We start from the raw sequence: 68,961 nt of genomic DNA on the forward strand, positions 1-68,961 counted from the left end.
ACTCCTTATCTCTCGCCCTGCATTCTTGGTTATCTCTCTACACTCCTTATATATCGCCCTGCATTCTTGGTTCTCTCCCTGTATTCCTCATCTCTCGCCCTGCATTCTTGGTTCTCTTCCTGGATTCCTTAGCTCTCGTTCTGCATTCTTAGTTCTCTCCCTGTATTTCTTATCTCTCGCCCCCGCATTCCCTAGTACTCGCTCTCCATTCTTTAGCTCTCCCTCCATTCCTTAGCTTTTGCCCTGCATTCTTGGTTCTCTCCCTGTATTCCTTGGCTCTCATTCTGCATTCTTAGTTCTCTCCCTGTATTCCTTGGCTCTCATTCTGCATTCTTAGTTCTCTCCCTGTATTCCTTATCTCTTGCCCTGCATTCTCTCAGTCACTCTGCATTCTGCTACATTACCACATTTTCACCCTTTATTCTCTACTCTGTATTTCCACACGCTCAGCCTACCATTTGCCCTCTTTCTCCCTCTGTCTTTCCTTTCTCCCACTCATTTTTAAACTATGAGCCTGTATCCAACCAGTCACACTACAAAACTACAGACTCACCATTCCCTCACTTACAGCCCACATTCTCCTACTTAACCTACATTTCCAACTGCTGCCTTCATTCCTTCTCACCCTACCTCCTGCAGCTGTTGCTCTGCATGCTCAGTCAACTCTACACGACACTATGTACCCAAGCCTTAAGCTCCCCATAGACGCGACAATTCTTCTTGCCAAACGACCAATTTTAGGGAAGTCCGACCAATCCTTCGAAATTATCGTGCGGTTAGTGGTATTTGAACGATCGTACATCTGTCGGGAAATTGATCGGCCAGGTCAAAAAATCTTTGTCAGTCCCAGTGCAATCTATCTATGTTTGCAGGGCCAAGCAGGCAGCTCCCCTTTGTTTTCCTGGCAAATTGGTCTTTTTAGTTGATGGTAAATTCGTACGATCATACGATCGTTCTGAGAAGATCGTGGTCTCGCGATCAAGATCTGATCTTTTAAAAATCTCAACATCTATGGCCAGCTTTATGTTCATCTACACCAGGAGTGTCCAAAAGGTTAGATTAGGATCTACCAGTAGACTTTTAAATGGTGATCAGTAGATCTCAAGACACTGTCTGCAAAGAATAATATATATATATATATATATATATATATATATATATATATATATATATATAAATATATCTATATATATATAAATATATCTGGTCCAATCTGAACTTTGCATGTTAAACTCTTCACCAAGCACCCACCACTGGACTACAAAAGGGTGCAGGTACTCTCTGAAACAGTATATATGTAATATTTTGCATGAAACAGAATGCTAACAATGCTATCATGGATGTAGAACATAATAGGACAACAAGAGTAAAAGTAGACCTTGCATTAGTAATCTGAGAGCACTTTTGATTTACATCGTGCCTACATTCCTTTCTTTAGCTCTGGTGACAAGCCACAGGGAGTAGTACACCATGTATTGGCTTTCCTCATGTGTTTCTGCAGACCTTCCCATTACATGCACTTAGCATCTGCTTGTATGTTTGTAGGACCTGTTCACCCCTCTACTCATGTGTCTCACTTGTATGCGTGCAGTGCTTAACTACTTGCCCTCATTTCATACCTCCTTGATCTGAACCACACTGTGTGCCCCCCTACCTGGGTGCTATTTCTGCCATGCTCCACAATTAGGGTTGCCACCTTTTCTGGAAAAAAAATACCGGCCTTCCTATATATTTATCTTTTTTCCCTATTAATAACATTGGGATCAGTCATCATTTTAACTGGCCAGGCCGGTAAAATACCGGCCAGGTGGCAACCCTACCCACAATGTACAGAACAGTACTGGACCTACTAGCCCACTGGTGTTTTGGCCCACACATTATTTACTGCTGCTTGCTCAACTACTTCAGCCTTACCCAACCTTTAATGATTATTGCTTACCAGTTACCACTCCATTCTTAAGTGCCCCTTAAATCAGATTGTTTACCATTTACCAACCACAAAACTGCACTCTCCATTCAGTTGTTACACAATGCCGCCCCTGCAAATCACTAAGTAATTTATGGTCAAGCAAGTAGAGGAGAACTGCTGTCTGAAATTCCCTGCACAGCCATTTATCATAAACACTGACACATCCATAATACACAAGCTAAGTCCATGCTAAATCCATGCTAGGATACCGGAGCCCACCCTCCCCTGACTGGTACACCTCCATCTATCACACCTAGCTTATAGAGTGCTGCGAAACACATCAGAACTTTTGCAACCAAAAATTATTAATCATAATCTCAGCCACCCAAGATACCACATCATACTCTCTGCTAAATTAGCATATAAATTAGATATGCAAATAGAATTTTAGCATTGCTTCCCCCCTGGAAAGTCTTTCTCCTTGTATCTGGGCACCCTGGCATAGGATGTCCACAATACTAATCCCAGAAACAGCTGTGCCCCTTAGCCTGGAATAACGGCAATATCCTTGGCTATAGACACAACAGGATACGGCCTAGAGGCACTGATAGCATATGGCATTCTATCCTCCTTGTTATAGAGGTAATTAACCTGTCCAAGAGGCAGGGACAGCAGACAGTATCCCACACCCCTGGTCATGAACATGGTATATCCTAGAAGCAGTAATAGCATTAGTATTCCATGGCAGTAGTTGCAGAAGATAAGCCCTGCAGGGAGTGGCAGGTAATATCCTACATCAATGCTCTTTGTTTTTGGAAGTAACAGACCTTGTTCAAGACACAAGAATAACATGCAGTATCCTTCAACCATGTTTACAAAGGTTATAGGGTACATCCTACGTCCATGGCTATAGAGGTAACCATATGAATTTCAGAGGAAAAAATATCATTATGTCTAAAACATGGCAGATCCTGTGTGTGTGTGTCCGTCCGTCCGTCCAGAGATAGCCGCTAGGCATAGTTGTTGTTCTGCAGAGAACCGGTGGACCCTGACATGCAAGCTACCACAATTCAATTATATGGACCAGGCCCGGACTGGCAATCTGTGGGTTCTGGCAAATGCCAGAGGGGCTGCTATAAGGTCCCATAGAATAGTCAGTATTTAGTGGGCTGTTTGGGCCTCTGTGAACCTGAAATGCCAGGGCCTATTTTAATTCTCAGTCTGGACCTGACAATGACCATGTGTTTCCTGGTAACTTGACTGTCTTACTATTAGAAATACATCTTACAGTTAGTTGATGTGTGTAAGTTATGCCATAGGAAGAAATTGTACCTAAATTAAAGGTATTTAGCTTACTGCAGCGATAGGCAGGTGTGGGCAGCAGACTTCAGGATGTGTTTTAGCTTGAAGCATAAGTGTATGTGCCATTGGCAGACCGTTGGTTGCACTGCAGCGAGAGCTGTCTAAACCTGGGAGGTAACCACAGGTATGTGAACCATAATGCCAAGGGGGTTATGTTCATAATGTTGTGCAGCCGTTAATGTGCAGCTAATGTAACGTATATACAAACTAGAAGAAAGACCAATAAAGTGCTGTGATTATGCATAAAAAGTTGTTGTTAAGCCCTACGCAGGGGCAGTCATAGACCCCAGAAAGAAAAAGACTAAAGCAAAGTGGGAGAGACCACACATCATTATGACTTCACTGTTTATCTTGCAATGACAAGTACTCTGGTTTCCACCCATAACATAGTTGCTTGCACATCAAAACTGAAGCCCCCCCCCAATAATAAATGCACCATACATTACATTTAATGTCAGTCTGCCTGAATAGATCCCCCATACCTGAGGTTTTCTAAGGAGCCGCAGGTCAGTCACACAGTTCTAGGTCAGATCTTATTGCCAATAAAGGTATGTATTGTCAGTAAAGGTCTTGCTCTGGCCTGATCACACCTCAGACTCCCAGCTGATCCTCCTGCAAGAGTCAGCCAGGTTGATATTCCCACTGATTTCACTTCTAAATGTTCCTGAGAGGGAGCCGGTGGGGTACCTAGAGCTAGCTATCTTTGAGCAGCATGCAGTCCTTCCAAGAGAGGCTACATTAAGGAGGGAACCAGAGTCTCTATAGGTCATTGCAGAGGGTACTGCCAGTGTGGAAACTGCTCCTCTCAAGGGGGCATCTGGGTGTGGGGAGGAATACAGAGCAGGATCAAGTCTGTGGCATCCCCCACTGTGGCAAAAAGTGCAAAGGTGGGAAGCACGTGGAAGAGAATAGTGCAGAGGTCTTACACACCTTGGGTGCATCCCGCAGTCTTCAGCTAACAGGGTCTCATGGGGTAGTAATGAACTTCTGACTACTTGTCTAGGAGTGGGAGATTGGTACCAAGTCCCAGGGTACTGCAGTCCCCCTGCGCAGGAAGGGTTCGGCAACATCTGTGGTGATTCCTGTCTTCTCTGGGGGAGTGGGGAAATGATACATGGGTTACTACTGTGCACAGCAGTGCTCACACCTCCATTTTGAGAAATGGAAGATACTGGGTGAAAATCCTGCAGAGGCAGGGAATTTATTTCAGGAGGCTGCAGGTCTCCATCAGCCAAAACGGGATATGAAGGATGAAATGACCGCGGGGATTGGGTAAGTATAGGTACAGCCATTGTGGGACCTACATTCCCTACCATTGCAGTTGTGGCCATGTGATGAGGGGATGCAATAGCTTGCGGCCCCTGAAGAGAGAATGCGGCTTGCAGGCTCTCACTTCGCTGTTTCCAAGTACGTAATGCCTGGGATGCATTCTCCAGTGATCCTCCAACCCCTGAAGAAGAGACAAGGTCCCTGGCTGTCTGTAAGACCCTCAGAACATTCACTGGAACTGGAGTCCCTGTCACGTCGGGATCTGGGAATTGAGAATCCTGCAACGGGCTCTCGACACCTCGAAAACAGCTGTAAATACCCTGAGAATGAAAGAAATAGAAAAATTAAGGTCACATTCATGGCTACATTTACTTATTCTACTGTACTTAACAGAGGAAGATTCACATGACAGAATAAATGTTGTCCCTGTGCAGAGGACTTGTGTGAATGGTCTTATCTAGTGATAGAACTAGTGCCCATACACTAGGATTATTATTATTATTATTAACATGTATTTATAGAGTGCCAACATAGTTTGCAGCACTGTAAAGTAAATGTGTTTACACAGCTAAATCACGTGAATTACATACGTAGAACATATGAAGTTATATACATCACAACCAATACAGGTACAAAAGGTGAAGAAGGCCCTGTGCAAAAGGGCTTACAATCTAAAGGGAAGGGAATAAGGCACAAGGTATGGGAGTGGGCAAGATCAGAATTAAGTGGGATTCAGAGAGATGTAGTACTGTATGTGTTATTGCATTTGGTAGTTAAGCAGAGTGAGGGTAGGCTTCTCTAGGTTGGGAGAAAGTTGGACAGACTGTGGGAGAGAATTCCAGAGGAGGGGTGCAGCCCTTGCAAAGTCTTGAATGTGAGCACATGAGAAGGAAATGGGAGAAGAGTCAGGTGAGTATATAGAGATGAGTTCAGAGATGTAAGGAGGGGTGGAGTTATGAAGTGCTTTGAATGTCAGGGTTATTCATTTGAATTTTATTCTGAAAGATAGCGGAAGCCAGTGCAGAGATTGGCAGAGTGGCATGGCAGAGGAGGAGTGGTTGCTGAGGTGTATGAGCCTCGCAGCAGTGTTCATTATGGACTGGAGAGGTGACAGTCTCTGGAGGGGAATGCCAATTAATAGAGAGTTACAGTAGTCTAGACGTGATATGATCAAGTCAAGTGGATTTTATTGTCATTTCAGCCATATACAGTAAATAAAGTACATAGTAGAAACGAAATGACATTCCTCCAGAACCCCCCGGTGCTATACAACAACTCTAGTACACTAATGATTAGCGAGTGAATAAGAATTTTGGCAGCATCTTGGGTGATAAATTAGGTGGAAGTGACATGATTTAATAAATTACTGGATATAAGGAGTGAAGGACAGGGCAGAATGTAAAATAATCCAAAGGCACCGGGCCTGGGGAGATGGGGTGATAGAGGAATTGTTAACTACGATAGATACTTCCGGGATGTTTCGGGTGTTAGTTGGAGGAAAGAAAAACATTTCCGTTTTTGAGAGGTTGAATTTAAGGTAGCGTTGGGACATCCAAATAAAGATAGCGGACAGGTAGAAGTAGATCTGAGTTAGGAGTTCTGGGTTGAGATTAGGAGAGGAGAGATCTAAGTATTGTCAGCATAGAGCTGGTATTGGAAGCCATACTTGTGGATTAGTTTGCCGAGGGAGGAAGTAAAGAGCCTTGAGGAACCCCAACAGAGGTAGGGGAGAAGATGCTACTCCATTGTACGAGACACTGAAGGAACGATTAGTGAGGTAAGAAGATAACCGGGACAGGGCCATGTCACTAAGGCCAAGCGAATGGAGGGACTGGAGGAGGAGATGACGACCCAAAGTGTCAAATGCAGTGGAGAGATCAAGCAGTATTAATAGTGAGAAGTGATTTTTGGATTTAGCTGTTAAAAGGTCATTAGTTAGTCAGGTTAGGCCAGTTTCAGTGGAGTGTTGTTGCTTAAAACAGATTGCAGGGGACCAGCAGGCTATTGTCAGAAAAGAATGACGTTAGTCGGTTGTAGACTAGGCGCTCAAGTAGTTAATAGATCAAAAGTAGCAGAGAGATAGTTCGGAGGTTATCAAGATTGGAAGGTTCAAGAGAGTTTTTTTCAGAATGGGGGTGACAAGAGCATGTTTTAGTTGAGAAGGAAAGATTCCAGTTGAGCGCAAGAGATTAAATAGATGAGTTAAGGCTTTGATTAGACAAGGATTGGTATTAAGGAGAGGTTTTGAAGGAATGGGATCAAGCGGGCAGGTAGTAAGGTGAGAAGAGGACAAAAGTTTTGAGACTTCCTCATCAGTCACAGGGGCAAAGGAGCACAGGAGCGACTGGGGAGTGTGGAGGGAGGATGGTGCAAGTCTAGGGGGGGGTGAGTAGTGTAATGTCACTTCTGATAGTGTCACTTTTGTTTTTCAAGTGCTCAGCAATATCTTGAGCAGAGACAGATGTGCACGGAGGGGGTGGAGAAGGGGAAAGGAAGCATTAAAGGTAGAGAAAAGTTGTGCCGGATCGGTGCAATTATACCCTATGGGACTCTATCTCTCCCCAGCAATAGTTCTGGGTAAAAAAACATATTTCATTTCCTGTTCTCTTACCCGGCTGATTCCCAAAAGACCCTTCTCTCCACAAGAACTGGGCATACAGTGTCTCATCCTCCAGTATACTAGGTGCTCCCAGGAGAAGACCAGCAAACTCAGCCCCATGGCCACCAGCAGCATGTAGAAGACCCCGGCCATATTGTCAATGTCCAACTTGCTACTGACTGCTTCATTCTTCTCATTCTGACAGATGCCTGATAGCCATACTGTTTCCAGTCTCTGAGTGTCTCCTGCAGAACCAAGGAGCCAATCACTAAAGAGCACACAGCTGGGCTAAAAGTTTTAGCTAAAAGACCAGGGCCACACTGACATGAGGATTTTCAAGTGACCAATCAATAAGGAGGTTGTTAGTCTATTATCATCCAATAACTGTACAGAGTTTCTTAGTTGACAGTTTAGACTTTTTGTTTGAACTAAATAATTGGAGCTCACCGTCCCCAAGGAACTGTAGTAAGGCCAGATCAATGGGTCGTTTCCAGCGTGAATTCTTCTGTAATGCAATGCCATAACCCGTGGTGGCAAAAACCTTCCCGCTTCCGATGGTCACAAGCTTGCACCCCTCATCCTTCCCAGCCATGTAATTCAGTACGGCTGCGTCATAGATAAAGGCATCCAATTTCCTGTTGGAGGTAACATAATTCATTATAGGCAGAGGTAATAGAAATTGTGTAGAGTAATAGAAATTCAACAGACCCAACATTCATGACATGCTGCTGATTCTGTGTAATTGAATCATTAATTGAGGCTTGTTCCAAATATTAGCAGTGTTCAAAATAATAATAGCAGTGTTCCAAATATTAATAGTTTGTTCCAAATAATAGCAGTGTGGAGTTCAATTAGTGAGGCCAATCATTCTGTAATAAAACAGGTGTCAATTACAGCCCTTATTTAAGGAAGGAAGGCAACAAATGTTGTTTATAGTGTATTTCTCTCTGAAAATCTGAGTAAAATGGCTTGTTCCAGACATTGTTCAGAAGAAGAGCGTAGTTTGGAAAGGGGAAAACAAGAAGACGCCTGTGTGAAGCCATCAGCAAGAAGCCCCCGCAAAGGAAAAAAAGACATGCTTAGGTTGCCAAAAAACACACTGACTGGCCTAAAGAGAAATGGTGCAACATTTTGTGGACTGATGAAAGCAAGCATTGTTCTTTTTTAGTCAGACAGTTTGTCAGACGACCCCAAACACTGAATTCAAGTGACAGTACAGTGTGAAGACAGTGAAACATGGTGGCACAAGCATCATGATATGGGGATGTGTCTCATACTATGGTGTTGGGCCTATTTATCACAAGGGATCATGGATCAGTTTCAATACATCAAAATACTTGAAGAGGTCATGTTCCCTTATGCCAAAGAGGAAATGGCCTTGAAATGGGTGTTTCAACAAGACAACGATCACCAAATGAGCAACATCTTGGTTCCAGATCAACGAGATTGACATTATGGCGTGGCCAGCCCAATCCCCAGACCTTAACCCAAAAGAGAACTTGTGGGGAGACATCAAAAATGCGGTTTCTGAGGCAAAAGCAAGAAATGCAGAAGAATTGTGGAATGTAACAAGTGCCAGAAGTTGGTGGACTCCATACAACACAGATGTGCAGCAGTTCTGAGAAACACTGATTATACAACTAAATATTAGTTCAGTGATTCAAAGGAAAGCAAAATCTTGAAATATTTTTCAGTTTATACAGTGAATATTAGTAAAGAAAAATGCAGACACTGCTATTTTTTGGAACAGCATAATATTCCCTTTTCTTCACATTCTGTAAAGGTACAACACACATTTGATACATTTTTCTTGATGTTTTGATTCGCAATAGAATGTGCAGTGTGTATGGAAATAAAAGCTATTATAAGGATTTTGAGCTTTATTGACTTTTTTAAACACACTGCTATTATTCTGAACACAACTGTACCTAGGGTATCTGCTTTAGTAGGCTGCCCTTGGGTAGCTATATAGATACACTCAGCATTATAAAAGAAAACCCAATAGAAATGGCAGAATCTTGTTATAGTGAGAATTCCTTATAAAGGAGAGAAATATGTGCAAGGGTGTTAACAGCAGCACCCAGACGCTCGTTATAAAGCTCTTTATATTGCGAGTGTTGTCAGATTAAGCTTCGGCTTAATGTAAGGGACCTTCTGAGCACAATTTCAGGCCACAATATATAGCAGAGCTTTGCCAGCCTGTTGGAAAGCAGACCTCTATTGATTTTAGTCAGTCAACCGAGACTTGGTTAAATAAATGGAATTGTAAAAGCCTCGTTGCTAATAACCAATCGGTGAGCAGGGTCCTATTCCAGTAAACCAATCAGAAACCACTCAATGTCTTCAGCATTTATAAAGGAGAGTTCATCTCTGCTCAGGTGAATGAATGCATGAGTGGCAGGTTCTGCTGGGGTCACTGATCAGAAGGAGTTTGCCCTGCCCCCAATTACAGAGCAGGGTCTATGTAGTCTTTTTTATGGAAATCAGACGAGAAGGACGTAGCTTTCAGAGAATCTCTCCGTATAATATCTTACTATACATTGTAACTCTTTGAATGCTGCTGAACAGAAATAATACAAACCCTGCTTTTAGACTGGCAAGGGCATCTTCCACAGAGCGTTGGTTGTAGCGCACCATGTAGCTGTGCATGTCCGGGTAGTTGGTGCGGATGTTTCTCTCTGTGCTGCCATTGGGCACAGTCCCGAATCGGAATGGGGGATAGTGTTCCTGGGGCTTCTGAAACTATTTGAACAGACAACATGGACTTCATCAATATCTAGCACAATTTGTATTAGAAAACCTCCCTTTCTCTAGGGACAAGAGGCAGATGAACTCTTATTGGTGCCAAATTTCACTGGTGCAGGTGCCCATGTCTAAAGGCCCAGGTACAGTATATTAAAATGATGGAGTTTATGAAGCCCTTGAGCTGACTTGGGTCATAAATATCTCTTGGAGGGCCATGTCTGACAAAAGAGCCTCCAGTCCTAAGTAAAAAGGATACTGTGATTGATAGAGCCTACATTGGCACTCTGCCCCTTATTGCTCCATCTGTTTAACCCTCGCTCATTAGCGAATGCCCTGCCCTATATCTGACCTTTGCTTGCTGCAATACAATACAACTAGCCTTATACCCCCAATCTGTGCAGTATTGGTTATTCCCTCATTCCCTGCATCTCTTTACTGCCACCATACCATGTCTCCAGCTTCCCCCTGCATGCAAATAACTTTATCAGCGCTCACGATCCAGCAGTTACTGCCGGCATCAGAGCAATCTGTGCAGGCCTGACAATTAACAACATGTGTTAATGAGAGCTTAATCACAAACATAATGAGCAACGTCTGGGGCTCCCTCCCCCTCCTTTGTGGGAGTTTACAACCTGTCCTTCTTCTCTCCTTCTTATTGTCTCACCTTTCTTCTAGATTCAGTTTCTCCTTTCTTGGCTCTGATATCTTATTTCCATCATCTCCGGCATGCGGTTTTATTTATCTTCTCCAATTCCCTCCTCCCCTATTTTTGACTTTGCGTATCTCTTCTTCTCTATAAACCCCCCCCCCAAAATCTCTTCATTCTCCCTCTGCATCCCCCCATCTCTCTTTAGGTTATAGATAAGAAACTTATAGAGGAGGCAACAAACCAGTGCTTCCCAGCTATTGCTCAACTAGGGAGAAAATGCACAGAAAAACTAATCTATAAAAGAAAAAAAAAAAGTCCAAGAAAACATTCGGTGACCCAATCTTAGACTTCATTTCTCAACTGCGGATAAAACCAGAGGCCTGGGGGCTGAGAAGAATCAGTGAGCCAATTTTGCTCAGTTGCACATAACCTCCATCATTCACCTTCAAAAATCTATAACTATAAACCAACAAACGGGTCTCTGCCGTATTGGCCTGATCCAATCACGGCCCTGGGGGACCTCGGACCATCAGATCATACATTGGGCCTACAGAGATCCTTTGGATAAGGACCACATCAGTGTGCTAGTGTAGTCCTCGTCTGATGGGATTTTCAAACCTGCCTTATCGTCTGATTTTTCCCCAGTATGCTTTGGGCATGCCCCATACATGGGCAAATAAGCTGCTGACTCTGAGGGGCTAAGTTGGCAGCTTTTATTGTGTCTGTCTGCGGTCAGCTTAAAACAAAACTGATCAACCAAAAACAGATATGGCTGCCCCCAACCCAACACTTCAACACCGCTTTAAAGGAGAAGGAAAGGCTTTGTGCACTTGGGGGTGCCAAATGTTAGGCACCCCAAATGATTGTATTGACTTATCTGAAACCCCGGGCCGGTGCTCCTATCAGCAGAAAAGTGCACCGGCCCTGGTTTATACCAGTGAGCATCGATCCTCTTCTGTCTTCCTCTTTCTTTGCGCGGCTGTGCACGAAAAGCCAAACTTTAAACACAAAAATCGGCTATTTCGTTCAACTGCGCATGCGTCTGCCCCGGAAAATTTAAAGAAAGAAGAACCGGAAGAGGATCGCTCCACGGTGCTCACTCCCCAGGCCAGATAAGTCAATACAATCACTTGGGGGTGCCTAACAAGTGCATAAAGCCTTTCATTCTCCTTTAGGGCCAAAGAGTGTAGAGCTGTCACCCACAGCAGGAAGTGGTTACATTTTAAATGGCACCACAAGTAGCCCAGGGTGATGGAAGGAAGCAGTGTTGCTCCTGCCTCTCTCTCTCTCCAGATCATGATGCTGCCATTGGGCATGCCTATCGATTTTCATTAGAACATATCATTATCGCTGCCCATGAAACAAAATGCCTGGAATTGCTACGTATTCCAGTGCCCCTATGGGAATATAGTACGAAAATAAACTAAACAGATTAGTAGGTTCTATATTCATTTGATATAGTGATGGTATGAATTGTGACCAGAAATATTGTATTATTCAGTTACTAAAAGTAGGGCTAAATGTATAAATAAACTCATCTAGCTAATGCCTTGCTATATTTATAAATAACAGAAGATTTCAGAGGAACTGCACAGATAAGTCCCTCATTAGCCAAATCATATCTCTGCTAAGGCTGCAAGAAGAATGAGCTCAAAATGCGTTGAGTTTAACACTCACCATACTTGAATTAAAGAGGACTGGGTACTCGGCATTCGTGCAATAGGTGCTCACAGGTGACCTGTCACTGCTACAGTTTTTGCTTCACTACCACATATTGCATTTATTTTGCATTTGAAGCCAAACCTGTTTGTCAAAGTTGCTAAAGAAGCAGAGCATGTTTTATAGGCTATAACAGGGGGGTCCAAAAGGTAGATCGGGATCTACCAGTAGATCTTTAGACACTGTGAACAAACAGCTTGTCTAAATCACCCTCCTGTTTCATTCTTTTCACTAAGATATATATATTAAGAGATAGTTATTTCTTAAATATAGCAATACCGATTTTCTCATAATCAATATAATATTTAAATAATATTTTCCATGGAACAGAATACTGACAATGCTATTATGGAGGTAGATCATAATGGGGCAACATCACTAAAATTAGACTTCGCATTAGTAAAGTATGGACACTCCTGGGCTATGCAGTATGCTTGTAAGTTAGTTAGTGGGCACAGTGCAGCATGCTTGTAATACAGTAACAGCAGAGCAAAGAGTACCACACTCACCTTCCTGTCACTTAGACCAGACACTGTATCAATATACTGCTCCTGAATCATGAAAGCTGCCAGATTGGCTGTGTAACTGGCCAAGAAAATGACAGCGAAGAAAGCCCAGACCAGCACCATGATCTTACTGGTAGTGCCACGTGGGTTCTGGATGGGAACTGAATTATTAAACACTAGTGCCCAGAGCAGCCACAAGGACTTCCCGATGGTAAAACTAGGCCCTCCTAACCCTGAGGGGACACAAAAACAGATATTATTCCATGTCTCCTTGACCATATCTCACAAGTTCCTTCTCCATGTGTCTCATGGTGACAACCTCTATTTTTGACTTTTATATCCACCTTCCCTCATATCAGATCATTCTTATATTTCTTGACACTGGCTCCCCATGTACCCCTTGTCCATTATGGAACCCTTTATTTACACCAGTTGCCTCTCCTGGTCTTCTACCTCCTCCTACACGTGCACTTTATTTCCATCTTCACTCAAACTAGTTCTCTGTCTGACCTTACCTTATGCTCACACTCACATCAGTTCCTGTTCTCATTGTTTTCTACATATTGTTTTCTACAACTATGATCACACTAGTGCATCTCCTTCAACCACCAACCCCTTAGCCACAGACATTTCTACGTCCTCATACCCCACCACCACCCCATCCATCACCTTCCGTTTCTGACCCCTTTCTAATTCCTAATAGGCACTTACTTTTGCCATTGCTTAAGTCTTGGTCATATCCCATAGGGCTTAAATACTCAAAGCTAAAGACAGTGACGGCAACAACAGAGAGACACATGAGGAACATCATCATCCAGACAGCAGGACTGTACGGCTCTTTGGGGAAACACAATGGAGACAATAAGAAGCTCAGCATTCACCCTTCATTGCAGGATTCAAAAACACTGGTTAACTATTGCATTTATTTATCCTTGTATGACACAAACATCACTTTCTCTCATATAATATATGTTAGGAGGTCACACACTTTATTTGCAATTATAGTAAATCTACGATTAAATACATCAGTTGAGAAATAATTTTTAGAGATATAATAAGGCTATGACATCATACATAACACTCCAGGTGTAAGTAATCCATTTTGTCTGGTATATTTTGCCATTTTAAAGACTGCAACATTGTGAGGTCATCATTTATAAATGTAAGGTATTTTGCAATTAACATAAGTAACCCAATATATTAATGTAGTAGCTCTGCATTTTGATGTTCATTGTCAGGCTGGGACCAGGGTCGGACTGGGCTGGCGGGGCACCGGGAAAAATCCCAGAGGGCCCCCGGCTCTTGTGGGCCCCGCTGGCCCAGATCTACTCCCAGTCGAATCTTCCTGCCGAATCTCTCTGCCACAACCTCCCTTTATCGGGCAGGTCACGGCAAATACAAAGTGTGAGCAAGTGCGGTGCGGCGGGGGGCCTGGTTCGGCAGGGGGACCCTGCAAAAGCAGTCCGGTGGGACCCAGGCCCCCCAAATTCAACCCTGGCTGGGCCTCAAATGAGTACCTGACCTCAAGGGCACCCCAAAATGAATTAGTGGTGGATGAGGTGGCTGCAGCTTATGCCTTTTTCCAGACGTGGAATAGGAGCAAGGCAAAAAAACTGGACGTGCATATTATGGATCAGAGGCTTGTCGACCGGGCAGGTTCAAAAATCCTGTTGATGTGGTCCTCGATCTCACCGCCCGTATTCTCCTCATTGTGATATGATCATTGGACCTTAGGGCCCACAATTAAATCAGCCTGATATCGCTCACCTCAAGATGGGCATATCAGAGAGACATGCGCTCCTTTTGTAACCTCTTGCAGAAGTGGGGCATTGTTAAGTTGAGGATGGGTTCACTGGAAAGAAAGTTTGGCACAAACCCACCCACAACCGGAAAAAAAAGTGTGAATGTCGACCCCAACTTTCCTGACCCAAAGATAATCTTGCAGCTCCTGGGGGTTTCGAGTTGGCCCTGAACATCATATATATAACAGAGTATAATGACCTAAATAAATGATCATATAACAATGTTACAAAGTGATTATACCAGACCAATTCAAGCATAGTGGCACAGGTTTCAGAACTCACCCAAGAAGGCAGAAGGAGACACTGTACCATTGCTGCGTGACACAAGGACACTAATTCCGGTTTCCACAAAGGGAACTGAGAAATCTATGATCTCGGACCGCTCCTCATTTATAGTGAGAGACCCAATAGCGAGATGAGCACGGCGATAATAGACCTGAAGGGGGTGGCAGACGATTAAAAGGGATATAACTCTTCCATAATACCATTCAACAACATGGATTCTTTAAGCAATACTGCTCAATAAAACTTTTCTCCAGCTTTCCAGATCTAGCAGCCCACCAAATGATGAATACAGGTTTCTCTCTGCCCTCACCTCTCCAATCATTCCATTCCACATGCCTCGCACAAGCTTCCCATGCTTCCCATTAGTCACCAGGTAAAGGTCATACGAGAACTTTACTGTGCGGGCCAGCTTCTTCAGGATGTCAATGCAGAAACCTTTGCAGCATAACTTTGTGTATGGCTCCCCGGAACTGCTAGGGAAGGCAAAAATCATGGAAGATATAGATTTGTACCACAGGGAGGGTGTTAGGATTAAGGCTTGTGAATGGAACAAGATGGTAGATGTCACATGGCCATTTTGTGCTCTATATCACTTCATACCTCAGCGTCAGGTTGCTCTGCTTGCGGCATGGCACTGTGTTCCGGATACAGTCTCCCGTAGCTGGGTCTGTACTCTCAACAATGACAAATGGCCTCTCCTCAAGTGTGGCCACTGTCAGGTGACGAGAGTCTGTCACAAGCTGGTTACCAGCTCCATAACGAGGCCATACTGGATACTTCATCTGAATGATTCCGCTCTCCCATCGTCCCACCTAGGGATAAAGGACAAGGCTTTCTAGCAACTAACACATGGCTGACAAGGAGACCTGGGCCAATGATATTGGATTCAAAAAACCTTACCTCTTCCCATACATGATGAGGACTCAGTGTTATCACCAGCATGGAAGGATCCAGTAAATATCCCTGAGAATTGAAAGACAGCTCTCTGTCCCTCCATACTGTGTTCATCATATGCCTGTGAACAGGAGGGGGGGACAAAAATGAGAATATGGTCATAATGGAACATTGATGATTTGTTAAGGAATGAAAATGGTTCCAACCAATGGGAGTGCTGCACAAGTACAGAAGCTACTGGTAGAGAAACATAAGCATTGCAACAGCAACAAATAAAAATGGATGCCCCCAGGAAGACACAAAATGCAGTGCCCATGTGTAGAGATGAAAAGATTGCACATTCTCCCAATAAGGTGACCCCCATGCCCTCTAACCTGTACAGGGTGTTGTTTCCGTGCAGTTGTGGTGGCATTAGGCAACTTCCCCTTGGCTGTGGCAGTTCTCCATGTCTTTGCAGGTAGTTCTTGGCTCCTGCAGCAATCACTGCTATCCCGTCCTGTAGCTTCCTTCGCAGGCTTCTCCTCCAGCCCTCAGTCACTACACTTACCAATCCTACAGGGAAAAATGGGGCAGGATGGTCTGGAGACCCAATGGTAAAGCTTGGGACAATCCATATGTGACTAGGTCCTAGGAGTCCGGCTTCACCCGCTGCAATAAACATCTCTTCTGCCTCCTCTCTTGAGCAAAATAGCAAAAGAACTGGAGCAGATACTTGCCGGAGGATTTTCTGAGTCTCTTTGGGACCTGCACCTGGCTCCACTATGAGTTCATCCTGTGGTCCCCAGCCAGGCTGTAGAGCTTCACAAAGAGCCCGCACAGCCCTGAGGAAGAGCCGATGCCCAGGATAGTGACTGGTGATCACAGAAAAAGGTCCAAGATCATATTCCTCTAGCACCTTTAGAATAACAGTCAACTGCTGCTCTAAAGAAGCTGCCATCTGCAGGAAGGAGGAACTGGTTTCCTGGAAAAAGGGACAAACAGAGAACCCACTATAATAATGGTCCATTAGTTGGTTTTACACAACAAATACTGTATATGTTATGCACAGAACTACTGCTAAAGGGGTTTAAACATGCACATAAAGGAGTTCTGGCAAATAGCTTTCTGGACCCTGATGGTTCCTTTTTCCCTTGTAAAAAAGTGGGTATAGTAGTAGATGATGTTGCCTATAGTAGCAGTGGGATAATAGTCTCTGGGAAGGGACTGTGACTGTGGGATAGCAGGTATAGTAGGGAGAGATGGTGCTTATAGTAGCAGTGGGATAATAGTCTCTGGGAAGGGACTGTGGCTGTGGGATAGCAGGTATAGTAGGGAGAGATGGTGCCTATAGTAACAGTGGGATAATAGTCTCTGGGAAGGGACTGTGGCTGTGGGATAGCAGGTATAGTAGAGAGAGATGGTGCCTATAGTAACAGTGGGATAATAGTCTCTGGAAAGGGAGTGTGACTGTGGGATAGCAGGTATAGTAGGGAGAGATTGTGCCTATAGTAGCAGTGGGGATAATAGTCCCTGGGAAGGGACTGTGTCTGTGGGATAGCAGGTATAGTAGGGATAGATGGTGCCTATAGTAGCAGTGTGATGCTAGTCTTTGGGAAGGGACTGTGGCTGTTGGATAGCAGGTATAGTAGGGAGAGATGGTGCCTATAGTAACAGTAGGCTAATAGTCTCTGGGAAGGAAGTGTAACTGTGGGATAGCAGGTATAGTAGGGAGAGATGGTGCCTATAGTAACAGTGGGATAATAGTCTCTGGGAAGAGAGTGTGGCTGTGAGATAGCAGGTATAGTAGGGAGAGATGATGCCTATAGTAGAAGTGGGATAATAATAACTGGGTAGGGACTGTGACTGTGAGATAGCAGATATATGCAGTACAGAATGAAAGGATTTAATGCACAGAACACAGATACTTATATCTATAGTAGCATAGTACACACATTAGAGCTCATCTACTACAGACTGTGGGGGTTCAAACTCTTAGCTCATATTATAAAGTGACAGATAAAGAGAAACATTAATAAACAGTTAAGTAAATGGTAGGGAATTCCCAGCATGTAAATAGAATTACCATAATCCAATCACCCCGATCCCATGAGGTAGGTGTAAATGATCTGAATTATATGACTAGAGTTGTGAATGAAATCACCATAAACCAATCATCATGGTGCAATGACAATGACTGGGCAGGTGTTAATTGCTTAATTTACATGAATGGAAGTGTGAATTATTGTGAAGCTGCCAGTGTATAGATGTTACAATGGCACTGCAATTGGCAGCTATGCCTGACACTCCAAGGGCACATAGGAACAAATTAATATGTTTTCAGTTCAAACCCTCAATGTTTTGGCATAACAAGGTTATAGATATAGGAAAAGCATTGCATTAGTGATAAGCCCTCCTATAACTTCTCCAAGCACCCTACAGCAGGGATCCCCAACCTTTTGAACCCATGAGCAACATTCAAAAGTAAAAGGAGTTGAGGAGCAACACTAGCATTAAAAAAATGTTCTTGGGGGTTCCAAATAATTCCTGTGATTGCCCATTTGGTAGCCCCTATGTGGATTGTAAATCTACATTGAGGCCCTGTTTGGCAGTGCACCTGGCTTTTATGAAACCAAAACTTGCCTCCAAGCCTGGAATTCAAAAATAAGCTCCTGCTTTGAGGCCACTGGGAGCAACATCCAAGGGGTTGGTGAGCTACATGTTGCTCACAAGCTACTTGTTGGGGATCACTGCCCTACAGGGTTGCAAGCCCCACAGTTTGGGAACCACAGGATTATATAGTTTCTAGGAGAATTAAGTCAAAGGCAACTGGACATTTAGAGTTTTTGCTGAAAATGTTTCACCACTCATCCGAGTGGCTTCTTCAGTTCAACTGAAGTGGTAGGGAATTCCACGGCATTTAAACCCTTGAGGGTAGTAAAGTCACAGTAGTGTAGATGATGGAGAAAGAAATCAACAGGAACAGGTGTGGAAATGCAAGTGCAGGAGATCAAAGAGAAACTCTGGACATTTAAAGAAACCCAGGACTGCAGGCTGAGCTGTCAAAATCGAGACTGTCCTGCAGAAAACAGGACAGTTGGGAGGTATGGTTTCAACTTTTGCCAAAATACCCCCCAGGAGTGTCTGACTGTGGACTGTGAACAGCGGAGAATCCAGAGCAGTGTTGATAAACAAGCATCTTCTTAATGACGCCATAGACTTTATTGGGTGCAAAAATTTGTAGTGCATCAAAAATTTGTCGCACAATTTGTCGTACATCAAATTTGACGTACATAGACTTAAATGCATTTTGAAGAATTTTCACGTTTTGTAAATTTTCGACGAAGCAAGACAGGTCAGATGCACCAATCACTACTTTTAAAAAGATACAGAAATGATGCCTTTTTTACATCTATCATAATATTGACTATGCATGCTTCTTATAATTTTGCCATAAAGCATTTGCCTAATGCTTTTACATTACCTATCTGACTCCCTGTGATCGCCTATTAGGGGGCTGCCATACTTGTGCAGCAGGAGTCCGTTAGCATTAGAAACGATAACTGACAGGCTGAGATGGGACAGTCAGGTTGGCAAAACACTCAGGTTTAGGAACTTCAAATAACAATTACTTACAAAAACAAACCTCTCAGCAAAAAACATCAGCATGACCTATAGGTAACTTTTAATGTACATTCATATTTTAAAAAGTAGTGTCAGTTTAACAGCCCTGTATCATCTGAGAGTGAGGCAGATTTTATAAATCCATTACCCCCAGACTGCAGAAATGTCATGGCAGGATTAACTGGCAGAACATTGCATTTGATCAGCAGGATGTGGATGACCAAGAAAGAAAGACATCAGAAGAAAAGGCAGTCAAAGCTACTGTTGGGAAGCAGAACCAGGACCTATGAAAGATTTCTACATTGTCTCCTTGTGATTCAGGTGGGGACTGTTTGTTGTTGGACTTGACTATAAATGGCAGACAATTTTGTCTTATAAATGTTTATGGGCCACAGTCTTTGTTAGGCAGGAGGGCTTTGCTGGCTGAAATTATGCCCTATGGTTGGTGAGCTGAAAACGTTGAGGTTGGGGTGTCCATTAAGCTTATGTTTGTAGAAGAGTGGAATGAAGGGTCTCTCTGTTCCCTGGTGCCAGGCCTTCAGGTCGGTAGCCTATGCTATGGTAGCTGTCTTTTGTCCCAAAGATGCAAGGGTGCTGTCCAAGACATGTTACTCAGAGGCCTCCGCGTCTCTGGTCAACCTGGATAAATCTCAAGTTTTTTGGTCATTAAACAAGGAGTCCACCTTTCTGCTCCAGGAATTTTCAACAGCCCCAACTCAGATTAGAATCTTAAGGATCAAATTTGGGAAGGGAGATGAAAGTAGGCAAAACTGGGAAGAGAAGTTGGATGCTGGAAACGTTAACATACAGCCAGGGTCAGACTGGGGGGCCCGGGGCCCACCAGGGCTGCTGCCCCAGGGCCCCCCTCCGCCCCTGTTGTGGCGCTTGCATGTGCAATGTGTTCGCATGTGCATGCTGCGTCGCATGTGTGTGCATGAACGTGCTTGAGTGCGCTGCACCACATGAGTGCGCATGCACACAATGTGGTTGCGGCATTAAGAAGCCTCCGTATTGTGCACCTGGCCGGGGCCTACAAGAGCCGGGGACCCACCGGGTTTTTTCCTGGTGTCCCACCGGCCCAGTCCAACCTGATAGCAGTAGTTTTGGCCTGACCTAAAACACATTGTGTAAGTCTAATGTATAGTGATTTTGAAGGAATTTGTATTAGTTCACCAAAATCCGCGGCAAACAGGCAGACGCAATTGTTCCGGGTGCAGCTGAAGGAAATAAGATGCTGACGGCATAAGGGCTGAATATAAGTAAGCTCTTTACATAGGCCTTAGAAGATAAAGTATATACCTCCTTGAAAGGGAGATACCAGATAGTTTACCAAAGCTCAGATATCCCTTCTACATAATGGACTGGTTACCCGTGTACTGGTAATCGAATTATTTACATTGCAAGGACCAAACATTTAGTTGCTTCAACTTAGTTCAAGAAATAACAAAAACATTTTTGGTGATAAACAATAGATAAAAAGTACGTTCAGCACAAGCCTTACTCATTGTACATGGGCACAAGGCATTATACTGGCCATTAAAAGAACAGTAACACCAAAATAATTATATTATTAATTAGTTTGTTTGTGAAGCCAGTTTTACCATTGCACGGCAACAATACAGTATATTGTCATTCCTTTGAAACACTTTAATTTTTTGGTGTTACTGTTCCTTTAAGTCTGCACAGAGAGGCATCTCTCCTTCATTCTCCTAAACTCACCTTTGGACTCAGGACCACAGCAGAGCCGCCACTGATGCTGATGATAGGTACGAGGGTTTGTGAGGAGATAAAGTCAAGGATTTGCGCCACAGCCTCTGTGCCGATATTATCCTGGAATATCACAGCATGAGCCCCCCTCAGTGCTTGGCATAACTGTCTCAGGAGCGGAGCAGGGCCACTATCATTCACAAGCACAGTGACGGTGTGGATATCCAAGGGAAGGGAAAGGGAGCCTTCTGGCATAATAGGTCCAACAAGCTCACTATATGGAAAGGAGCCTCCAAAAACAAGGGCCACATTCAATACAGGTCCTCCACCTCGAGGCAGCAAAGTCTCCATCACCACCGCACTGCAGCCAAGCACAGTCAGCAGGAGCCCCCACACGACCAAAATCATATCCCAGTATGAACTGTAAGGGAAGCAAGAGAAAAGCTCACTCAGTGGAACTGTGTGTTACAGTATCAAATGGAATACAGCTTTGCCTCAGGGGTGCCCAGTCTGCTCTGATTTATATCATGGGGTGATAGGAGGCCACATGATTAACTATAATATTATACATATGTATATATAAAACCTAAGGGCAAGGCACTTGACATGGTTAAAAAGTTGGAGGCAAGCTGTGGGACAATACAGGAAGGCCAAACTCAACTATTTGCCAAACCTGATTCAGCCACAAAGGCGATAAGCCAAACTGGGCTCAACTGATTGTCTGGCCCTGTTGCCCAGGCTCTGTTTTATAGGAAGGCCACAAAGGCCTAGGGTGTCATGCCTCCTGGCCATATCTGCACTGGAGACTGGGAAGCAAGAGCTGTCAATTTCTCCTGTTGCCCAGTCCCAAGTGCTGCCAGTTGGAGTGGATGGTTGCAGGTCTGGACTGAGAATCAAAAGAGGCCCTGGCATTTTCGTTACATAGAGGCCCAAACAGAGTCCCCATCAGCCTACTAAAAAGTGACTGTCTAAGTCATCTTACAGCAGCCCCTCTGGCATTTGTCAGAACCTACAGATTGCCAGTCCAGTCCTGGGTGGTTGTGAGGGAGACTGTACAAATGAATGAGGGTACTCACAGTGGTCAATCTGTGGCTGGTGGGATGGGGTGGCCTGGGGGGTTATATATTGGAAATTGATCCCAGTCTGGCCCAGCAATCATATTATATGAGTCCCAAGTAGAATCATTGGCTATGGCTATTATTTAAGCACAATGTATGTAACAATAAGCTACTGACTTGGTCGGAAGTGGCTTTAAAGATAATCTATACCCCCCCGAACAATGTAGGTCTCTATAAAAAGATATTGCATAAAACAGCTCATATTTAAATCCCTGATTCATGTAAATAAACCGTTTTCATAATAATATACTTTTTTAGTAGTATGTGACATTGTGTAATCCTAAATAGAAAATTGCCATTTAAAAAAATATGGGCCATCCCTTGGGATCCTAGGATTCATGGTGCACACAAACAAACCATACAGTTAGGTCACACGAGCCAATCACTGGACAAAGATCTGTTGCTTATAGGGCATGTAACGGCAAAAAAATAAAATCCCATTTTTACTTTCTTTAATGAAAAAGAAATCTCCAATATACTTTAATTAAAAAATGTGTATCGTTTTTATAGGAAACCTGACTGTATGCAGTGAAATTCTCCCCTCATTTACTGCTGTGGATAGGAATTGTCAGACAGTCCCTAACTGCTCTGCAGGGAAACAATCATACTTATGAACAGCAGGGGGAGCCCCCGTCTTACTTCCCAGCCATGCAGAACTCATGCAGCTTTGTTTGTTTCCTGTAGAGCAGTCGGCCACTGTGTAGAGATTTGTATTGGATTTTATTTTTGCCTTTACATCCCCTTTACTGTGTCCAACTCCAGCTTCACGGTCAAAGATCATGGAGCCAGATTTAAACAGATAAACTGGGATTCTATTTGGAGAATTATTTTGCTGTAGCCACTGGTTCTGCAGAGTTGGAGAAAGTTTGTATTAAGCAATAAAAACTATAAAATCCACATTAGATTACATGACAACATATGACCAATACAGTCTGCATATTCTAATTATTAATCATTGCTGTATCGCCTTCTGACAGATATTATTTGATTTATGCTGTTTTGATAATTTATGACGATACCTAAGCAGCCCAGAACACACTGAGCATGTGCACAGTCTTGGTCTTGCAAAGATGTTTAACAAAGTTACAAGATAGTGACCCCCTGTGGCCAACTTTGAAAGCATAAATCATTTGTTTGATTAGGCTTGTGGTGCAGTAAGTTCATGTTTATGTTTAGTATACAAAATACAGCATTTATAGCCTTATTCTATTTTAGACTTTGCTTCCCCTTTAATTATTCATTTTGGGGGTATAGTTTTCCTTTAACTGATGGACACAGCAGGGGGCCACACAGGCAGTACATAGGAAATTCTATACTTGTTAATGATATAAGAAGCCTGTTTCTATTTATCTATTTTCCTTTAATTGTGTGTGTTGAATGGGGCAGAGTGGAAAGACAGATGCAAATGGGCTTTGTTGGAGGGTGCGGGGAGTAGTGAAAGTGGGAGTACTCATCAGGATAGGGTGAGGGGGGGCTATGCATTGTACACACAAGATGCCTGAATGTGAAATATTTTTAGTTAGAGCATGAATTATTCATGGGTGGATGTGGCGGGTGATCCTGTGACTCCTGACTGAGCAGCATACGTCAGGCTCACTCACAGCACCGAACCAAAGATCAGGCACAGCCAGTCCTCACCCATAGACTGACGAGAGCACAGACATAAAACAAGTGCTAGGGCAAGGGCACCACTGCAGCACAAACTTATGCCTTGGAGCTACTGCAGGAGAGATGCAACCAAACAAAGATTCTGCCAGGTGTTCTGCAAGAACCAGCACCAGGACCTAAACTTCATTGTGAGCTGTAACTAAACCAGCCAGTGACCTTTACTGTTGCCAAGAGCTGGATGCCAGCCAAGGTCTAATCTGAGCTATTTACTCTCACTGTATTGCTCTGCAACATCCACATCCAACTGTTGCTCTAAGCTGCTCTGCTTGAACCTGAATCGCAACAGAACCTCTGTCTGAGATACACTACCTCTCTGCCAGAATATCAGGGTCTTAAATCCTCACTAATGAGACCAATTCTAGTAATTTGAGCCAATCAGATCTTTAGCAGGCGCAAGCGGTTCTGGACACAATTATGGCAAAACGGGAGTAAATGCTCCTATAGATGCAAATTCGCTTATGGACCTCATTCAATAAAGGTATTTGTGTCCAAACATGCTCCGTGCACTTTTGTATAAATACACCAAGTACCAGATGTCCTTCCTGCCTCTTCTGCGCACAAGCGCTCCCTACTGGCACTGGGGAACCCTGAAGGTGGCAGTTTTTCCACGGTTGTTCCCACAGTGAATTGCATCAATCAACACAGTAGACTTGTGCCAAAGGAATCACACTCTAACTTCATGTTCGTTTGGATGCACTGGACACAAGAGCAGTGGGCACAGCTCCCCATCTGGTTGCAATTATGCTGAATTTATGGGGAAACATTGCATTATGGGTGTAAAAAATTGCACTTTTGCACACTGCACTTTAATAAGTAAATGAGCCCCCTAAATGCAGAAGAATAAATCAGGGATGAGCTGTACAGTACAAAAGCAAATTTAAGAATTTAAGACAATCTTGTGGCGATAAGGGACACATTTGTCTCTTAAAGCAAAAGTAAAGCCTAATTCCTACTAAAGGAAACTAAGCTTTCATCAAAAGCCAAGGAAAGAATTCAGAACTAGGGCCACTCTGTACAACAAATAAAAAAAAGCTGGATGGAAACAGCAGCTGACCCAGATTCTCTCTCCCAAAATACCGTAGCCAATCAATGTTGAATCTAGACCCCTCTCTCCAAGAACACATTCGTGTAGCACCTGACCTTGACTCTTTCTCTATCTGCAGAATCCTCATGTCTTACATATACCATGTCTAGGGCAAAGTAAATAGCCAAATCCAGATCTGACCTGGACAATTAAGAAATCCATTATTGATCTATATCCTTGCCAAACCTTAGATTCTTCTAAAGCTTGAGCATGAAAATCCTAATGTAAGATATATATGCCCTTTATCATTCAGAGTCAAAGGAAAAATGTGTCCAACATAGACCAGCCCAGAACAAAGAAATATGGCACCTACGACCTGAGCCCAAACAGCAGTTACCTGCTCTGAATCTCATCTTTAGAGAACCGACTCTAAAGCTGCTAGTTAGAGTAGGGGTAAGGGTTGGCTGCTAGTTAGGGGTAAGGGTAATACAGGTAGTGTCAGTTCTACTTTTAAACTTCCCCAATTTCCAGTAATAACCAAGGGTCCACATTCGGGGGTCCTGGCAGGGACAAAAAAGGGAATGAAATGAGAAAGTGAAAGTTGACTGACCTTTGGGTTCAATGCAAATGGTGGTCTCACCTGGAATGATGCTAAATGTGTTGGTTATTGGGATTGAGGCACAATGTGGCTGATGTGGTGGGTACTTGGTAGGAGTCACTTGCCTTTACAGGAATGCAGCACACTGCAGAGCTCTGCTTGACTGAGCAGCACCTGATGAACTTCACAGGAATGTGGTGCAAAATAGGAGCTTCTTGGAAGTGTGGCACAGTGACATGGAGTCAGCAGGAAGGTGGCACGGTGCATGTGATGGTTGGCAGCTTCACGTGTTCCATGCTTACGAGATACCTGCTGCCTGCTTGTCTTAGTGAAAGAGGGATGAACAGAGATGAACGAGTGCCTGTTGATGCTCGTACGATGAAAGGGACCTGGAAGCAGCAAGAGAAATTGGAAAGAAAGTGAGAGTACGGCACAAAGCTGCCATGAAGTGGAATAGAGAAGGACACTGCTTATTCCTAAGGATGTGTCAGGCAGAAATAGATCTAGTTGGCAGGTATTGCCCTTCTTCTCCTACCTGCCCCAAGCCACAGGCTGCACCGGACCACAGGCAGCAGATTGTAAGACGTGCCTCACACAGAAAACTGGAAGGGGGGCAGAGCCAAGAAGAGGAGGACTCCCCTGAACGGGCTGAGGGGGGATGAGAAACAGGTTGGCAAAGCAAAGGAGAAGTGGACTGAGAGAGGGAAGATTAAGTGGCAAGAGGAAAGAGCAAAGGGAGAGACCTGAGAAATGCAAAGAGTGAGAGAGGAGACAGGCAGAGGGAGGAGGGTGGGATGTGGTGCTGGGGAGAGGAGGGAGACTGAGGGATATGGAGAAGGAGAGACAGTATGGGGTGCAAGAGGCAGGGAGAGAGATGGAAGAGGAACACTGGCATTGCTACAATAGACAGGTAAAATCACTTTTATTCAGGGAATAAGAGAAAGGACAAAATCAAGGACACAGGGCGAGAGACAGAGAAGAGCTCAATATCCCCAAGAGAGCGAGAGAGAGCGAGAGAGAGAGTGAGAGAGAGAGAGAGAGAGAGAGAGAGAGCTATGCACTGCCCGACCCTGACTACCTTCTTTGTATCTCTCGCCTGGCACCCACTGCCCTTGGCCAGTCCCTTTGTCTAACTCTCATTTGTGTGCATGTGTGTTTGCACTCTCATTGTGGGATATCTCATGTGTCTCATGTCTCTTCCTGTCTCTTGTCTCTCTCCCTCCAGGGGCCACTTCTCTCTCTCTCTCTAGGGGATGCTGAAGAGGCTCATGTAGTGCAAATGATTAGGTTCTTACCTGTTCAACAGCTGTTGCTAAATGCCTCTTAGCATTCCACTTCTCTCTCTCTCCTGGAGTTTTGGGCCAGGCTTCTCTTTCTGTGTCACGGCTGTCTCTCCTCACTCACCATGTTCTTTTCTCTCTCTCTCTCTCTCTCTCTCTCTCTCTTGGGAGCGCTCCCTTTCCCCTTGCACTGCTGTCGTTCCACTTTGGGGCTCATTCTCCCATGGGTGCAATCTGACATACGTTTCTTCTTCAACTTAGAGCATCTGCCACTCTCACCCAGAGCTGTCACTACTTACACAGGGGATGTCTCTTTTTGCATTCTGTGACAAGTTTACACTCTGATACTGTACTTCAGATAAAACATTTATTTCTTTTGCACTGTCTCTTCGGGAGGCAGTCCTTATCCTCTGCTCTGTCTCTTCTGAAGGCAGTCCTCTCCTTGCCTTCTGTGCTATCTCCACTCCAGGTTGCCCTCTCCCTCTCCACTGCTCTTCCCTAGGCATTCCTCCAACTCTGCTCTGTCACTTATCTAGGCAGTCCTCTCCTCTCCTCATCTTCTGTATTGCCTCTTCTCTAAGTGGTCCTTACCCTCTCAATTGCCTCTCAAACTCTGCACTTCTCTATATAGCCCTCTCCTGACTGTCTCTTTCTTTTCAGCTGTGGCTTTTTGCCCCTCCAAGATGACCCTGTCTCCTGCTCATTCCTGTCTACCCACCTGTTAGCCTGTATACCATACGAATTTGCTCCAGTGCATCTGCCCTTATTATTATGGCTTTTACCTAAAAAGCAAACATAGTCTGTGGCGTTACAAAGCTGTCACATAGGCAGAGAGGTACAAAAGCCCTTGGAGGATTCATGTGGGTATGTCCCTCCTGTTTGCTGATTCTTCCCATACACTTACACTGCTTTCATGGCTGGCAGCAATAATCTAATTTTTAACCAAAACACGAGAAAGCAAATAATGATAATATTCTTGCAGCAAATGCTGGGTCACAATGTTGTGGCTGTTGTTGTCTGGCTGTGTGTGTGTCTGTAGCACTGGGAGATGTTTGTCTCTAACATTGTGTATCTGACCCAGTCTCTTTATGTGTGTGACATTGTATATTGTCTGCCGGTCCCTCAGCTCATCACACTGTACATAACATGCTAGTATTATTTATATGTTTATACACCCAATTCATTTGTGCAGTGTACTGATCGATTGGTACCTCAGTGTTTGAGCTCAGAAGTGATCACTGCCATTACTTGTGCTCATAAGGCACCAATCTGTTTGTCCTGCAGGCCAATTGGTGAGGGTTGGGGTTTGCCCTTTTATGGCAACTTGTATGGCATCTGTTTGTTTATCCTGAAGGCCAATTGTTCAGGGTAGGGGTCAGCCCTGTACATGGCCACTTGTATGGCATATTTGTGTTCAGCCTGTTGGTCTATTGGTCAGAGTAAAGGTTGGTCTAAGTTTGGCCACTTGCATGACATTCATCTGTTCATCCTGAAGGCCAATTGGTCAGGACAGGGGTCAGCCCATGTATGACCATTTGTATAGAATCTGTCTGTTCATCTTGAAGGCCAATTGGGATTGGTCCATACACGGCCACTTGCTTGGCATTCATCTGTTCATCCAAAGGCCAGCTTGTCGGGGTAGGGGGTTTGCCAATGCTTGGCCATTTGAATGGCATATTGTGTGTTCATTCTGCAGGCCAGTAGGTTGGGGTAGGGGTAATTCTAAGTTGTTACTTTATTTCTTTGTGCAACTGTTGGGGCAGATTAATGAACAGTCTACTCCAGCTGGAAAATAAAAACAAAGAGCCAATGTGTGTGACACACTTCTGTTCCTCCAACATCATGTGCATGTCTGTATGTGTTTGTGTGTAAGTTTGCCTGTACCTGTGCACGTGTTTGTGTGTAGCACTTGCACACATTTACACCGGCTCTGTCTCACGGGGTGTGTAGCACATTCTAGGACACAATTTGCCCCCTGTCACTCACTAAATAGGAATTGTCCACAGCAAATGAAGAGATAGGCAATCACAGCCCAGTGGGCAGTTTCTGAACACAGGCTGGCAAAAATAACTTGCCCTTTATTCCCTTGTGACATGAGACAGTAGTGTATAGTGCCAGGATGTGACACTGAACTGTGAACTAGTTATCACACACTCGTCACTACAGAGTAGGTAATATGTCGATTTAGACATCACCCAGAGCATGGCACAACAGGAACGCAGATATAGCAGTGTGTGTGTGTAAAAAGTAACCCTTCTGTGGCACAGAGGAAGCTTCACCTTGAGATAAGCAGCATGGTAGCTCCCGGAGAACTGTGCCTGCAAATCTTAGTCATTACATATAATTTGGCTCACTGTGGCTAAAGCCTTCCATAAGTAAGTCTGAGGCAAGTAGATGATGGGGGTATAAAGGTATCGTTCTGTCTGCACTCGGCTGCTGGACCTGAGAGTTGCTACAATAATCCTTTAATGCATAAAGGGGACATTACTGAAATACAGAGACCCCAGAAAGGGTCCAAACATAATAAAAGGGACAGAGACAATGATAGGTAATCTGGGATAGGTTGTGCTAATGGAAACCAGGATACCATCACAATATATATTAATATACAGTATATAATGGCACCATACAATAAGCTATGCTTCCATAGTAACCAGTAGAACCGACATACCTCCCAACTATCCAGTTTTTCGTGGGACAGTCCCGATTTTGACAGCTCAGCCTGCAATCCCGGATTGTTACTGAAATGTCCCGACTTTTTCTTTCATCTCCTGCACTGAACAGCCAGAAAAAGATACATTAATTTAATTGGCTTTTGGCAGAGGGCCCAGTTAAATACTTTTGTAACAATTTAATATAAGCAATGAAACAATTGTAACAATTTAAGGTAAGCAGGTCTCTTGGGGAAACTGAGACTCACAGCTTAAATGGCAATTCACCTTCATTAGCAAAACTGTAATAACACATTAAAAACCACAGAAAAGTGTTCAAACTTTCATAATCTGCCAAATTTTGTAAAAATGAACCTGATAATTAGGGGTTGTGTCCACAAAATGGGTGTGGTCAAATATTTGTGGGAAATCTTTCTGTTCCTCTTTCTTTTTCCAAAATGTTGGGAGGTATGGAAACCAGTGGTATAACTAGATGTTACTGGACCCCACAGCAAATCTAATTTAGGGCCCCAAAACATTGATTCCAAGATGGAAAAATAATAATATTGAAAGTGCTCATTAATTAGGATGTTACTGGGCCCCTCTGCAACCACAGGGTCTGCTTCCTCTGTAGTTATACCACTGAGCAGAACTTTCCAGGGCCCACAAACAGCCAGATGAAAGGAGGCTCAATGTTAAAGTGGGAAAAGGCCTGTGACAGTGAGATGGGAAGTTGTACTTGCAGATACATTAGATGGTTTTAAGGAAGGGTCGGATGTCTTTTTAGCAAGAGAGAAAATACAGGATTAATGATATTAACTAAGTGTAAAGTTGATCCAGGGACCTGACTGACTGCACTTGAGACTGGAAATAATTGTTTCCCCTCTTCAAGGCAAATTAAAAAGTAAATATGTTGGATATGGGGCTAATTATCAGTCTCAAGATTCATTTGGTTAAACTACTAAGGATGCAGGCTAAAAGGAATATTATAGAGGGACTAGATTACAGGAATCCCCAATTTACCCCTGAATTAAGGCACATGCCTCATATATCATATGTCTCCTGCTCTTGGCCTGGGAAGCTCTAGGGGTTCAGAGATGAACTATTTGCCTGCAGCATATGCAAACTAGAGATGATGTGTGTCCCCCCAAATCCAGTCCCTTCAATACTCATATTCCTCAATGTAATTTTATTAAGTATCGGCCGCATAGTTAGTAGCGCAGGGCTGATCCCATGGTGCCAGAATACCCCTTTTCATAGCAGCATTTGTTCTCTCACATAACTGCTAGGGTAGGGGATTTTTTTTGCCTTGTTTCACCGTGGAAACAACGCCACAGATTTGTATGTCGTCACGCGTCGTCAAAAAAATGACGCGCGTCAAAAAAAATTTGGAAAGTGTCAAAATTTTTTTTTTAGACAACCATAGACTTTAATGGCCGTCTGCAACATTTTGCCTGTGGCTGATTTTTGCCAAAACGGGCCAAATTCGCACAAGCCTAATAACTGCTGCGCGTTGACTCGGAGAGAATCAACCTTAGGGGGCCACTCTAAAGTCCAAGTGATTTAACAATCATTGCCCCTTGCTAAATCCCCTACTTGCAGTATTGTGAGATGCCTGATTGACTCAGCTTCCCTGAGTGTGAGAGCAGTGTCAGACTGGGACACCAGGGGCCCACCAAAAACCTTAGACCAGGGGCCCACTCTCAGTACTATTATTCTTCTTCTCCTCAATCAACCTCTATTCTCCTAGTCTGTTATCTTTTCATACTATAATCTATTATTCCATCTATTTAGCCTCTTTGTTCTCATAGAAATAGGGAATGTTCATGAAATAGGCCAAATGTTTTGAAGCAGGAGGGCACACTGACACCTGGGCCCACTGGTTTCTCCTGGTTTCCCGGTGGGCCAGTCAGACACTGTGTGAGAGTGCGTGGGGCTGGGTGTGTGATCACATAATGGACACAGACTGTCACTCAGCTCTCTCCCTTCTCTCTCTGCATCATGTGGACAGATCCTGCCCGGGGCACACAAAGCTCAGTGATTTGTTTCTCTCTTTGCCTAACAAGTCGGCTCTTCTCCCCCTCCCGTCCTCACTTCATTCCTTTCTCTGCAGAGTTGCTGGCCTCTCTCTCCTGGCAGAGCCTCCGAATACTGGCAGTCTCTCTGGTCTTTGCCCTCTGGGTGTGGAGTTGTCTTAAAAGATCCAAAAATGTGCCTTTGGCCAATTCTCTCTGTCACTAACCAGTCATTTGCTTATTTATTAAACTCTAAAATGGGATTGGCAAGAATAACTGACATAAACAATGACAGTAAAAGTGGGGACCTACTGATCCCCATAGCAGCCTCCAGCAATAGGGGCAAATTAACCCCCCCCCTTTTTATATATATATATGAGTATCCGCACTCCAAGGCACACTAATGTAGCTTATCCAGCAAGGGTGCACGGTTAAAATATATGTATTTAAATTTTCAGAAGAACCAGCACTTCCATATATAAGAGAATATCTGTTTTTACCTGTTGGGACCTTTCTCAAACGTTGGAATGCAACAGAAATAAAAACAGGTTTTTTTTATATATGGGAGTGCTGGTTCTTCTGAAAATTTAAATATATATATATGAGATTAATAAACTTTTTTCTTTTTATCCATATTGATTTTTATGTGTAAATCCTGTGCCATCACTACAGACTATACATAGAGGCCCAAACAGCCCCCACCAGCCCACTAAATACTGGCTTTCTATGCCACCTTATAGCAGCCCTTCTGGCATTTGCCAGAACCCTCAGAGCCTGACTGGTGGGTCATTTCATTCTGAAATGAAGTTATGACTGCAACCACAGCTGCTGCAGCACAAAAATGGCTTCATTTCGCACATAGACTCCATTCATTAAAGGTACTTATTATGTCCAATGTTGCATCTTGCAATTCTGCATAGTTAGTGGCCCTGTGTCAGTACTTTTACAACTTACAAGCAAGTGGTGGAAGCCCCAGACTTCCCACAATGACTAAATGGCATAGAATACTTGCATCTAAAGAACCAATCGCAGATGCCTTTTGAAGCCCCAATTCCCAGTCTCATAATTTTCATTGTAATTGTGCCAGTGGTATTCCACCTTGTAGCCTTAAGCTTGTAATTATTATTGTATTACATATATATATACAGTGGTGTGAAAAACTATTTGCCCCCTTCCTGATTTCTTATTCTTTTGCATGTTTGTCACACAAAATGTTTCTGATCATGAAACACATTTAACTATTAGTCAAAGATAACACAAATAAACACAAAATGCAGTTTTTAAATGAGGGTTTTTATTATTTAGGGAGAAAAGAAATCCAAACCTGTGTGAAAAAGTAATTGCCCCCTGAACCTAATAACTGGTTGGGCCACCCTTAGCAGCAATAACTGCAATCAAGCGTTTGTGATAACTTGCAACGAGTCTTTTACAGCGCTCGGAGGAATTTTGGCCCACTCATCTTTGCAGAATTGTTGTAATTCAGCTTTATTTGAGGGTTTTCTAGCATGAACCGCCTTTTTAAGGTCATGCCACAACATCTCAATAGGATTCAGGTCAGGACTTTGTCTAGGCCACTCCAAAGTCTTCATTTTGTTTTTCTTCAGCCATTCAGAGGTGGATTTGCTGGTGTGTTTTGGGTCATTGTCCTGCTGCAGCACCCAAGATCGCTTCAGCTTGAGTTGACGAACAGATGGCCGGACATTCTCCTTCAGGATTTTTTGGTAGACAGTAGAATTCATGGTTCCATCTATCACAGCAAGTCTTCCAGGTCCTGAAGCAGCAAAACAACCCCAGACCATCACACTACCACCACCATATTTTACTGTTGGTATGATGTTCTTTTTCTGAAATGCTGTGTTACTTTTACGCCAGATGTAACGGGACGCGCACCTTCCAAAAAGTTCAACTTTTGTCTCGTCGGTCCACAAGGTATTTTCCCAAAAGTCTTGGCAATCATTGAGATGTTTTTTAGCAAAATTGAGACGAGCCTTAATGTTCTTTTTGCTTAAAAGTGGTTTGCGCCTTGGAAATCTGCCATGCAGGCCGTTTTTGCCCAGTCTCTTTCTTATGGTGGAGTCGTGAACACTGACCTTAATTGAGGCAAGTGAGGCCTGCAGTTCTTTAGATGTTGTCCTGGGGTCTTTTGTGGCCTCTCGGATGAGTTGTCTCTGCGCTCTTGGGGTAATTTTGGTCGGCCGGCCACTCCTGGGAAGGTTCACCACTGTTCCATGTTTTTGCCATTTGTGGATAATGGCTCTCACTGTGGTTCGCTGGAGTCCCAAAGCTTTAGGCTTTATAACCTTTACCAGACTGATAGATCTCAATTACTTTTGTTCTCATTTGTTCCTGAATTTCTTTGGATCTTGGCATGATGTCTAGCTTTTGAGGTGCTTTTGGTCTACTTCTCTGTGTCAGGTAGCTCCTATTTAAGTGATTTCTTGATTAAAACAGGTGTGGCAGTAATCAGGCCTGGGGGTGAGTACAGAAATTGAACTCAGGTGTGATAAACCACAGTTAAGTTATTTTTTAACAAGGGGGACAATCACTTTTTCACACAGGCCCATGTAGATTTGGAGTTTTTTTTCTCCCTTAATAACGTAAACCTTCATTTAAAAACTGCATTTTGTGTTCAATTATGTTATCTTTGACTAATAGTTAACGGTTTTTGATGAGCAGAAACATTTAAGTGTGACAAACATGCAAAAGAATAAGAAATCAGGAAGGGGGCAAATAGTTTTTCACACCACTATATATATATATATAACAAACAAGGGAAAGTTGTGCTCACCACTATTTTTTAAAACCATTAGGCGGGGGTGCAATGAGGCTGTGACCACAAAATACATATAGTCAAATACAAGAGTCCTCTACACTCAACCCATTATCAATATATTTAAGACAGCGACATTTTGTGCATACTGCTACTAAAAAATAGTGGTTAGCACAACTTTCCCTTGTTTGTTATAGTTTATACAGGAGCAGTGACCAGCTCCATGCTGTAGCTCCCACCCTTCCCAGCTATAGTCAGGTGATCCCATTGGTGTCTAATAAAAGGGCAGCCAAGTTTGGGAGTTTTACTTTGAAAGCAGCAAGTAAGTTGCAGGTAAAACCTAGTCCCTTTGTAAAATGTATAATGAAGCAATAGAATTCTTAATGAATCAGATGAAATTGAGCATAGGACTGGCCAGATATGGGATGACTTTGACGTAGTTGGCCAGCTTAAATATATTGCAATATATGGACAAACAATCCCTGTTTTGTTTAAAGGGTAAGGCATTTTTTAGTAGCAGTATGCACAAAATGTCGCTGTCTTAAATATATTAATAATGGGTTGAGTGCAGAGGACTCTTGTATTTGACTATATATATATATATATATATATATATATATATATATATATATATATATATATATATATATATATATATATATATACACACACACTGTATATATATATATATATATATATATATATATATATATATATATATATATATTATTAAGCTGGAATTATTATTTTTGCATTTAGAGTAAAAAATACCTGGTGAATTGTGTCTGAAATTGGACTTTGCATGTTGCACATTTATCAAGGGTCAAATTTTGAATTTATGTGAATTTTTTCAAACTCCCTTAAATTGGAATATACTCGAAATTCCACTGGTGTTATTTAAAAAAAAAATCGAATATCTTAAACTCGAATTTTACCAATTCTAAAACTCAAATCGACGAAACACGATTCGAGTTTTCTTTTCAGAAAAAAACTCAAATGTCAGGAAGGCAACAAACAACTCCAAACTGGTCACTGCTCCTCTCCCATTGACTTATACAGCAATTCGGCAGGTTTTAGGTGGCTTATAGTCGAATTCTTAAAGGGCCAGAGTACGGTAAATCTAGAAAATCGAATTCTAATTTTTAAAAAAACTCAAATTGAGTTTGTATAATTCCCTACTGGAATTTGACAGTTTTGACCTTAAAAAAAATTTTGAATTTTCAATTAAGCCCTTAATAAATCTGCCTCGTGTCTGTAGGACGATCACGATGGTAACAGAGAAGAAACTGTTCAACTTCACTGTCAGTCCGTCAGGCCCCTGGGTATCAACGCTTAATCCTTCTTAACTCCTTCCTTCTCAGTGCAAATGTCACTTTGTCACTTCTTGCAGGGAAAAAGCTTCTAAATTCTATACTTTAAAATATATATTATATACTTAACCTTAAATCATCATTTTTTCAATTTTAGTTAAATAACAATAGCAAGTTTTCATTTTCACTGGTCTCTAATCCGTCTCTCATCACTGAGGTCTCTCCCACCTAAACGTCTCCTCTCGCTGATGACCAATCTTGGCACCCGGCCCTGTTGAAATCACCAGCTTCTTCTTGACTTATTGTGACTGGTTTCCCTTCAAGGGTCCGGCGCTGATTTTCTAAAAACTCTTTCCATGAGGATTATCTTACCTGGGAGCACAGTGTATTTTGGGAAAGCAGCGATGTGTAACGGTGTGTTCACTTGTGTTACTGAAATGACTGCTTGTTAGTTATAATGTGCTCTGCATGGCTGGGGGAAAGAGGGCAACACAAATGACTCTGTCTGGATAACAGTAGCTCTCTGTACTGTCTTCTGTTGCCTGGAAAGTAACAGAACTGTCAGACAATGCTTCATACTAATATCCCATCACCATAAAACAGTGGTTCTCCCCCTAACTGGCCTTCAGGCTGGGCCCCTTAGCTCATAACAAGGTTACAGATATATAGACACATGGGGGTAACAGTAACCCTTCTATAGTTCCAGGAGTACCCAGGGCACAAATAAGCATCGCCCCAAATCTCACCCTAACTGGCCTTCAGGCTGGGCTCCCTTAGCTCATAACAAGGTTACAGATATATAGAAACATTGGTGTAACGGTCACCCTGCTATAGTTCCAGGGGCACAAATAAGCACTCATCCCAAATCTCACCCTAATTGGCCTTCAGGCTGGGTCCCCTTAGCTCATAACAAGGTTACAGATATATAGAAACATTGGGGTAACAGTCATCCTGCTACTGTATAGTTCCAGGGGTACCCAGGGCACAAATAAGCACTCACCCCAAATCTCACCCTAACTGGCCTTCAGGCTGGAATGAACTAGCCATAAGTCCATTAAGGGTAAAGACACACTGGGAAATTCGGGGAGATTTAGTCGCCTGGCGACTAATCGTCTTTTTTTGTCTTCCGCCTGCTAGAATGAAAAATCGCCTGCGGCATGGCACTTGTGGCGCTTTGTTTTCCGAAGTTGCCTCACGAGGAAACTTTCTGAAAACAAAGCGCCGCGAGTGACATGCTGCTGGTGATTTTTCATTCTAGCAGGCGGAAGACAGGGGGAAGCAGTTCTGGGAGATTAGTCGCCCCAAAAAAGAGGCGATTAGTCGCCAGGCGACTAAATCCCCTGAATCTCACAGTGTGACCTTACCCTAAGGGCAATGATATACAGAGCTACTAGTAGCAGCTACTTGTCATGGCTACATAATACACAATAGTGATAATTGGCTTTGCTAAGACACTGTGTGAGTTTTAGCAGAGGCAATTTCTTAGGATTGTCTATGTCAGGGTATTTTTATAGTATCTGCCAATAGTAGCTCTGTGTGTCGTATTATGAATAAACCAGCTGTACAGAAGGGAGATCATGTGCTGGCAAACAAGGATATGAGTGATTATGGAAAGGCAGGGGTTAATGCAGAAGGGCCAATCCAGTCTCATAAGCAGAGCGCTGCCCCGTTACAAGGACAGATGTCTGTGAGAGGGAGAAAGTATTCTATATGTAAATAGACTAGGATACTGGCAGCTCACAAACTGCAGCGCAGGGGTTTTATGGGAACGAATCCCCAAACTTTGCTGATGGTGCAAAATGACTTTCTAGGTGGAATAAGAGTGCCAACAGCAAGGCAACCCCAATCACACTCACCAGCATACCTTCTAAAGGGGATCATGCCCACAGTTTGTTAGAAATACTAGAACAGTGATCCCCAACCAGTTACTCTCCAACCCCTTGGATGTTGCTCCCAGTGGCCTCAAAGCAGGTGCTTATTTTTGAATTCCAGGCTTGGAGGAAAGTTTTGTTTGTATAAAAACCAGGTGCACTGCCAAACAGAGTCTCAATGTAGGTTGACAATCCACATAGGGGCTACCAAATGGCCAATCACAGCCCTTATTTGGCACCCCAAGAACATTTTTTATGCTTGTGTTGCTCCCCAACTCCTTTTACTTCTGAATGTTGCTCACGGGTTCAAAAGGTTGGGGATAACTGTACTAGAGGAAGCAGGAAGTGTGACCTAGGCCAGCTGGCTGAGAATGCTGGGAGTTGCAATCAATCCAGAATGTAATAGCTTAGTGTGAATGCTATGGAAGATTTCAGTGGCTTCTGTTTATAGTAGGGGGCCCAACACCACCTTCACATGATGTCCTAGTTGTGCCCTAGGTGTCTGGCTTGTTTTGTTTTTTGGGGAGGGAGGATGAGGAAAGATGAGCTGACAGAGGATACAGAGGGAGGAGGACGAGCAGCCTTTGTCTGATAAATTGCTTTTTCGTTATCAGTTCTGGGAGACAGCTCTGCTCCCCGTGACCCGGCCCATTTTCGTTCAAGTAAATTCATTGTCAGGTCCCTTTGTGAGCTTTATCGACCGGTCTATAGAAAGGAACAAAAAACAGCCAAAGAGTCTTCAATCCTCCTGCCATCGACGCCCTCCTTCCTATTTCATTGGGCACAGTCCCTGCACTGCTAATCATGGCAACAATTGCCGGTGATGGGTCACACACATTCACATGCATGGGGGGGGTTAGTGATCTAACAGGAACAGGAACAACAAGTTCGGGAGACGTGTCCCCACCAAATTAGCAGATCTGTAGCTCATTTAGGCACCCACATTCTTGGACTAATTGAAAACATCAAATTATTTGGCTGAAATGTTTTTTTATGGGGAACTAGGAAAACCTGTCGGCTGAATCGAATTGCCAGTGGGGTCCTTGCCCGATGGCAGAAGGCCGTCAAACAGGATCTATAAATGGGCCAATAAGATGCTGGACCTCATATCGCTCACTTCTGAGCGCTCATCAATAGACATGAGTTGTGCTATTATCTAATCCGGCTTTATTTAATATCAAAGGTACATCAGTGGGTAAAAACTAACGCGTTTCGTGCCTGCTAACTTGGGAACTCGTTCAGAAGTGCCTACCCACTGATGTACTTTTGATATTAAATAAAGCCGGATTAGATAATAGCACGACTCGTGTCTATTGATCAGCGCTCAGAAGCGAGTGATATGAGGTCTTGCTGAAGCCGGATGTCTCGCGAGATCAGCGATCATGCTGAGACGTGCTGCCGGTGAGCTCCGCCATTTCCACTCTGTGCTCTGTTGGATTCAATAAGATGCTGACTTGGTCTGGAGGTACTAAGTCAGCAGTTTTTATCAGCCCATGTAGGGTCACCTTTAGGGTTTAGGGCCCCGCAGAAGAGGCGAATAGTCGCCAGGCAACTAAATCTCCCTGAATCTGCCTGTGTGCTTAAACCGTAAGAGGAAGGGAGGGTCCCATTAAAGGACCAATCAGATGCTGACTTGGAGTGGAGGAGCCAAGTTATCAGCACATGTAGAGCCACCTATACAGAAGAACTTTATGCATTGTAACAGATTTCCATTATGGCACCCATGCTAAATCACTGACAGTACAAGATACTAGCAGTGGAACAGTTCCATTCGCTTGTATTTTTTTTGGGGGGGGGCACTTTAAATACATATCCTTTTTCCAGGGAATAGCGGGTGTGATCTAAATAATGAATTGCTCCTTGGAGCCTCCCCTCAGTTCGCCCTATCATGTTCTGCCCAGGGGGTTTTAACACATTTCATGCAAAACCAGCGGATGTCATCGAGGCCATTGCCTTTGGTCTTGTCATTACAAGACTGAGCCGTGTGAAGACAGATGGAGATGAAGACGAATTCCCAAGATCCTCTAAGGGAGATAGAGATAAAGTCCCCATGTGTTTATATTATCTGTCAAATGGGCAAATAAAGAGCCCCCTATCACTACAGGCCACTCGCTGTACAATTAGGCAAGAGACTCCCGGGAGCCCATAACTAATGTTATTTTCGCCCTGTAAGATGGGAAGGAAGGGGAGGGAGACGGGACAATCGATTCATATATATTATGATAAAGAGCAGATGCATTTCTAATGCAATCCATGAATAATGGATCAGGCCTCCCTAAAGGTAGAGAGTATTGTCTTGCACACATTATAACCCTTTAATCATAGCTCCGAGGGAGATGAGTATTTATTGCACATTAATAACCATTCATATGGATAGATACTATACTGACCGCTGAAGGACACACTGAGCACTAGAGCGACAGCTTTTAGATTAACATCAAGGGCAACAACGGGAAATATTGGCCCCGTTTGTTTGGGGCCACTTGTAAGTGTCGCTGTATAATACAGATGCCTAATACACAAGCGCCATGAATATCTTGAAATGATAAATGATATCCTTATAATCGGTGCTTAATGATGTAATCAATTCTAATCACTGCTTACTGATACCATTTGAGTCACACGACTAACGAAGATGTCCATTACAAAAAATAATGACACCCCCCGAGTGATTCATGCAAACATCCTTGCTTTGCATGGAGCCGGAAAAGGGACGTAATAGTTGGACCCACAGAGCTTACATTAAAGTCCCAGGATGCAATAGTGTTAGTAGTGCAAGTAAGATTTCTCAGGCAGTCAATAATGGACAGACCAGATGGGTCGGTAAGTTCATGCCGACATATTCTGCCACTAGATGTGCCAGTGTTATGGAGATAATCCTCGGCGTGTTTAAAGGGATATATTCATTACAATTAAATTTAGGGATGCACAGAATCCAGGATTCAATTCAGGATTTGGCCAGGATCTGGCCTTTTTCAGCAGGATTCGGCCGAATCCTTCTGCCGGCCGAACCAACTCCTAATTTGCATATGCAAATTATGGACCGGAGGGAAATTGCTTGACATTTTGTTAACAAAACAAGGAAGTAAAAAATATTTTCCCCTTCCCACCACTAATTTGGATATGCAAATTAGGATTCAGATTTGATATTCGGACGAATCTTTCGCAAAGGATTCTGGGATTCGGCCAAATCCAAAATAGTGGATTCGGTGCATCCCTAATTAAATGTGTGCCTTAAAGCAATAGAAAATGTTTATTAGTGTCGGAACATACATAAAAAATGTAAAGTTACAGATATATAGAAAAATACAATAAACTGTCACCCTGCTATAGTTCCAGGGGTACCCAGGACACAAATAATCACTCACCCCAGATCTCACCCTAACTGGCCTTCAGGCTGGGCTCCCTTAGCTCATAACAAGGTTACATATATATAGACACATTGGGGTAACAGTCACCCTGCTATAGGTCCAGGGGTACCCAGGGTACAAATAAATAATCACCCCAAATCTCACCCTAATTGGCCTTCAGGCTGGGCCCCCTTAGCTCATAACAAGGTTACAGAGATAAAGAGAGAGAGAATGAATAGAAGTATCTCCTAATATGCCTGTGCTATAGAGATAAATGATATAATTTATATGATATATGGTGGGCAGTTAACAGTGTTATGGAGAGCAACAGTGATGTCTGGCTAGCTCTCAGTACAATAGGGTACCTGCTCTGTGGCCCTTGAATTCCCCCCAGTTTTTCCAGACAGCTCTGAATAAGTAGAAACAATGATTGCGAGCCCACAGCAGGGAGTCTCAGATTTATTTTGTAGCATCGGCAGCTTCTTCCAAAGAAACCCACTGCAGCTCCAGGTCACTGGTTATTAATGATGTCCTCGGGCCCCTAAGTAGTGCTGGTATTGAGGAGCCCCTCGCAGGAGAACAGGTGGTTCAGGCAGCAGCACTTGTGGGTCTGTGAGAATGACTATCGATTTACCTGTGCCCCCCTGAGGGGATCCTGAGATTTAGTACAGGTGGGGGCACTGAATGAGATCTAATTGGAGCATCCTTGTATCAATCTCTACGGTACTTCCCCACATCAGTTCAGGCTGCACCGTGCTCATTGCCAATGTCCTTCAAGTCTTCTGTCAGTCAATGTCACAGTGACCCCTAATGTCAACAAGAGGAATTGCACGGCTTGTCTAGGCGCCACTTTGAGAAAAGGTTGGAGGTTTTTCGGAACAAGATGTGAAGCCAATGTGCGTCCATTCCATAAGCAGCTCTTTAATAAGCACTCTGCTTCCAGAGACGTAGCCCTCTGCATAATAATACCGTGCTCTGCATCCCATTATATTGGGCCTTGTTATACTCCTCTGCATCTGTCCGCATTGCTATGCCCATTATCACATTTGCTCTGCGTGTTGTTATACAGTTCTGCTGATCATGAAATCACTCTCTGTCATAACTGACTGCCTGGCGTTTAACTCCCTTTCGCTTGCCACAGGGATGGGCCTCATTTTCACTGCTCTGTCACGCACCCATTTGAAACACTAGTAAGTAATAATACGGAGTCAATGTTGGGGAACATACACAAGGCTGATCAGGCTACTGTAAATGTCAAGGAGACAGCAAGGTCATAGGCTGGGGTCAAAGTGGGGCTCACTGGGGAGACCAGGAGGGAAGGAGAAATTGGAGGTTGATATTGTGCCTGATTACTCTCCTACATTTACACTGGAAAGCAGATTCACTGCCCAATAATACACACCCCATCTGGTATGCGAAAAACCCACAAACTACCATAATTAAATGTGATCTGTGAATCAGGGCCGCCGTTAGAAATCATGGGGCCTTGTACAACAACATTTTCGGGGGGCCTCTGGGCACCACCCCCCGGCCCCAGATCCCGCCCACTCCACATCACAGTTAAAAGACCACACAGATATCAGCGCTAAAAAAGGTAACCCCCCCCCCACAAGTTGTAAAAAGCTATTGGGGACCAGGGCCCCACTATAAATTAAAAAAATATTGGCGCCAGGGCCCCCCATGAGTTTTTTTTAAAAAGCATTGGTGCCAGGGCCCCCCTTACAAGTTAAAAAAAATTGGGGCCAAAAGAATATTTTATAAAAAAAACATTGGGCGCAGGGGCCTATAGTATATTAAAATAATACATTGGTGGCCAGGGCATTAAAAAAAATAAAAAACACACATTGGTGTTCAGAGGAATTGAACTCGTGGCTACAGAACTTCAACTTCGCCTCCTTTTGTGACTTCGGGTCTTTTCGCAGCTTCAGGACTAGAATTTCGGCTGTTTTCGTGACTTCGGGTCTTTTCACCGCTTCGGGACTTCAGCTATTTTCGTGGCTTTGGGTCTTTTCGCCGCTTCTGGGCTTTTTTGGCACTTCCGCATTTCGGCTGTTTGGGACTTTCTAAAGGAGGCGGCACAGCTTCAATGCTGTCAAAAGGGGCCCGGCTCTTTCGAAAAGTTTAGCACTGCCGGGCCCCCCTTCAGGCCCAGACCTAGTACACTTGTACCCCCCTGATGGCGGCCCTGGTGATGACTATGACTAAATGTAGCCACAGATGTACAGATATTATCATACAAAATGTTCAAAATAATTAATTTGGTGCATGTATGGCGGGAAACAAGCTGATTGATATCGGCAGAAGACTTGGATATCAGTCAAGTCAGAAAACTTTAAAGGTGCACGAACATCGGATAGGGATTACTGCTGAATCGTCAAATACAGGTAGAATTCTATTGTTTCTAACTCTGTACTGTATCTGACGATTCAGCTCTAAAGGAGGCCATACACAGGCCCATAAAAGCTGCCGACAGACTGAGTTGCTGGCTTATTGGCCTGTGTGTGTGGCCCTCCAACAGGCTTCCCCGATCAATATCTGGATGAGAGTAGGCCAGATGTCGATCGAGCAGGGGTAAAAATCCTGTTGGATCGTGGACTGCATCTGTTAGTTGATCCGGCCACCCGTTATGATCCGATCGTTGGGCCCTAGGACCCACGATTGGATCAGCCCGATATCGCCCACCTCAAGGTGGACCAATGTGTATGGCCACCTTAAGTGTCTGTATTTGTTACATCTATGGCCACTTTTAGCACTAGTAATAGCAGGGCCGGAACTAGGGGTAGGCAGAGTAGGCGCCTGCCTAGGGCACAGTCATAGGGGGGTGCAATTTTGAAAAGGAAAACTTTTTTATTTTTCTTTAAATTTTAAACTTCTTGTGGCTGCCCCAGGCCCCCAGCAGAGTTCCGCTCTGCTTTCGAGACCCAGCCAGTCTCTACTTGTCCTGCTTGCTGGATCCGTCTTTTAGAGGCAGCAGGCCAGCAGCGAGCCAGCGACACACGTAATGCGCAATTGCGCATCCATCCAATGATGCGCCTGCATAAAGAGAGGCGCGCCGGCATGCGCTGTGACGTCAGGAGGGACCGAGGGAGCTGTGCGCCTGTGTAGTGTGTCCTGGCGCGTCGTATGGGTGCGGCCGGAATTCTTGCTTGCATAGTCTCCTTCCTTCTGACTGAAACTGGGTGGCTGCCTGTGCCTGGCGAGTGGCGACTCATCTGCTGCTACTAGTATTGGAATTTGGAGCTGGCACACAACAACAGGTACAGACTTCGGGGGGCTGGGGGGAATGCATTTTTTTTGGCACAACAGGTACAGATTTGGGGGGGGGCAATGAATTTTTTTGGCACAACAGGTACAGATTTGGGGGGGCTGGGGGGCAATGAATTTTTTGGCACAACAGGTACAGATTTTGGGGGGGGCAATGATTTTTTTTGGCACAACAGGTACAGATTTGAGGGGGGGCTGGGGGGCAATGATTTTTTTTTGGCACAACAGGTACAGATTTGGGGGGGCAATGAATTTTTTTGGCACAACAGGTACAGCTTAGGGGGGGCTGGGGGGCAATGAATTTTTTTGGCACAACAGGTACAGACTTTGGGGGGCAATATTTTGGGTGCTGCTGGCTGGCACATGTACATATTGGGGGCAATATTTTGGGTGCTGCTGGCTGGCACATGTACATATTGGGGGCAATATTTTGGGTGCTGCTGGCTGGCACAGGTACATATTTGGGGCAATATTTTGGGTGCTGCTGGCTGATTAGGTGGTAAATGGTCCTACAGAACGGGGGGGGTGCTGATTGAAGTCCTTGCCTAGCGTGCCAGACTACCTTGGCCCGGCTCTGAGTAATAGTCAAGTCACAGCTCTTGAGGCATGGGATGCCCAGGGTTATTAGGGAATTGTTGGGAGTTGCAGGTCAACAGGTGCTGCAGAAAGGCAATCTGCCATGTCAACAGCCTTTATATTGTAAATTCAAGATGTCCAATTCAAACAAAACACAATTCTTGCTTTAAAGGACACGGAAAGTGTTAATCACTGGGGGTAAAAATTTATTATGCATGGGGATTAAATGAATTTAAATGTAAGAAGACTGTACTTGATATTAAAGAAGAAAAGGCTTGAGGGAAAATAGCATTTTGTTAGGCACCCTGCAGGTATTATAAATATTATATATAGTGAATATTGTACCCCCTATTGTAAAATATTAGGATATTATAAGTAACTGAGGAGTTCCATGACCATATAAAGACATGAGGCCAAAGGCCGAGATAAATGCACATTAGAGCAAAATCAGGACTTAAAAAACGAAAGGCCAAAATCCTTTCTCTGTTGCATGTGCCACCAATAGAAACCTGGGTTGGTGTATTTTTCAGCAAAAAGGAGCAGTAGCAATAGTATGGATTGCCTAAAAATCCCCCCCCCCCAATTATTAATCCTTTCCCAAAGGGGGAAAATCCTTTTGTTCTTGTCTCCTAAGTGCCAGCCATTTCTAATCTTCATCTCACCTTCTGTATAATACATGATAGGGAGTATAAAACCCACATCTGCTCCTGGACTTGCACCATAAACTCATATCAAATCATCTTTTTATGCAAGTATAACCACAAACAAGACATTTTAAGCCCAATTCATACAGGACAATTTCTGCCTGCAGTTTGGTGCTTTCCTCTCAAATGCACAACCAACTTTCATAAATATCAATTGCACGATAAAAATGAGATATCAAGTGTTTTTTTGGGGGGGACCCCATTTTTATCTATGCAGCTCTCCAGGAAACCCCCTAACCTTCCCCAAGAACAGAGCTGTGTGTATTGTTCTGATAGCAGCTCTATTAGAACTAGAACATATTCAAGTATTAAATATAGAATTATGCTAACAACCTTATTCATGGGATGTGGGACCCCGAGCCACTGGTTGCACATCGCTGATCCGAAGACATAGAGCAATCTATTATTCTGCCTCAAATACAGGGAAATAGTCCCTCAGGGCAAGTGGGTTGATTGTAGTTTGATAAAGAATTTAAGGAAAAAGGAACTTATACATGTATTCATTTTGCCTTCAAAGCACAGTATGTCTTATACAGCCTCCTCTGAAATGTACATTATTACAACATTTTTGGATCCCGCCCACTCCACATCACAGTTAAAGGACCACACAGACATCAGTGCTAAAAAGGTAACCCCCCCACACAGTTATAAAAAGCTATTGGCGACCAGGGTCCCCCATGAAAGTTTTTTTTAAAAAGCATTGGTGCCAGGGCCCCCTTACAAGTAAAAAAAAAATTGGGGCGCCAAAGAATATTTTTTAAAAAACACATTGGCGCCAGGGCCCCGCTTACAAGTTAAACAAAAATTGGAGGCGCAAAGAATATTTTTAAAAAAAACATTGGTGGCAGGGGCCTATAGAATATTAAAATAATACATTGGTGGCCAGGGGATTAAAAAAAAACAAAAACACACACACATTGGTGTTCAACGGAATTGAACTTGTGGCTTCAGGACTTCAACTTCACCTCCTTTCGTGACTTCGGGTCTTTTCATCGCTTCGGGACTTCAGCTATTTTCGTGACTTCGGGTCTTTTCGCCACTTTGGGACTTTGGCTACTTTCTTGACTTCGGGTCTTTTCGCGTTATGGGACTTTGGCTTCGGGTCTTTTCGTGGCCTCGGGTCTTTTCGCCGCTTCGGGGCTACAGCTATTTTCACCGCTACAGAACTTCGGCTATTTTCATGGCTTCAGATCTTTTGGCCGCTTCGGGACTTCGGCTATTCGGCACTTCCGCATTTTGGCTGTTTAGGACTTCGGAAGGAGGCGGAACGGCTTCAGCGCTGTCAAGGGGGGCCTGGCTCTTTCGAAAAGTTCAGCACTGCTGGGCCCCACTTCAGGCCCAGGCCTGGTACATTTGTACCCCCTGTGCCCTCCTGATGGCGGCCCTGATTATCCGTGTAGAATGGGGCTTCTGCGACAGAACAGTCAATCCCAATGAGCTCTAAACCACAATTCACAGGAAATGATCAAATGATCTATCTGGCTACATCTATATTATATGGCCACACATACCTAGATAACTTTGTACCCAAAACGATCAGGACAATCAGTCTTCAGAAGCACAAGAACTATATGTAAGGAGCAATGGCAAACAAATCTATCATCAAAACGTGCAATGTTGAGCATCAGCTGGAGTAAAGTAACAGGCATTGAGCTCTGGAGCAGGGAAAGACACTCTAGAGTGGAAAATGGTGTTCCACCATCTGCCTGTCTGATAGAAAAGTCTTGTATGGCAGATGCCAGGAGAACACTACTTGCCTGAAAGCATAATGCCAGTGGTAAAGTTTGGAGGAGCAGTAAAAAACATTTCCATGTGTTACATAGATCCAGAGAACAGTTCAATGTAAAAATAAAACTGTCTTAACAGACTGTGCAAAATAAAAAATGTTTCTAATATAGTTAGTTAGCCAAAAATGTAATCTGTACAGACTGGAGTCAATGGATGTCTAAAGCTGGCCATAGATGTAAAGATTTTTAAAAGATCTGATCGTCATCGCGAGACCCCGATTATCTCGAAACGATCGTACGAATTGTCCATCAACTAAAAAGACCAATTTGCCAGGAAAACAAAGGGGAGCCGCCTGCTTGGCCCTGCAAACATAGATAGATTGCACTGGGACCGACAAAGATTTTTTAACCTGGCCGATGAATTTTCTGACAGATGTCGGCCGAAAAATCGTAACATGTACGATCGTTCGAATCCCACTAAATTCACGATAATTTTGAAGGATTGGTCGGACTTCGCTAAAATCGGTCGTTCGGCAAGAAAAATCTTTGCGTCTATGGGGAGCTTTACATAATAGCCAGAACACGACTTTACAACTCTCTAACTGGTTAGTGACTTGAAGGGGGGGCCATATGGGAGATAACTGTTCAGTTAGTTTGCTTTTGATCCTTAGCAATTCTTGTGTACTTGAGTCAGCTGAATTCCTTGATCAGAAAGCAGTATCAGGTGCACGTACCATTAGCGGTCCATCATCCACCATAAGTTCAGTAAAGAAATTTTTCGTACAGCACCCATCAATTTAAAATGCCTTTATTGGTACATTATATGGCAAACAGCCTGGTCTGCGACGTTTCAGGCCTACCGGCCTTTTTTCAAGCTCTAAAATTCCCTTTGTATAAAAGGGGTGGTTTTAGAAGGTGATTTTAGAGCTTGAAAAAAGGCCGGTAGGCCTGAAACGTCGCAGACCAGGCTGTTTGCCATATAATGTACCAATAAAGGCATTTTAAATTGATGGGTGCTGTACGAAAAATTTCTTTGATCCTTAGCATGCAGCTCAGATACAAAAGCAAACTAACTGAACAGATATGTCCCATATGCCCCCCCTTCAAGGAAGGCACTGATGGGTTACTACTAACTGGTAACAGGTTATAGAGCTGCAAAGGAGGAAGTTGGATAGTTTATTAGACATTATAGATTACACTTTTGGCTATACCATTTTTTTTTTATTTTGCACAGTCTTTTTATTCTGAACAGTTCATTTAAGGTTACAGAGTATTCATGACAATTCTGTGATTCTGACTTTGTAGCAAGTGCCATATAGACTTGCCAACCAGGTCAGCATCATTGTTTGAAGTAAGAGTGGGAAATAAAGAAAAATCAACCGACCATATATCTGAACATTTGCTGCTTTAGAGGTACTTTGGGAACAGAAAGGAGAAACAGCATCTTGTTCTTGAACTCAATGCTACTCATTTATGTCACAAACAATTGAAGAGCTTCCCTAATTCATTTATTAAATTACTTAAAACTCATTTTACAGAATACAAAAATACTTAGGTCCCAAGACCGAGCGTTTGTTAGGTTGAGGTAATGTCTAAATATCACTTAAGAGGCTCCCGCTGAATCAGTTTTGAGACCCATATTTGGCAAGCAGGAGACTGGCAGTGTCCTTCTGTGAAGACATCAATCATGGTGCAAAGTGCAAGTTACCGACAGACCAATTGCAGCATCTCCTCCGTGTCCAAGATCTTTTCTCTTGGTTTCCCAACTGCGAGACCCCTGGCAGTCTCCATCTCATCAATCTTCTCCCAGTCAGAGAAAGAGACAGGCTGTATCCCTGAGAGGTTCAAAAGAGAGAGCATGCTGAAAGTATAAATTCAAAGTGTAGGTACAGTCTCTGAGAGGTGTACATGAAAGAACAGGATGAAGGAGACATATCAGTCAATGTTATTGGAGAGAAGTACAAGAATACACCTTGGAGGACCCAACAAATAACAGAGAGACACCTTCAAGTAAGACTCCCTAGTTACCCCGGAGGTGAAGCAACTCCCGAATGGTTACAGATCCTGCCCGAGGTTCCGACCAATTCAAGGCCCCCATTTGTACATCTTCAAAAATGGCTTGTGCTGTATCAAAGCTGTCTGTCATTGTGGTGGTTATGACTCCAGTGGGACCTCTCTTCACCCAACCGCTGCAGTACAGGCCTGGAGGAAAATGAGCATTAGGGTATATTGAGAAATGAACACCTCTTTATTATCTGAACGGAGAGACATAGCTCACCTGGGATTCCTTCAACTCTGCCCATAGAATTTGGGATTACACCCTGCATGGGCAGGAAGGGAACAGTCGAAGAGATGGAGACACTTTTGTACCCAATGCTGCTAAAGATTAGACCACATGATATGTTTTCCACCTGCCCCGTGGGGACAGCCACAGCAGTTTCTCCCATACCCTGAATAACAACAGAGGAAGTAAATACACAATTACACTGTGCAACATATACTCCAATAACCTCCAGGATCCTCACACACCTCAAGGCGAGTCACTGACAGGCGGATACAGGCTGCTCTCTTCCCATCTTCACTGGGTAACACAGCCAAAGGGCTCCTAAAGAATCGCAAGCCCCACTCTTTCTCAGGCTGGGCCCAGTTTACTGCCACCTTTTTGCCAGGCTTCTCCATTGCTGATTTTACCAGCAGCTCAGTCAGGCGTTTTCTTGGCCGAGGGAGGTCTAAAAAAACATTAGATAATGGATTGTAGAAATAATGTACTTGCCAGAAAACAGAGGCTCTGATGATTGAAGAAAGAAGAGTCACCTCATTATTGTCAGCTGGAGAAGGTCACAGAGAAAAGGCAGGAGGAAGTTAAAAGAGAAAGTTATTAAGTAGGGGTGAAGCATTTGCTGATTTACAGCTGACAGAGCTCCAAGCAGAAAATAAGGCTGAGAGAGAGAATTAACCAGCTCTGTAATAATGGGAGGCCATGGAAAGAAATTGACCATTAAAAGAGATGTCTCCCCACAGAAGCACTCTGCTGCTAGCCCACCTTTTGTAGCCTTTTCCAAACCCATATAATCAGCGGGATCCAGCTTTGGTCGAGCCCCTGGTAAGTTAATCATCTCTCGCAGCTCCTAGGGTAGAAAAATCAGTATTACTGCCAAATGGTGCAGGCAGAGAGAGAGAGATGCAACTATCTAGGCATAGAGAGCACTAAAATAACCAATGTAGCAGCTAGTAACATCCAGCACTCACTGCTTATGAGCTGAACCCTGACCCTCAGTTATTGCAAGGAGCAGAGTATGGCAGAGAGAACGTTATGGTCTGAGAGGTTAGGCTGTTGTATGCATTTGATTCAAGCAGAACACACACTGGAATGTAATAATACAGATTTCTAGTAATTGTACCTTTATGGTAAATGCCACCTGAAGAGGCCCACGTCTCCCGACCATCCACACCCTCCTTATTCGAGTTTTGCTCAAAGTATCCAATGCAGCCTGGGTGATGTCTGTTTTCTGTATAAGGAAAAGTGCAAGCACACGGTGGGCACAATATAAAAGACGCAGAGTGGAGAAAGTTATAATTCATAAGGAGTTACTCACTCGCAGGATGTCGACAGGAGAAAGGAGAATACGAGCAATGTCCAGAGCAACATTCCCCTGTCCTAATATCACTGCTGTGTCACAGCTCAGGTCTGGGTTAAGCTAAAATTATGAAAACGTGTAATTAGTAACCTTCCCTTAATACCCTAGTATAATGTAATGTTTACAGCTTCTCCCTCGGAACAGTATCAGAAGAAAATCCCCCTTTAAATCAATCCGACAACCTCAAAGTTACTGGTTAGGGGTACAATGCGCATTTTAAAATATTCCATCTGAATGCAATGTTATAAAGGGAAAGGCTTGCAGCACTCGGGGGTGCCAAATGTCAGGCACCCCAAGTGATTGTATTTACTTACCTGAAACACCGGGCCGGTGCTCCTATCAGCAGAAAACTTCACCGGCCCGGGATTATACCAGAGAGCACCATGGAGCGAACCTCTTCCATTTTCCTCTTTTAGCAGTGGCGCATGCGCAGTAGAATGAAAAGCCAAACTTTAACTAAAAAGTCAGCTATTTCGTTCAACTGCGCATGCGTTTGCCCCGGGAAATTTGAAGACAGAAGAAGACGGAAATGGATCACTCCGTGGTGCTCTCTGGTATAATCCCGGGCCGGTGCAGTTTTCTGCTGATAGGAGCACCGGCCCGGGGTTTCAGGTAAGTAAATACAATCACTTGGGGTGCCTAACATTTGGCACTCCCAAGTGCTGCAAGCCTTTTCTTCTCCAGTAATGTTTCAGGCCTCCCAGGAACTCCCAATCTTCTGATTTTACATTCTACATTACATGCTCAGTGTCCTGGGCTGCTGTTGATAAGCTAAGTTCAGGGAATGCCGGAAATCATCATCATGCAGAAAGCACTGGTTCTATGCTGCTGTGTAATCTGAATCAATTTATATTTACTCTTGTATCATGAATTGAACATATACATATACGTGTGGCAAAAGTAAGTGAATCTTATAATATCATAATTTGAAGGTGAAATCAGAGTCTGGCATTTTTAGTCCATTCGACGACACTCAGATGGTAGTGAGAGACCCTGTTTTATTTAAAGAACAGGGATCCAGCAAAGCCTGATCACACACACACAACACATTTGTAGATGTATATAATGGCATGGACAAAGGAGGTATCTGAGAACCTCAGAAAAAGACTTGTTGATAAATCTGGAAAAGATTACAACACTCTCTCTAAAGAGTTTGGACTTCACCAATCAACAGTCAGACAGATTGCAACTGCAACTCCAACTGCAAGGAGTTTAATTGTCCGAGAGGTTACAAAGGAACTCAGGGTAACTTCTAAGCAACTGGCGAACGCTGATATTCATGAACAGTAATGGTGTGTATGGCAGGGTAACAAGGATAAATCAGAAGGATATTGGAAGAATGTTTTGTGGACAGATGAAGCCAAAATATAACTTTTTGGTTTAAATGAGGAGCGTTACATTTGGAGAAAGAAAAACACTGCATTAAAGCATAAGAACCCTATTCCATCTGTGAAACATGGTAGTGGGAGTGTTCTGGTTTGGGCCTGTTTTGCTGCATCTGGGCATGAACGGCTTGCCATCATTGATGAAAAATGAATTCTGAACTATACCAGAGAACTGTGAACTGAATCTCAAGAGACAGTGGGTCATGCAGCAAGACAACGATCCTAAACACACACGTCGTTCTACCAAAGAAGAATAAAGTGAATGCGTTGGAATGGCCAAGCCAAAGTCCTCACCTTAATCCAATTGAAATGTTGTGGAAAGACTTAAAGCAAGTGGTTCATGTGAGGAACACCCACCAACATCCAAAAGCTGAAGATGTTCTATATGGAGGAATGGGCTAAAATTCCAGTCGATGTGCAGGACTGATCAACAGTTACCACAAACGTTTGTAGTTATTGCTGCACAATGACGTCACACCAAATACTAAGAGCTCAATTCGCTTACTAGCCACATGCAGATATGTTACTGGACCAAATATACAAATTTTGTTTTGTTTAACTAAGTTTTCTTCATCTTCTTGGGACTTGATTGAAATTCGGATGTTATAGGTCACATTCATATAAAAATATAGAAAATGTTAAAGGGTTCACAAACTTTCATGCACCACTGTATATGGTGAGTTGGTCCCTAAGCTCAGGTAAAAGCAGAACATGTGCCTTCAGTCAGTAGAAAAGAAGATGGGAGGATACTGGGCCAAATTCAGAGGCACTGATCTTCCATGCCAAATGGCTGTGGGGCCCTGGACTGGTGCAGAAGCCTAAACTATATGAAGGATAATATAAATTGCAGATGATGCAAATGCAGGGCACAGAAAGTTGGACTTGCGGCAGACCCTATATCGGACTTTATACAGAGAGGTACCAGCCCTCTCAGTGTAACATTGAAAGAGCTGTATGTATAAAACCTGGCTGCTAGAAAATCCAGGCATGATAAGAAGTAACAACCTAGAAAAAGCATAGAAAGGGTTAGACTACCAGTGCTATTTTAGTTCTTTATTTTTGATTTCTTCATCTCAGCAGTGCAGTTGCATTTTTTAAAATTGAAAATGTATTAACTCCCTGTTCTGCAACTTCTGTGAACATAAAGGAGGAGGTTGCAACTCCATCAGGTTTTCTTATTCACATTGGGTGCTACGCAAGGAAAGGCTGCACTGCAGTGTTATTAAAAGAGAAATGTAACTGTTTAATAGAAGCAGACACAGCATAGATTAAAAGAAGGAGTTTTACCTTCTGGCAAATGCATTATTCAAGTTACTGCAGTTAAATTGAGGATGATGGGATCCCTTTTTTCTTTTGCATTTATTAAACCAGCCCCGTTTAGAGTTTGTGCGGCCACACAGACTTTAGACAGGGCTGGTTAATAAATCACAGTCCACTGGGAGCCCATTATCAGCCATTTCAACTGGCTGTATCCCCCAGTCCCAAACACTAGTTCTGTACTCCCCAGTCTGGTGCTATTGTATATGCACTGTCACAATGCAAATGCTTCTTTCATTACATTGCATTCGCTAGCACTGAAACATTAATCATGTGTCCCAAACTCACATGTCTGTTGTCAGGAAGCCCATTGTACCAGCCCACAAAATCCCTGGCAGAATAGACTCCAGGCAGGTCCTCTCCGGGGATCCCTAGCTCACGTTTGTCTTCAGCGCCATAACTCTGTAAGACAGGCAGACACTTAGGAAAAAATATATATATATGTTTATAAAAACCAGAAGACAGATGCCCCTTACACACAAGCCTATGCTCTCAGCCATGGGATACTCACCAGCACCACAGCGTGATAGGCTGCCTGCAGCTCTTCCACTGTAACGTCTCTGCCAACCATCACATTGCCCAAAAAAGTACAACGTTCTGACCGTGCTGTCTGTGTGAAAGTGTTAATAACGTTCTGTAATGACAGAGAAAAAGGAAACAGGGTTGTTAATGACCCCAAGAACAGCAGGAGCAAGACAAGCTGCAAAGTACCAACTTGCATACATTATACAAAAGTCATGATCATTTGTAATTCATCGTTCAGTCCTTTAGTGTCAGCTTCTATGACAAACCTTATTTTCTGCTTGATGATTTCAGCTGCACACACTGAGCATGTGCACTGTCATTGACACTTAAAAGATGCCCTAACAAGATGGGGAGTTCTTGTGGACAATTTTAAGGCCTGAATCATTACTGGTAAAGCGCTGCACCTATGAGCTGGTATAGTAAGTTTACCACATAAAATGCTGGTCAAAGTGAAATTCGTATGCACTCCCTGGCCTTTCCTTGGTGCAATTATCCGGTGCTCAGTCCTCTAGGGAGACGGCACTCCCCTGGATCCACAGGAAACAAGCAAATGAGGAACCGGCACACAGAGATGAATGCAAAAGGGGATTACCACATAAAATGGAGCATTTCTAGCCATGTTTAGTTTTAGGGCTTATTTCTCCTTTAAGCGAGTGGATGGTTAAAAAAATTGTAAGAAAAAAGATGCAGCAGCTCAGCAGCAGAGAGAGAGAGACATACAATTGAGCGGTGAAGGTGGGTATAAATAGAAAGGATCGCCTTCTTACTTTCCTATGACATGATACATTCATAGAATATGAAGTACAGGTTTGATACATTCAGCAGGTTTGGAAGCAGATGGCAGTACGTATATTTTCAGTAGTGTCAGAACATGTGATTTAAAGTTAAAATAAAAGAGTATGAAGGGGGAGGGGTTGAACCAGATTTATCAAGCATGCGAGTCTTGATTCTTAAAGACGGTCTCCCACTCAGCTTATCCCGGAAAATGGCTGCGTGGCACTCCAATGCCTGAATACGCGCCAAGGGGTATGTATAAAGTTTGGGGCATTTCCCCGGGGGCAGCTATGCTGAGGGGGGAGGTAGGGTTTTTTTTTTTTTTTTTTTAAACGGTTGAATTCTCCTTTAAGGTGGTCATAGTTTTAGGGCCCAATGATCAGATCATAATGCATCCGATACAGGCGGTCGGATCGAAGGACCGCATAAACGCACAGATGCGGCCGCAATCCAACGGGATTTTTTAACCTGCCCGATCGAGATCTGCCCAAATTTCGCCCAGATAACGATTGGGAAAGCCCATCGGATGGCCTCACACACGGGCCAATAAGCTGCCAACTCGGTCTGTTGGCAGTTTTTATCGGCCCATGTATGGGGGCCTTTAAGCTGTTGGCTCCGGCTGTTGTCAGCTTCTGTATTTTTGCAGGCTGAGAGAAGCAGATCTGCTCAGTGCCCCTGCTCCACTGATTTGAATCTAATCAGCCTGTTTGCGGTCACACACAGCGGAGCTAAAGCGGAGGTCAGTATTTGGGCTTATCTCAGACTGTGACCACACTGGTTGATTGGATTTAAATCAATGGAGCAGGGGCACAGAGCAGATCTACTTCTCTCAGCCTGCAAAAATACAGAAGCTGACAACAGCCGGAGCCAACATCTTAAAGGCCCCCATACATGGGCCGATAAACTCTGCCAACAGACCGAGTTGGCAATCAAGGTTGACTGGATACCGAGAAGTCTTTAAATAGTATTGCCCAGTCTTCTTGTGAGGCACCTCCGCCGTAGGTGCAAATAAGTAATCCACCAATAAATAGAACACAAGAAGATAGGCGCTGAGGCAGGATTAACTGCTAAATCATCAGTGTTTATTTGCCAACACTACATGTTTCGAACCATAGAAGGCTCTTTGTCAAGTGTGTCACACTTGACAAAGAGCCTTCTATGGTTCGAAACATGTAGTGTTGGCAAATAAACACTGATGATTTAGCAGTTAACCCTTTGCCTGCCAAGCACGTACGCTGTACGTTCTGGCAGGCAAGGGCTTTAACTGCCAAGCACGTACATTGTACGTTCTTGCAGTTTAACATGCTGTACTCTGCATCAGTGGCTTTAGCCGCCTCTGCAGAGACTTAGCAGTGCTGACAGCCCCCTGGGCAACAAGGCTGGGGGCTGTCATGTCGGTCCTGCAACAGGATTGTTGCAGGATCGACCTAAAATCGCAAAAAGAAGCAACTTACCAGCTCCTCCGTCTTCCTTCTGCTCTCTGCTGCTCTGGCGACGCCCACGCACTTCCTGACTGCAGTGACTCAGCACACACGCTGCTGAAAGAGGATTAGACTCTCTCCCCTGCTCCAGCAATGGTAAGTGGACTTTATTTGCTAAATTACACACTACACAAACACTACATACACACTACACTACATTGTATAGATCTGTGCACAGTTACACAATCATTTTAGTAAAGATTTTTTTTTTTTTTTTTTAATTTTTTTTGGAAAGTTATGTACACTTATTTGCACTTATTTCACACTTATATACACACTGTCACACCACTTTTAGAAGTGTATACACATGTATACACAAAAAACTCACAAAGAGGGATTTTTTTTTTTTTACTTTTTCATTTTACTAATTTGTGTTTTTTTACCCCTAAAAACCATTTGTTTTGGCAGCATGACTATTGGGTAATCGATTTGGGCCACTAATTATGCTGTTGGATCAGTAATTTTGTTATTTCATTGATTTACACAATTTCGTGGTTTTATTGCAATTTTATCCCTGCATTATTTTTCCTTATGTATCTTTAGTATAGTTTTGCTGTTTGGTGCTTTGGTATAGAATGATAGATTTTACTTTGTTTGATCCGTCAGAATATGTACTTTCCAAAAATGTATGCTGTTCTGGGGGCTTTTTACAGTTTGGGGGTCTTACAACACATAACGCAAAGTTGGGGTACTGTTTTCAGCAGCTTAGTTGGCTAGTGTGAAAATTCATATGCATGTTTTTCATTTGGGGTCCGTACACACCACATACTTTGGTAAATCTATGCATATTGGGCATCAAGCTATTCATCAGACCTCTGACGTCCATATTTAGGGTGATTTTTCTTTGTACGTAAAACATTGTGTGCGAAAAATGCGGCAAACTGCAGCATTTTTAGGCAATTTTCAGAAATGTTGTAAAAACCTCTAAGTTTAGAAAAGCTTTGCAGTTTGGTAGTTTGGTGTAGAAAGACGTCTTTATCTTTGTTGGATTCGTCAGAATGTGTACTTTCCAAAAACATATGGTTTTGGGGGGTCTTTGCTGTAAGGAGGGTCTTGAGGCACATAATATGAAGTCAATGGTCTATGTTCACAGAAGGCGAATCGGCAGCGGAGAAAACTCATATGCACTATTTTTATTTGGGGTCTGCACATGCCAGCTGCCTTGGTGTATCTATGCATATTGGGCATCAAACTGTTCAGTCGTCCCTTGGCATCAATATTTATGTTATTTTACAATTGTATGCAAGAAATTGGGTGAGATAAATGTGGCCAATTGCAATATTTTTAGGCGATTTTCAAAAATGTAAAAACCGTTGCTTTTATCGCCAAATTTAGGAAAGACTTGCGACTTGGTACTTTGGAGTACAAGGACATGTATACCCAATTTGGGTTTGTGGGAATGTGTACTTTCCAAAAATATATGGTTTTCTGGGGTGAACTTACTTTTTTCTACTTTTGCCCCCCTCAAAACAATATAAATGTGTTGATTTTGCAGTATCTGAAATGACAGACCATATGGGGGTCTTCTTTTGGGGCCCCTATATGCCACATGCTTAGGTACACCTATACATATTGGGCATCAAACTGTTCAGAGGACCCTAAGCTTTCATATTTGGGGTGATTTCTCTTGATACCTAAAAGTATGTGGGTAATACGATGCTGCAGGGTAGAAATTTTGAGGTGATTTTTGGAAATGTCACCGAAATCACCACATTTAGGAATGATTTGCAGCTTGGTACTTTGTAGTACAAAGACATGCATACCCAATTTAGATTCGTGGGAATGTGTACTTTCCGAAAATATATGGTTTTCTGGGGTGAATTTACCCTTTTCTACTTTTGCCCCCCCCAAAACGATGTAAATGTCTTGATTTTGCAGTATCTGAAATGACAGACCATATGGGGGTCTTCCTTTTGGGGCCCCTATATGCCACGTGCTTGGGTACACCTATACATATTGGGCATCAAACTGTTCAGAGGACCCTAGGCTTTCATATTTGGGGTGATTTCTCTTGATACCTAAAAGTATGTGGGTAATACGATGCTGCAGGGTAGAAATTTTGAGGTGATTTTTGGAAATGTCACCAAAATCACCACATTTAGGAATGATTTGCAGCTTGGTACTTTGTAGAACAAAGACATGCATACCCAATTTAGATTCGTGGGAATGTGTACTTTCCGAAAATATATGGTTTTCTGGGGTGAATTTACCCTTTTCTACTTTTGCCCCCCCCCAAACAATGTAAATGTCTTGATTTTGCAGTATCTGAAATGGCAGACAATATGGGGGTCTTCTTTTGGGGCCCATATATGCCACGTGCTTGGGTACACCTATACATATTGGGCATGAAACTGTTCAGAGGACCCTAAGCTTTCATATTTGGGGTGATTTCTCTTGATACCTAAAAGTATGTGGGTAATACGATGCTGCAGGGTAGAAATTTTGAGGTGATTTTTGGAAATGTCACCGAAATCACCACATTTAGGAATGATTTGCAGCTTGGTACGTTGGAGTACAAAGACATGCATACCCAATTTAGATTCGTGGGAATGTGTACTTTCCGAAAATATATGGTTTTCTGGGGTGAACTTACCCTTTTCTACTTTTGCCCCCCCCAAAACGATGTAAATGTCTTGATTTTGCAGTATCTGAAATGACAGACCATATGGGGGTCTTCTTTTTGGGGCCCCTATATGCCACGTGCGTGGGTACACCTATACATATTGGGCATGAAACTGTTCAGAGGACCCTAGGCTTTCATATTTGGGGTGATTTCTCTTGATACCTAAAAGTATGTGGGCAATACGATGCTGCAGGGTAGATATTTTGAGGTGGTTTTTGGAATTGTCGCCAAAATCACCAAATTTAGGAATGGTTTGCGGCTTGGTACTTTGGAGTACAAAGACATGCATACCCAATTTAGATTCGTGGGAATGTGTACTTTCCGAAAATATATGGTTTTCTGGGGTGAACTTACCCTTTTCTACTTTTGCCCCCCCCAAAACAATGTAAATGTCTTGATTTTGCAGTACCTGAAATGACAAACCATATGGGGGGTGGGTCTTAATTTTAGGGCCCTTATATGCCACATGCTTAGGTACACCTATACATATTTGGCATCAAACTGTTCAGGGGACCCTAGGCTTTTATATTTGGGGTGATTTCTCTTGATACCTAAAAGTATGTGGGTAATACGATGCTGCAGGGTAGAAATTTTGAGGTGGTTTTTGGAAATGTCGGCAAAATACCAAATTTAGGAATGGTTTGCGGCTTGGTACTTTGGAGTACAAAGACATGCATACCCAATTTAGATTCCTGGGAATGTGTACTTTCCGAAAATATATGGTTTTCTGGGGTGAACTTACTTTTTTCTACTTTTGCCCCCCCCCAAAACAATGTAAATGTGTTGATTTTGCAGTACCTGAAATGACAGACCATATGGGGGTCTTCCTTTTGGGGCCCCTGTATGCCACGTGCTTGGGTACACCTATACATATTGGACATCAAACTGTTCAGAGGACCCTAGGCTTTCATATTTGGGGTGATTTCTCTTGATACCTAAAAGTATGTGGGTAATGCGATGCTGCAGGGTAGATATTTTGAGGTGATTTTTGGAAATGTTGCCAAAATCACCAAATTTAGGAAATGGTTTGCGGCTTGGTACTTTGGAGTACAAAGACATGCATACCCAATTTAGATTCGTGGGAATGTGTACTTTCCGAAAATATATGGTTTTCTGGGGTGAACTTACCCTTTTCTACTTTTGCCCCCCCAAAAACGATGTAAATGTCTTGATTTTGCAGTATCTGAAATGACAGACCATATGGGGGTCTTCCTTTTGGGGCCCCTATATGCCACGTGCGTGGGTACACCTATACATATTGGGCATCAAACTGTTCAAAGGACCCTAGGCTTTCATATTTGGGGTGATTTCTCTTGATACCTAAAAGTATGCGGGCAATACGATGCTGCAGGGTAGATATTTTGAGGTGGTTTTTGGAAATGTCGCCAAAATCACCAAATTTAGGAATGGTTTGCGGCTTGGTACTTTGGAGTACAAAGACATGCATACACAATTTAGATTCGTGGAATGTGTACTTTCGGAAAATATATGGTTTTCTGGGGTGAACTTACCCTTTTCTACTTTTGCCCCCCCCAAAACGATGTAAATGTCTTGATTTTGCAGTATCTGAAATGACAGACCATATGGGGGTCTTCCTTTTGGGGCCCCTATATGCCACGTGCGTGGGTACACCTATACATATTGGGCATCAAACTGTTCAAAGGACCCTAGGCTTTCATATTTGGGGTGATTTCTCTTGATACCTAAAAGTATGCGGGCAATACGATGCTGCAGGGTAGATATTTTGAGGTGGTTTTTGGAAATGTCGCCAAAATCACCAAATTTAGGAATGGTTTGCGGCTTGGTACTTTGGAGTACAAAGACATGCATACCCAATTTAGATTCGTGGGAATGTGTACTTTCGGAAAATATATGGTTTTCTGGGGTGAACTTACTTTTTTCTACTTTTGACCCCCCCAAAACGATGTAAATGTCTTGATTTTGCAGTATCTGAAATGACAGACCATATGGGTGTCTTCCTTTCGGGGCCCCTATATGCCACGTGCTTGGGTACACCTATACATATTGGGCATCAAACTGTTCAGAGGAACCTAGGCTTTCATATTTGGGGCGATTTATCTTGATACCTAAAAGTATGTGGGTAATACGATGCTGCAGGGTAGAAATTTTGAGGTGATTTTTGGAAATGTCGCCAAAATCACCAAATTTAGGAATGGTTTGCGGTTTGTACTTTGGAGTACAAAGACATGCATACCCAATTTAGATTCGTGGGAATGTTTACTTTCCGAAAATATATGGTTTTCTGGGGTGAACTTACCCTTTTCTACTTTTACCCCCCCAAAACGATGTAAATGGCTTGATTTTGCAGTGTCTGAAATGACAGACCATATGGGGGTCTTCCTTTTGGGGCCCCTATATGCCACGTGCGTGGTTACACCTATACATATTGGGCATCAAACTGTTCAGAGGACCCTAGGCTTTCATATTTGGGGTGATTTCTCTTGATACCTAAAAGTATGTGGGCAATACGATGCTGCAGGGTAGAAATTTTGAGGTGATTTTTGGAAATGTCGCCAAAATCACCATATTTAGGAATGGTTTGCTGCTTGTTATTGTGGAGTACAAAGACATGCATACCCAATTTAGATTCGTGGGAATGTGTACTTTCCGAAAATATATGGATTTCTGGGTTGAACTTACTTTTTTTCTACTTTTGACCCCCCCCAAAACGATGTAAATGTGTTGATTTTGCTGTACCTGAAATGACAGACCATATGGGGGTCTTCCTTTTGGGGCCCCTGTATGCCACGTGCTTGAGTACACCTATACATATTGGGCATCAAAGTGTTCAGAGGACCCTAGGCTTTCATATTTGGGGTGATTTCTCTTGATACCTAAAAGTATGTGGGTAATACGATGCTACAGGGTAGAAATTTTGAGGTGATTTTTGGAAATGTCACCGAAATCACCACATTTAGGAATGATTTGCAGCTTGGTACTTTGTAGTACAAAGACATGCATACCCAATTTAGATTCGTGGGAATGTGTACTTTCCGAAAATATATGGTTTTCTGGGGTGAACTTACTTTTTTCTACTTTTACCCCCCCCAAAACGATGCAAATGTGTTGATTTTGCAGTATCTGGAATTACAGAACTGATAGCTCAAATGAGGTGTCTACATTTTAGGGCCCCTATATGCCACATGTTTGGGTACACCTATATATATTGGGCATCAAATTGTTCAGCGGACCCCAGGCTTTCATATTTGGGGTGTTTTACATTGATACCAAATGATTTGTGGGAGATATGATTCTGTAGATTGGAAGCTTTGAGGTAATTTTTCAAAAAATTCACCAATTTCTATAAAACATTATAACTTTAGGAAACAATTGCAACTTGGTAGTTTGGAGTACAACGATATATTTACCCATTTTTGATTCACCAGAATCTGTTCTTTCTAATAATGGGTAGTTTTCTAGGGTAAACCTACTGTTAGTGGAATGTTTGGCCTTGAAAGCAGAAGTATGCCGTTTGGGGAGCGGAGCTTTGGAAATTTGGTTGTGTACTGCTTGTAGATTTTGATCTATACAAGTGAGAAATCTCCATAAAACTATATATATTTGGTATTGCCGCGTTCAGGAGACATAGACCTTTCCAAATAGGCTGTGTTCTCATACATAAAGTAAATGATGTTTCTGATATATGTGATTGTTCTTTGTGAAACATGATTTTTTTCATTTTATTGGACACTTAGAAGCCAATATTTTTTTACAGAAGTAGAATTACACCAAAATTCCTGCATATTTTGAAAGTTCAGGTTGTCCTGAAAAAAACAATATATTGTTTTGCTGAGTAAACTAAAAGACCGCCCCAGGAAAGGCCCTTAAAGTGAAAGAGTGCAAAATATCTAAAAACTGCTTGGCAGTAGATGTTCGCATCTAGGACAAAACGGCTGGCAGGTAAAGGGTTAATCCTGCCTCAGCGCCTATCTTCTTGTGTTCTATTTATTGGTGGAGTTGGCAGTTTATTGGCCTGTGTGTGGGGCAATCCGATGGGCTTCCCCAATCGATATACTGCAAAAATACACAGACTGACAACAGTCGGAGCCAACAGCTTGTGTGCCCATAGCCTAAGGCTCTCTCTTGGCCAATATCAGGTTTTATTTGCCAAACTCTCAGAAATAAAATCCAGTTGCAACACATCATCTGGGAGACCTTCGGATATTAACTCCTTGTTAAATGCACTATGTGCCCTGGTCTCAGGGCTGAAACTCGTTTATCTGCGAGGCTGCACTATCTATACAGACTGTTCAAGGACTTTACTCTCTTATCGCACACAAGCAGGCTCTTTCAAGTTTGTTCTAACGCTCAGATCCCTAGATCTTAGCAACAGAGAGGAATCACAGCACATCCCCAGACAAGTCAGGTCTCCACTCTGCATCTGCTTTGGGGCTTGCATTGTCAGTGTAACAGAGATATGATGCTGTCAAGGACACAGCTCTCCTGAGGCTCAGTCACCTAGTTTGACATTATGGGATGTATCTGTCTAAGCATATCACTTTAAACTACAGCGGCAGGTAGTGAGCTCCAGTAAGGTCATGACTGATGGCACAAATAGATAGGTTAGGCCAAACTACACAATTAGTTGGAGGAACGCCTTGACTATATAAAGATTATTGGGAGGATGTTATTATGGTCTGTGTTACACACAAATAAGCTAACTTTAGCGCCAAAATCAACAGCATCAAACAGCTAGAGGGTACCCCAAAGAGAACGAATACCAACCAGCTGTGTCACAGTCATTCCATCCACTCACCTTTACTTCAGGGTGATCAGGTGCCACGCCAAAGCGCACCAAGCCAAAGGGAACTGGCAGTTTCTCATAAATATCTACGTGAGCCTTAGGGTTGTGCTTCAGGGACAGAAACAGTACAGACAAAAGAGAGAGATTAAAGGGGTGGTTCACATTTAACTTAACTTTTAGTATATTATAGAATAGCTAATTCTAATCAGTCTTTATTTTTTTCTTTTGTAGTTTTTTTTAAATTATTTGTCTTCTTCTGCTGACTCTTTCCAACTTTCAAATGGGGGTCACTGACCCCATCTAAAAAATAAATGCTCTGTAAGGCTACAAATAGTAATTGCTACTTTTTAATGACTCATCTTTCTATTCAGGCCCTCGCCTATTCATATTTCAGTTTCTTATTCACATCAATGCATGGTTGCTATGGTAATATGGACCCTAGCATCCAGACTGCAATTCACTTGTGGCTGACAAGTAAAAAAGGTTGGGGGGGGGCTGGGTTGGAGAATGGATTTGTCCGGACTAAAAGGGTTGTTGGCACTTAGTGGGGGTAAAAAGTGCAACAATGATGCAGGTCACAGAACACCTTAATGACTTCTAATTATCCTTTTAATTTACCCCTTATAATACATGAGTATATTGGCGATGTCGCCAAACGAGCAGATCTTTGCGTCTATGGCCACCTTAAGTCAGAGTTAGTGAGCTTCAAAGCAGGAAGTTAGGTTCTGTTATGTCAGACATCCAGTCACTCCAGCCTTTATACATTACATTTTTGGCTAATTTACTATATTGAAAACATTTTTTATTTTGCACAGCCTATCTATTTTTACACTGAACTGTTCCTTTAAAGGGGACCCATCACCCAAAAAAATTATTCATAATCCTATTTTATCACATCAGTCAAGCAAAATGAACTTTAATTACACTGTACAAATTATTTGAATATTTTTTTCCTTCAGTCTGGGAATTTACAATTATAGCAAGCAGGCAGGAGCCATTTTGTGGACACTATTATTAAGACAAGCCTTGCGTCATCTCAGAATCTTGTTTGTGCACCAGAATGGGGGACCTGATGTCCATCCCCATGCCCTGGTTACACAATTAAATGGTGAAGAAAACGGTGGAATGTGGGGAGAGCAGCAATTTCTAGAAAGTGCTGAATGGTAAGTGAAAGTAATTGTCTGCCCCACCTCTATGCCCAGGGCATAGAGGCGGGGCAGACAATATTTGATTGACAGCTGAGATGTTTAAATGAGCTTACAACAGCTATGAATGGTTCAATAAAAAATAGTAATTTGATCTCATGTTTAATTTGAAAAGGACTTTTATTATACAGATTTGTGTGTCTGGGTGAGTACACTAAGTAAAAGAAAATGCATGGAGCGTCTGTGCCTACAGAACAGACGCTCCATGCATTCCCTATTAAAGAGAAACTGAGTCTGAATCTTACTTACAGTAATGACACATTTTTTAAATTTTATAAAATTGTGTTGATTGTGGGATGGGACATTACCTTTAAGATGTGCTGGGCTGTGTAGAATCCTGCTGGGCCGCTCCCGACAATGCAGATCTGAGGAGTATGAGAAATGGAGGAGAACGACCTTTGCACCCCTAGAAACAAAGATGTCAAATCTAAGATATACATTCTTTCAAGGGCATCAGTACAAAAATGATCCTGTAGGAAACATAATATCGGCCCAACACACATTAACAGGGAGAAAGGGGAAGAAAGGGCTGTAAGTAGATTTAAAGTTCCAGAAAAGTCCCTGAATATATTTAGTATATGGTATAAATCCCCTATAAGTATTAGAACATTTGCATTGTGAACAGCTTATCTGCTATGGTATGTGCTATGCAGGGTAAGCCCCGAGTTCTACAGAATCCTGCATGGTGCCTTTTATTGCTACAAAGTAGTAGTTTGTCTCCCCAAAATCCATTACAGTTTATGAACCCATAAAATAAAACTGCTGCCTCCTTTTTTAATATATCAGGCTGAAGTCACATGGGGCGCTTCTCAGTCTCATATTAACATTTAGCCTAAGGCCCTTGCCACCATTACCCCTTTGACTTCTATGCCATCTACTTGTCGCTGCTTACATGGCAGAGATTTCAGGTTACTTGAGATTTTCTGGGCTGAAATGTTCCCATATGTGCGTTGACAGTTGAATGGCATTAAAGTCAGTGGCATAAGAAACAGGCAACATTGGTAGGTCTTTATTTATAACTGCACATTCCTTTAAATCTCCCTGTTGTGCCACCCAGTGCTTGAAACTCCTAAAGATCATTCATGCACCCAGGCACGCCATCAGAAATCACAGGGCCCCATACAACAAAATTTCCTGGGCCCCCTGGGCTGCGCCCACCGCAAGCCCCACCTACAGGTCCGCCCTCCCCACCCCACAGGTCCGCCCCCACCACACAGTTAAAAAACAAAAACAATATTGGTGGCTAGGGTTGCCACATGTTAATAAAAATAAAAAGATATTGGTGGTCAGGGCCCCCCATAAAAAAACATTTGTGGCCAAGGCCCCCCATTAAAAAATATTGGTGACTAGGACCCCAAATGAGAAAAAAAATTGGTGGCCAGGGCCCCCCCTCCCCACATTATAAGAAAATTGGTGGCCAGGGCCCCTTAAATGTCCATGCCTTCCCAAAGTCAGCAGCTCTCAGAAAAATGTGGGGCCCGGCTAATCAAGTAAGTGTGGCGTGGCCGGGCCCCCCTTACCCTCGGGCCCCCTACAACTCTCCCCCCTGTCCCCCCCTGATGGCTGCCCTGCATGCACCCCAACCACTCTGCCAATAAGATTAGAGTTAGGAAGAGTGGAATTATAATAGGCTTAGTATTAATGAATTCTGCTCAGTCCATTAGCTCCCAGCCTGGTGCCGTGTGACTAGAGAACAATGCGGCCCCTGTGCCATCGTGCCCTGACCTGCTCCTTACCCAGTGCACAATTTCCTGCTACTACAGATTTGGGCTGTTCAAACATTTCCATGTAGTGGACCAATTATTTACAATACCATGCTCTCAACCACATAATAAAACATTGATTTAGTCTTCCAAAGTGGTCATTTCTGAGGGAGGGGGTCATAAAAATGTCTTTGAGGGCATGGTCCAACGCGAGGACTCCAAAGTGCCCTGTTATAGCTCATCTACACAGATTCTGTCAGTGATGGCTTGTAAGAATATTGCCCCATTCTTACAGACAACTACCTTGTAGTACAACAACATTATATTTACCCCAGAATTCTTGACACACTGCCCAGTCCACCTTTACCCCAACACATATCATAGCCTTCCCTGCACACCTGTATTACCACAACGCATTTCATGCACAACCCTACTTACCCTTACTTTAGTCACTTTCCTGCAAGCACTTTACACAGCCCTTACAGCCCCCCTGCACACAGCCCATACTGCCCCAGACACCCCATACAGCCCTCGGACACTCCGTACACCATTTTGCACACCCCATATTATCAACATTTATTTCTAGAGCCCCTGCACATCCAATATAGCCCCTGCATACCCCATATAGCTCCTGAACACATCATATAGCCCCTGCACACTCCATATATCCTCTGCACACCCCATAAATCCCCTGCACACCCCATATAGCCCCCATGCACAGCCTATTATAACCCCTGCACACCCCATTGTAGCCCCTGTACTACCTTGTAGTAAAACAACATTATATTTACCCCAGAATTCTTGACACATTGCCCAGTCCACCTTTACCCCAACACATATCATAGCCTTCCCTGCACACCTGTATTACCACAACGCATTTCATGCACAACCCTACTTACCCTTACTTTAGTCACTTTCCTGCAAGCACTTTACACAGCCCTTACAGCCCCCCTGCACACAGCCCATACTGCCCCAGACACCCCATACAGCCCTCGGACACTCCGTACACCATTTTGCACACCCCATATTATCAACATTTATTTCTAGAGCCCCTGCACATCCAATATAGCCCCTGCATACCCCATATAGCTCCTGAACACATCATATAGCTCCTGAACACATCATATAGCCCCTGCACACTCCATATAGCCTCTGCACACCCCATTATAGCCCCTGCACACTCCATAAATCCCCTGCACACCCCATATAGCCCCCATGCACAGCCTATTATAACCCCTGCACACCCCATTGTAGCCCCTGTACTACCTTGTAGTAAAACAACATTATATTTACCCCAGAATTCTTGACACACTGCCCAGTCCACCTTTACCCCAACACATATCATAACCTTCCCTGCACACCTGTATTACCACAACGCATTTCATGCACAACCCTACTTACCCTTACTTTAGTCACTTTCCTGCAAGCACTTTACACAGCCCTTACAGCCCCCCTGCACACAGCCCATACTGCCCCAGACACCCCATACAGCCCTCGGACACTCCGTACACCATTTTGCACACCCCATATTATCAACATTTATTCTAGAGCCCCTGCACATCCAATATAGCCCCTGCATACCCCATATAGCTCCTGAACACATCATATAGCCCCTGCACACTCCATATATCCTCTGCACACCCCATAAATCCCCTGCACACCCCATATAGCCCCCATGCACAGCCTATTATAACCCCTGCACACCCCATTGTAGCCCCTGTACTACCTTGTAGTAAAACAACATTATATTTACCCCAGAATTCTTGACACATTGCCCAGTCCACCTTTACCCCAACACATATCATAGCCTTCCCTGCACACCTGTATTACCACAACGCATTTCATGCACAACCCTACTTACCCTTACTTTAGTCACTTTCCTGCAAGCACTTTACACAGCCCTTACAGCCCCCCTGCACACAGCCCATACTGCCCCAGACACCCCATACAGCCCTCGGACACTCCGTACACCATTTTGCACACCCCATATTATCAACATTTATTTCTAGAGCCCCTGCACATCCAATATAGCCCCTGCATACCCCATATAGCTCCTGAACACATCATATAGCTCCTGAACACATCATATAGCCCCTGCACACTCCATATAGCCTCTGCACACCCCATTATAGCCCCTGCACACTCCATAAATCCCCTGCACACCCCATATAGCCCCCATGCACAGCCTATTATAACCCCTGCACACCCCATTGTAGCCCCTGTACTACCTTGTAGTAAAACAACATTATATTACCCCAGAATTCTTGACACACTGCCCAGTCCACCTTTACCCCAACACATATCATAACCTTCCCTGCACACCTGTATTACCACAACGCATTTCATGCACAACCCTACTTACCCTTACTTTAGTCACTTTCCTGCAAGCACTTTACACAGCCCTTACAGCCCCCCTGCACACAGCCCATACTGCCCCAGACACCCCATACAGCCCTCGGACACTCCGTACACCATTTTGCACACCCCATATTATCAACATTTATTTCTAGAGCCCCTGCACATCCAATATAGCCCCTGCATACCCCATATAGCTCCTGAACACATCATATAGC

The 68,961-nt window shown here is 43.4% G+C and overlaps 2 protein-coding genes across 3 annotated transcripts in view; both read right to left on the bottom strand.

Annotated features, from left to right (window-relative positions):
- Positions 1 to 3,599: 3,599 nt before the first annotated feature.
- grin2c.S (glutamate receptor, ionotropic, N-methyl D-aspartate 2C S homeolog) lies at positions 3,600 to 27,462 on the bottom strand. 2 transcript variants are annotated; one of them, XM_041578689.1, is made up of 14 exons: positions 26,750 to 27,462; positions 25,497 to 25,843; positions 21,059 to 21,467; positions 16,114 to 16,700; positions 15,746 to 15,860; positions 15,446 to 15,657; positions 15,156 to 15,318; positions 14,843 to 14,996; positions 13,470 to 13,595; positions 12,762 to 12,991; positions 9,721 to 9,881; positions 7,587 to 7,774; positions 7,152 to 7,384; positions 3,600 to 4,860 (listed from the first exon to the last, which is right to left on the bottom strand). In XM_041578689.1, exons 3-14 carry the CDS (start codon positions 21,452 to 21,454, stop codon positions 3,856 to 3,858), a joined length of 3,570 nt encoding a protein of 1,189 aa, XP_041434623.1. In that variant the 5' UTR covers positions 21,455 to 21,467; positions 25,497 to 25,843; positions 26,750 to 27,462; the 3' UTR covers positions 3,600 to 3,855. The 2 variants fall into 2 exon arrangements, with proteins under 2 accessions (XP_041434623.1, XP_018093987.2); XM_018238498.2 differs by lacking the exon at positions 26,750 to 27,462 and adding an exon at positions 25,990 to 26,211.
- Positions 27,463 to 48,463: 21,001 nt separating this feature from the next.
- fdxr.S (ferredoxin reductase S homeolog) overlaps positions 48,464 to 68,961 on the bottom strand; it is a 26,292-nt gene continuing 5,794 nt past the window's right edge. Inside the window, exons 2-12 of the mRNA XM_018238499.2 lie at positions 64,994 to 65,091; positions 63,493 to 63,588; positions 53,824 to 53,946; positions 53,601 to 53,714; positions 50,569 to 50,670; positions 50,374 to 50,481; positions 50,016 to 50,100; positions 49,502 to 49,701; positions 49,251 to 49,422; positions 49,001 to 49,174; positions 48,464 to 48,807 (exon numbers count right to left, since the gene is read on the bottom strand). Of these exons, the coding sequence (XP_018093988.1) occupies positions 48,677 to 48,807; positions 49,001 to 49,174; positions 49,251 to 49,422; positions 49,502 to 49,701; positions 50,016 to 50,100; positions 50,374 to 50,481; positions 50,569 to 50,670; positions 53,601 to 53,714; positions 53,824 to 53,946; positions 63,493 to 63,588; positions 64,994 to 65,091 (1,403 nt within the window). The 3' untranslated portion in view covers positions 48,464 to 48,676. The remainder of the gene's footprint in view (positions 48,808 to 49,000; positions 49,175 to 49,250; positions 49,423 to 49,501; positions 49,702 to 50,015; positions 50,101 to 50,373; positions 50,482 to 50,568; positions 50,671 to 53,600; positions 53,715 to 53,823; positions 53,947 to 63,492; positions 63,589 to 64,993; positions 65,092 to 68,961) is intronic.

The sequence above is a fragment of the Xenopus laevis genome, chromosome 9_10S (assembly GCF_017654675.1).
Source record: "Xenopus laevis strain J_2021 chromosome 9_10S, Xenopus_laevis_v10.1, whole genome shotgun sequence".
NCBI classification, from domain to species: Eukaryota; Metazoa; Chordata; class Amphibia; order Anura; family Pipidae; genus Xenopus; species Xenopus laevis.

Coding starts and splice junctions, on each gene's coding strand:
- grin2c.S (XM_041578689.1), bottom strand. CDS start 21,454: ATGATTTTGGTCGTGTGGGGGCTCCTGCTGACTGTGCTTGGCTGCAGT. Junction 16,701..21,058: donor CTGTGGTCCTGAGTCCAAAG/GTGAGTTTAGGA, acceptor CCCTTTTTCCAG/GAAACCAGTTCCTCCTTCCT. Junction 7,775..9,720: donor CTTGCCAGTCTAAAAGCAGG/GTTTGTATTATT, acceptor TACCTCCAACAG/GAAATTGGATGCCTTTATCT.